This window comes from Physella acuta, unplaced genomic scaffold (assembly GCF_028476545.2).
Source record: "Physella acuta isolate Inbredline_101_S28 unplaced genomic scaffold, ASM2847654v3 ptg001390l, whole genome shotgun sequence".
Classification (NCBI taxonomy): Eukaryota; Metazoa; Mollusca; class Gastropoda; family Physidae; genus Physella; species Physella acuta.
Window position 1 is genome coordinate 23855 of NW_026732905.1, and position 72089 is coordinate 95943.

Here is a 72089-nt window from a genome sequence, read left to right on the forward strand (position 1 = left end):
ATATCACGTGAATGCAACACTGCTATTTTATATGTAAATCAATTATTTCAACAATATTAAGAACAAACTTGTGTTGATGCATTAACATGTTCGTTAAACTATATGTGTAACTTACTACACCGATCACAATCTTACTCTTGGTTGCGCATCTCTTGTATAGAAATTAGAGCGTTTGCCATCACATGATATTTCGATTTTTTTCTTTTAAGTCGATAGTGCAATAACTTATAGGGTGACACCTTGGTTACTGTTGGATCCACGTGGGCTACAATTGGTGACCTGTACACTACAATATGTGACCTGTGAGCTACAATTGGTAAAACATGGGTTAATATTTTATATTTTTCACACATTTTTCACACCTTAAAATGTGGAATATTTTAGTCTCAATTTCAATTATGTGTATTAAGTTTAGTACATATTTTAAAAGCCCATATATCATGAGTTCTGTATATCTTTAATTGGGTATACATTTAGTGGGTGTATCATGTGTTGGGAATATTCTGAGTTTGTTAAATCGTGAGTTTTGTATAATATAAGTTTTGTTATAAATACATTGTGTAGTCGAGTAAACAGCTGAGTCATTTTAATCGTATTGTCGTGTTTAAACACGGGTCAATTTTCGCATCACACAACAGGCAGTCACCAGATGACCATAGATAACTACTCCCCCCCCCTCTATCTACACAAGTAGCTTGACTTAATATATTTTTAAAAAAAAACGATATTTCGGTTAGCAGCAACTTAGATAAATCTTATCTCTGTTCTTTTCAGCTGAGTTAGAAGACACATTGTTTTTCTCATTCACTTAATTATATCAGAATTGAACAGCCTCAGATTAATCTTATCGCTCATATTTTAAAGCAGATAGCTGCACATCAGATACAGATCAGCTGCTTAAAATATAATTAGCCAACAATTGGCAGATCCAGATGAACATATTTTAACATGTTTTATTTACATGTTTTTGAACTCTACATGAAATATGTACAAGTTGTTTGTTTTTTTAAATGTATCAAAAGCATTTATTCACAATTTAATGTCAACAAAGTATGTTCCTTAATGTTATAATAAACTAATTAATGCCAATTGATCATACATCGACTGAATGTAGACCTATATGTTGTTCTTATTTTAACTGGTTTATTTATCTATTAGTTGGTTTTTGTGTCTTTGAGTTGTCTCCCGTCCTTTGTTCAGAAACAAACAAATATGGGAATTAATTGTGGCATGCTCGTTTAAAATACCAAATCAAAATAATATATATATATATATATATATATATATATATATATATATATATATATATATATATATATATATATATATATATATATATATATATATATATATATATATTTAAGAGCACCCAATCTTAAAATAATACATATAACGTTATTGCCTGAATATGAGTTAACGAAGATAGTTGGACGTTTTCTATGCTGTGTGGATTGTGTTTAGTTCTCATAAAATTGATGGGATACTGGCATGCACTGTAATGACCAAGTTATTACTTGTTATTTGCCATAAACATATAATTAAGACGGAATGTTATGTGTAAAATGATACACACACTGTAGACCTATTTGTTTTTAATTGTGTATAGCCTGGCTAAGTGTGTATGATCAAACACAAGTCCATTTCAAAACATGTTATAATGTTTCTTTATTTGCACAAAATAAATCTTATATTCTATCATACCTTACTGTACATTACTTAGACCATCTCACCTAGCTCTTTTCTCTCTTACCCTACTATACACAACTTAGACCATCTCAACGAGATCCTAATAATATCCTGTCTCTATGCTGATTTCACGTGCTTTCTTCACTTAAATATACAACACTGCTACTGTTACTAATTCAATGCTTTTTTCACATAAATATACAACACTGCTACTGTTACTAATCCAATGCTTTCTTCACATAAATATACAACACTGCTATTGTTACTAATCCAATGCTTTCTTCACATAAATATACAACACTGCTACTGTTACTAATCCAAGATTTTCCTTTGTCCTTGGGAATTTAGATATACAGAATACTTCGGGTGTCTGTAAAAGTAACTTAAGATAAACATACCATTTTCGTTTTTAAAAAAAAATGTATTAATGGTTTAAATCGATATGACCAAACAACTAATTAGGTTAGACATTTTGAATATGTATGAGTGTTGTCAATACAACTTGAGTAAAATGAATAATTTGCTTATTATTATATTTTTAACTGATTTATGGAAATAACGATATGAAACATCTATTCGTGTTTGTGTGTGTTGGCTCATGTGCTTTATTTTGAGAAAAAAATAATCGGACCTAATCGGAAAATGATAGTTTAATTAAAGTGCCATCAATTGTAACTCTTCAATTACATTTTTTTTTAATTATTTAAATATATGTGGAATAAATGCATATGAGTAAAACATGTGTAGACCTATTCAAATATCCTATATGTATAAAACACATGTGTGGACAACCCACATCTTAGCAAAGACAATGTGGTAAAAAAAAATAACATCGTTACCTACAAACCACTTATAGTCAAAGCCCATGTGTTCAAATCGCCTGTAGCAGGATAACCCGTATCTATAAGCAACTTATTGTCAAAGCATAAAGACTATATTTTTTGGCATAACCAAAGACCTATTTGTTATTAAAAAAATGCATGTCTTGTTAAAATGTTAAATTTCCTTTTGAAGAAATAAATCAATGCTGGTAACCCACCAGCTGTTTAATTTTGGGATTTTAAATGTGTATTATACTGTTACATACACATTAGTTCAGACATGAGTTTATTTTAAACAATACACATAAGTATTAAACAAGTAATTACAGTTTACTGTACCGTAATATTTCAGGGCAGATAACGCGTACGTTATTTTCTTTCTCAATCTTATAGAATAGCAATCACAACTAGAGCAGTAACAGTGTACCTAACTACGTGACAATGATCAAGGGGGGGGTATAATTAATACATACGTATATACACATTACATTTTTTAATTGCGAACTACATGTTGTTTTCTTAAACCATATCAGTACTTATTTTTTTAAAAAAAAGGAAATATAATTCATATTTTAAACTAAATAAAAAACCGTGTACATAGTATCGTTTAATTTGTGTTTGATGTTGTCGTTACATTGGTAGCAATGTGTTGTTAATTTGATATATTTTATAATAAGTTGTTATATACGTAATTAGTTATGATCTATTTTACTAATATTATTTGGCGTTCAAAATAACTGATGATTGAATTGTTATCTTGTTCTTCAAAAAATGAACGGGGCAATTAGTCCACTCAGGTCAGATGGGTTACCTGACTCCGTACATAACCCATAGCAGATAGTACACTTTGATCTTAGTCAAAATGTCGAGAAGAGAATCGGTGCAATAAGTAACTCGACTAGTCCGGCCACTAATTTAAATGACAGTTTCAATAACTTGATTCATGAGTGTATCAACATAATACCTGCCATATTTAACACACGCACAACTTTAAATTAAGCTACATTTGACCATCTCTTTTAGTAACGCATACATAACTTACATTGTTACATAGTTTATATATTAGCTTATGTTAAATGTATCCATATGATTCGATACAATGTCGCCCATATTTTATTATTATGTATTTGTTCGTTTTATATTTCCGATGCTGATATTTAACCTTAATTTGTTTTTTCTTGTTTGATAATTGTGCAAGGGAAGTAATTACATATTAAATACACCATCTGATAACTGAATTGTAAACAAAAAAATAAATCAAAGTGACTTACTCATTTTTTTTTAAATATTTGAAGTATTTTTTTTATAATTAAGAGTTTCAAACAAAATACAAAAATAATAGATCTGCCTTTGTTTTATGTTTAAAATGTAATTGTAATTGCAACCATAAACACAACAGCATTAATTTTTACTCATTTGAAAGACAACCGAGGATATTGTTCAATCTACGTTACCTAGAGGATGTCCGTCGTTTGATATATCCCTAATCTTTTTTAAAAAAATTAGATATTGAGAACAGAAAACTTTCTAAATATTACCAATAATAATGTACATTGTCATCCTTTTTTTTGGTGATGCTTAATGTTATGATTGGCTATTATAAGTATAACCCATTTAAGTAGAAACAATTTAAAGAAAAAGTAATCTTGAGGGAGGGGTTTGGTAAAATGAGGTGATATATAATTTTAGGGTAGGATGAATCACCTTATCCATTACCTCAGCCAAGGCAGGAATTGTGTAACCCCAATTTTTTAAAAACATATTTAGTTTTGGTTGAATCGCCAATGTTAAAGTCAACTTCAGTGATGATTCCATTAGTTAGAAACGGCAACAGAGTGACTATTACACGATGTAAAGTCTTCTAGTCAACTGTCTCTGTCAGGGTGAGCATGTCTTAATGTGAAGTCTTCTATTCAACTTTCAAAATCATTGTTAGGTAGGTTGTACATATGTAAATATATTACACCGTAACACTGCCATGTACATATGTTAACATATTACACATTAACACACTAATTTAAATGTTATGCGGGCCATACACATATACACATATGTCATCATAACTTAGCCGTCTATATTCCTACATATAATGACACCCTACCACAGCCATACGTAGGTACATATATTATACACCCTAATACATGATGACAGAATAGTTATATGTATAATTAAAATATATACACCCTAATATATCAAAATTGACTCTGCGTATCTTAGTTTGTGTTTAATCTACTAGCTCTATATTGTGAACCAGTTGATTCAAATGAGACCCTTAACTCCTTCACGCCGATAGTCGCGTTTTCGTGACATACCGATTTAACGCATATCATTTGCGCATAGGTACATTATCGTACTGCTGCCGGTCGTTGTGTATTGGGTACATCCAGACGGTTGTATCGGTACCAACGGTCACGTTGTCAAGTCGAAATTTATGACGTCACACTCTCTTGACTCACGCGCATCGTAATTATTTTGACTTCGTGAATTCAGCCTACTTACATTGATTAGTATTACTAAATAGGTGATCCGTTTTTTTGCTACAAAAAATACTAATAGCTTTATTATTCACTCTCTTATGTATATAAACAGTATACATCACATTTGAGAATAATTTTGGAAGTTACTGCTAATTAACGGCAATAAGACATGAAATGGTTCTTGAGTGCCAAGCAGATATAACGAAATACGATTCGTCGCCAAGCTTTCATCCATTCAAGTATTATTATAAATAAGTAGAGGATTTACAATATAGCCTTCGCCTGTATATAAAAGTACACTTGAGAACGTTATGATCCATGTGGTAGGGGAAGTAGAGTTCACCTGTTTAATTGACATTGGCATATGGAGAGAGAACGATGCTGGAATAATGGGGTCATGTTGCTGGGTACAATATAACAAATTTAACTTTGAAATAGCATTGCAAAATATTAGGAGAACATAAAAAAATAGACAACAGGAAGTGAGGTGGTGGACCAGTATCCTGGATACCACAAAAGAAAGGTCTTCACAATGACCTTGACAATAATAACACTGAGCATAGACCTACACTTCGTAATAAATAGGCCTACAGTAAGGTTGAATACTGACAAAAACAAACCCATTGCAGTGCTATTGTACCTGCACTAAGTACCAACATCATTATGTTATTAAAATGTATCCACTTTTTCTTGGAATTATAACTAAAATGATATTTGACATTGATTCATTTAATATGTTTTAGCAATGTGCGTGTATTTACCATTTTCTTTATGTTATGCAAAAAAGTAAAAACGGTGGCAATTACAAAAGAACTCTATGCCGTTATATAAACAAACCCTACTCTATTACTCATAATAAGACACTGCGGTGCACTGAAAAGCACAGCATGGTACGATGTTTACTTTTATAGTTCCAAAATCTATAGCGATGACGGACTGACACATGCTCAGCCCGCTTGTATTATTGATTTTTTATTATTTTTACCTTTTGTTGTCCAATTTTCTTTGAAGTGTTAAATCGTGTATCTTTTAAAGAGAGATAAGTTTTGCGTCTTAATTATGAAACACTAGTTTTAATGCCCCAAAATTCCCCAAAATTAAGTGTTTTTAACGGACACACATTTTGAAAATTCATAGAAAATTATTTTAAAGATAGGCACTTAAAATTTTAAGCTGAGTGCTACAAAATATGGAAGAAGATTATGAATTCATTATTTATTGGGCTTAAAATAAAAGATTTTATGGATTGTGGAAAACCTACCTACCTAATTTTTCAAGATGGCCGCCGTTGTCATAGTTACCAAGATTTTTCAACGAATTTTTTTAGTGGAAATGCATATGCGAATGTTTATTTATAAAGCTGTAAAGAAATAACTGTTTTCTAACACGTTTTTTTTACCGGAGCCTCCACCCCCCCCCCTTAAAACATCAAACATATTATTTCAACCAAAGTCCGTATCAAGTTCTCCATATATCGCTGCAGATTCTGATGTGATATCCTGCGAAAATATGTATATATTCCCTTATGTGTTGGATTTTCATCATTCCCACCATGTATTGATTTATTTTATTTTTTTACACTATATTTTTTTTGGATTGTGTTTTTCAATTATGGTTTGTTTGTTTTTTATCTGGTGTAAGTATTGTTGTTTATTTTTTATTAAATTAAACTGTGGGAATATTTTCCAAATATGTAAGTACTTTTGCAGTTTTATTGTGCATTCGTTTTTAACCATAGGCATAGCCCTGGTCAACTACTTTCTTACAGTTAAAATGGACGGCCACTAAGAACCACACAATGAAGAGGCTAATGTAAACAGAATTGTAGAAATTACGATAATACAATAACGTTAGCTCACTACAATTACCAACGCTGAATTTAAAAAAAAAAAAAAAAAAAAACAGAATTTGCTATCCTTTAAGCAAGAAACACACACATATATGTTTGTATATATATATATATATATATATATATATATATATATATATATATATATATATATATATATATATATATATATATATATATATATATATATATATATATATATATATATATATATATATATATATATATATATATATATATATATATATATATATATATATGTATATATATATATATATATATATATATATATATATATATATATATATATATATATATATATAATTATATATCACAAGTATACTCTAAGGGTGTACCAGAGACATGGCATGCTGTTTTAAAGTTATCTAAACATGAGCGACTGGTGGCAACAGAGTTTGTGTTCCAACCAACACTTGGTACAGAAGGGACACAGAAAATTTTCAAAATAGCAGATACGCATCTCGACAAAAAAGATCATACCAGAGGTGTTTTAAGAGAGGTACCATATTACTAAATAAAGGAAATGGTGGGAAAAAAAAAACTAGAGCCTCTATATACTCTATGTGATGTTAATCACCAACCGAAAGTAAGAAAAAATTGATAAAGATGGCGTTGAGAATATTCCACTTTTCATAGAGCTGGAAAATAAAAGTATCAGCCTGTAACAATTATCATACAAGTTAAAGATAGACGTTGACATCTCAAAACTTTATTCCAATTAGCACGCACTCTGTACATGGCAATTATGTTTTTTCATTTGACAAGTCTATTGTTAGGTTTCAATACTAAAAGTAGAATATATAATGTGTTAAAATAGATATCATTTTTTTCAAATACAAAGTGGTTTTGCGCTTAATATATTTTGATGAATGTCCCATACTAACCAAAATATAATGCATCTATACGTTGTTTGAAAGACACATATTAAAAGTATTATTCCTGTACGTGTCTGATGCACTAAAACATTAGTAATCCTGAGATGTATCAGTCGTTAAGCCTACACGTGTGTACGAACTCCCTTTTTCTTTATCTCTCGCTTACAACAGGGTACCAGATATATAAGGGATGGTCTATAAATGACGACATATCTGGATATGGGAGGGGATGGGAGAGGAGGGGGTTGGGTTAGGTGACGATGGAGACAAAAAGTAAGAACACGTGTTTGCACTAAAACAATAAGAAGATTTATTTTAGCTATAATTTCGCTTGTCAAGAACGTCAAGCTAAACAATGCTTTTTAATGTATAATGTAATTTTAATAGAGGGGTTTGGTAAAGTGAGGCGTTATATCGATTTAGGGGAGGAGGAAGCAAGTATCATCCGTGACCACATCAAAGGCAGAAGTTGCTTATCCTAAGAATTTGAAAAATATCTTTAGTTTGGTTTAATCGCAAAAGTATAAGTCCGTTTTGTCTGATGTCATAACATAAAAATAACAGCAGAGTAAACATTTTACAATGTAAAATCTTCTATTACTGTTCTGTAACTAATATGCATAAATCTAGTTTTTAAAAAACAGATTAATATGAGGATTCTACATTGTGACATATTCAAGTTATGTTTACTGCTGCCCCGTCATATGTGTGTTTTTCAGTGTATAGTTGTCTATAGAAATGTGTTCACTTCTGTACTGTGTGTGTTTTTCTATTTATAGTTGTCTACAGAAATGTGTTTACTTCTGTCTTGCCTATGTCTTGTGTGTGTTGTTCTATTTATAGTTGTCTACAGAAATGTGTTTACTTCTGTCTTGCCTATGTCTTGTGTGTTGTTCTATTTATAGTTGTCTACAGAAATGTGTTTACTTCTGTCTTGCCTATGTCTTGTGTGTTGTTCTATTTATAGTTGTCTACATAAATGTGTTTACTTCTGTCTTGCCTATGTCTTGTGTGTGTTGTTCTATTTATAGTTGTCTACAGAAATGTGTTTACTTCTGTCTTGCCTATGTCTTGTGTGTTGTTCTATTTATAGTTGTCTACAGAAATGTGTTTACTTCTGTCTTGCCTATGTCTCGTGTGTTGTTCTATTTATAGTTGTCTACAGAAATGTGTTTACTTCTGTCTTGCAGGACGCCGTCACCACGAGCCTACACATACGATCTATTTTTACCATCCTAGTCCAGCCTTCCAGTGTGTAGACCGTCCAGTGGTTGGTTACAACAATATCAACAAAGTAGAAATAATAGAGTTTAAAAAATAAAGAAAATAAAAAAAAACGTTATAACAACACGCTTTTAAGTGAACTTAAAAAAAAAAAAAAAAATCAAATATGTAAAATGTTTTATGAGCGATCACATAGTAATGAGATGCGAACATGTGTAATTATTTGTTTTCCCAATCCTACAACCTCTATACGAATAGTTTTATATCCGTCATCTTAATATATTTGGCATCATTGGAAAGCTAGATTTCTCATGTATTTAATAATTTCATTTTACATCATCTTGGAAACACTCTAAGTTTATAATCAGCTTTACACATTTCAAAGATATGGTATTTTTGTGACCTACTTTCGTTACTTTTTGCTGTTTTTCTCAGTTTGCACGTTTTTAAGCACTAAAAGCCTACTACCTTTTTGTTATAAAACAGTGCATAACATATCTTTAGTAAATGTTCTTCATGCAAAATAAAACTTTTGTCACGATATAATTGTGATGGCTTTCATAGAAAGAAAGTTTATGATAAATAATATGATAATTTTGAAACTTGTGCATACTAAAAAGGGTGCGATTTTTCGGACCTTGTAGAAATCTGACCAGTAGTTCTATCAAAAAGTTGTTTACTTTCTTAGTGGGAACATTTTTAAAAAAAATCACATTTTCTGGCTGGGTTCCTTATCCAAGTCACCTGAGTGATTAGCTGACGCGCTATCATCGTGGCTAGAAACTCATATAATTAGTTTCGAACATTTTGGATTTGTTGCCAACATTTAAAATCTTGTTTCAATTAAATGATTCCATACTTTAACCCATTCCAAGGTTAACAAATAAAGTGATAATAGTGTTGGAACCAAATCAAGACAAGAGTTATATGATTAAAGCTATAAACAAAAACTAAAACAGGACATGTAAACATTCTTTATAGACAGTTGCATGAACACTGTATTGTACCATTGCTGATCGCGCTGCGTAATTGCAAAGTATAAGTTCAAAGTTCAACTCTCACAGTCGTAATGTCTTACACGATGTCATTACATAAGTAGAAGTGTTGGATTGTTGGTAATATGTTAGGGGATATTGTAAACTAATCATGCAACAAATCTCACATTTGTTTGACTAAACATACGTATTTACTTATTACTTCCCAGTGTTTATACTAAACAGTACACGGGAGACAAATTTCTTATAGTTTATATCACTAGCCGTGAAAATGATGTGATAAAATATACAGGAACCCGACTAGTAAGTCTGAATTGAAAATTAAATATATTAAAATATAAGGACAACTTTATTTTTTCCTTTAGGGTATATGTATCTTTGTCTTAACAATTTGTGGATTTTTAAAGACCGAAAAGCTATAAGGAGTTTGTTTGCACTTTTTAAAAACAGGCAAATCCGTCGGTTTAAACTACGGTCGCTTGCTCTTTTTCCACCACGGTATGTTTGTACTACTTGCTATTTGCAAAAAAATAAAGAAGATGGCGTTTAATTGTCAGAACAAATCACCTGTTGTAATGACGTTAACACTGATGCAGACACAAAATATTATTCCTTATATTTCCTGACATGATACACACACTGTAGACCGATTTGAGACATGATAAATAATTGTAGACCAATGTGTCGGATGTTACTGAACTGTGGGCGCATGTGTATGATGCTGTTAAAATGTAGGCTTATTTGTCGGTCTTAATGTAGGTCTTATCTGTTTGACAACATCTGACCCTCGAATAAGTTCACATTTGATATACAACTGTGTGTGTGTAGGGATATTTAAACATGTTTTTGGTCGTTGACTGACTTCATCACGTTCTACAATGTAAAATAATTTGTATTGATTGTGTGAACCTGAAGTAAAAAAAAATAGTTTCAATGTATCGGCTAAGTCCGCAGTTGGTGCAGCTGAACCTTACCAATTACATAACCCGTAAAGAATGAATTGCAGTTTTATAAGTGACAGGGGCTTTGAACACATAAGGGAACACAATAGGGGAATTATACAGTTAATCATTAGCACACACATACGTCAAAACATACGTTTGACCAAATATCTGGACAACGTCCTAAGAGGCCTTGCGACTTATTAATGTCATAAATGCTAATATTAATAATTAAAATAAGTTCAACAATTGAAAAAAATAATATAGTGTAACGAGTATAGATAATTATAATGTGTTAGCCCCCACCCTCAAATAAAAAAATAAAATAAAAAAATAAATAAAAGGAAATGGGACAATCCTTAATATTAAACAAAAAAAAAACATAATTCGACGTTTAAAAATAAAACCTACTAATTATTTCTTTCCATGTCTACCTTCTGCTTTTAACATTTAGGCTTAATACTAAACATGGTTAAAATAGTAATTTTTGAGCGGTTTATTACATTTTTGTGGACGTCCGCAATAAGTTTTATGTGTGGTAGGTGGTGGTGGGGGAGGGGGGGGTCTGTCGAAAGTGGACAAGTGTAGACGGAGGGTGGGGAGGGATCTGAAATTTTTTTGACGTCATTAATGGATCACCCCTTAAGTAAAACCTTTCCATAAAGGAATAGAGTACACTTGGTCAAAGTATCACTATGATCAAACTTCAGCGTACCATATTATCATGTTTAGTTAAAAAGTATGTGTTTTAGGTCTCAATAAGTGAGGAAAATTGAATGTCCAAAGTTTGTTTTTGCTGAAAGTCTACGTTAAAATCAACATAATAAAACATTTAACCTAAAATCTAATACGTGTCCATATCATTTTAATATAAGCAACCAACTATATAACAGATTAGCTAAAGTGTTCAAATTTTGTAAGAAACCACTTGTCCACACCTCCGTCGTTCGTAGTTCAGTATTTTATATTGACTAATTAGTTGTCTGATTATGTAACTTCTTAAGCCTGGGTCCCATTTTTCTTTGATAAAAAACGTGTTGAAGACGGAGCTGGGTACATGTCTGGACATTCCCCACAGTTGACTGTGGTTGAGGTCGGGACATCTGAGTAGTATAATACATTTTGCTTCTATAGAAGCTGCTCACACCATCTTTTAGAAGCATTAGTTGCAATATAACAACCATGAGCAACACTGCTAAACAATTTGAACCCAGTTTAACCTTTTACAATACTCACGAAAAATATATAATAAGCAGAACAATCAGATAGCCCCCCCCCCCCCCCCGCATTCAGTTACAAAGTTGTATTGCAATTCTTTAAATAATCAGCCCATCTTCAGGCAATGATATGTCATATTTATTAGTGGAAATGCACAGGTATTATAAGATTGGGTGATCTTAAGTAAATGAATTAAGAATAGTAATTTGATTTGGCATTTTAAATAAGCATTTTACAATTACTTCCCATTTTTTTTTAAAATGACTAACGGAAAACAACTCACAAACAAAAAAAAAAAACGACTCATAACTAAATAAATCAATTTACAAAGAACAAAAAAAAAATAATTAAAATAATGCTCACACTTTATTTAAGATCGCATAACCCAATTTAAGCTATTATTAAATGCCTAATATAGAAAGCTTAACTTCAAAGATTACTAATGCTCTTGATACATTTAGAAAATGAACAACGTGTGCTTATTTAATGTTACATTTCGAGACAAGCTAATTATTAAAATTAAACATCGTTTTCTACATCTACGGCTTTAAGCATAGGCACCACGGATAGATTTTTTTTATTATTTGATTAACACATTTCTGGATGTTTAATACGTTCATATGTTTATAGTTGTTAAACTATAGAAATTAATATAATAATAAAATATAGCCGTCAATAGCAAACTGGTTGCCATGGAAACCACGAAAAGGTGTGAAAACTAACACATTTTCAAAGCGCTATAACTTTGTTCCCATATAAGAAAGCGGATGAAAGATTTAGATTTATCAAACCAAACTATACATCTCTACGTTTACTCATTGCGATAGCTCGTACTCAATTTTTAATACAAATTTTACGTAAATGTATGTGCACAACAAATGCAGAAGTTGCTTATCCCTAGATTTTTAAAAAATATATTTAGTATTGACTAAACCTTCAATTTTAAAATCAACTTCACGATGGTGCCGATGTACAAGAGCCAACAACAAAAGCTGCTTAATATTATAACACATCTTGTAGACTTAAATGCTAAGTAGACGTGTTTATTCCATTACTTAAATAGTAAGGTGTATTAGCAAATACATTATTCATGGGTTAGGTTTTATGCCTAAGAATAAAATAAGGCAATACTACTAAAAAAAATAGAACAACAATATTAACGTAGGATAGAACACATTTTGAAACGAATGACAATTTAGTTACTACTTGTGGGAGTAAACAATGTAAACAATTGTAACGAACTAATGATGTTACCTCACAACTCGAGGTTAACATAACTAAAACTTAAATGAACAGATTATATTAATAGATTGTTATATTTTATTATAAGGTTATATACGTTTGAGCTAGAAATGTTTTTTTTTAATGTATTGTTTTGTTTTTAAACAATAAAGATACCGTTTACTAATTACTTCCCATTATATTATTATCACGGAATACTTTCCTAATATTAAAACTTTCGCATCAAAATACCTTTAAAATTTTGGAACAATAAACCTGTGTTAACAAACATTTTCAAGAATGTAATACGTGAAGAACAATTTGAGAGCAAACTTGGACCTTAAGTGTATATTGTCTGCCCCCGATTGTGTTTCTTTTAGATTTTTTTTTTCCTCGGGGTAGGGGTGGAGGGAGTCACTTGAAATATGTATATAATTCTATATAAATTATATTTCGTTTGGAAGGGCGGGTCACTTGAAATGTGTATATAATTCTATATAAATTATATTTCGTTTGGAGGGAGGGGGGGGGGGTGGTGGAGATACCTGAAGGAAACTGGCCACCGAACTGATAGTTGTAAGTTTAAGTTAAAATTGTAATACTCAAGATCAAACTTTAAAATAAAAATATTCTATGTTTAATTTATTATCTTTGTGATGAATAGGGAAAATAACTCATCGAACTGTAAAATGTGAAAGAATTGATTAAACGATGTCTTCGCTTGTCTTTTAAATGAATTAAAAACAAACAAAGCTATTGTGTTTCTGTTTGAAATTACAGTAAAATTTAAAATATAAAACAAACGCAAATGTGCCGTTTTTTGCATATTGTTTGAAACACGTTAGTGTTGATTGTGTTATATTCCATAAATCAATTAGTATGTCTGTTTTATTTTGTTTCCAATTCCTTTACCAACATGGTCTATATAATATGTATATACTTCCCTTGTACGATTTCCAAACGATGAAAAAAAATATTGGTAAATACTTATTTGCACCAGATTATTTTTTTTTAGATTGGCGACATTATATTGAATACTATGGGGTAGGGATACATTTCAAATGAACTAAAATAGAAAATATGCAACTTTGTACATTTATATGTACATCGATATGAGTCTACTCCACCCAAGACACCAGTCTACCCCACCCATGACAGAAGTCTACCCCACCCATAACACCAGTCTACTCCACCAATGACAGCAGTCTACTCCACCCATGACACCAGTCTACTCCACCAATGACACCAGTCTACTTCAACCATGACATCAGTCTACTCCACACATGACACCAATCTACTCCACACATGACACCAGTCTACTTCACCCATGACACCAGTCTACTCCACCCATGATACTAGTCTACCCCATCTAGGTCAACTAAGAAGAATCTAAAATTAGATTAAAACAAAACGTTAGATTTCAACAAATATGACCTCACACAATAGAGAACATTAACAGTCAATAGTGCAATTTTTAGAACAAGATTATGTCGCGAAAATAAAAATATAATTAGAAAAGTGCAAAGCCACGTTGACACTTGTAGATGTTAGAAAACAAAGCGTCACATGTCATTTAATGAAGTAGATTGTTCATTTAATGACGAAGATTGTTAGTAACTATAGATTAAAGGACATACATGTTTAAATAATTATTTGAATTGTCTCCCCGCCCACCGAGTATTATTTATTTATTTTTTAATTTATATTAATCCAATCGGGTTCTAACGTAACCAGATTAGTCGTCGTTCACTCCTGCATTAACTATTGGCTAATCTCCTCTAACTGTGTCTGTGTTGCTGGTGTTTTAATCTGCTAATGACCAGTGTGAAGGTGTGACCACATGATGACCACGTGATGACACTGATCATGTTGACCGTACATGATAACCCTGACTTAAACTACACTATAATGTCTCTATAATGAGGTGTGTTGGGTCATTAACACTATTATCTACCCCGAGGAAGAAAAAAAAGACCCAAATTATTATCAAATTGTAGACATTTTATAAAACTTAGGGGACGGCGTGGTCGAGTCGGTAAAGCTCATGTTTGCTAAACCGAAAAGTCTCGAGTTCGAACCCTCGGGCAGATGTGGCTCGTTAGATGGGGACAGCCACTCTTCTAGGAGAGACAACTCCAAAATTAAACAACTGCTGCCTTGTAGTTTGTTCTTGGTTGGACAAAGGCTATGGAAGCAAATCCAAAAAGAAAAGCAGGCTGAAATCGGAGTCAATGGCCTCAATGGCGCATAACCAGTTGACACGTAATCCTTAATTGTGATATTAGCATAATCGACAAAGCTCATGGTTGATAAATTCGAAAAAAAAAGTCTCAGATAAAAAGGCAGATAAGGCTCGATCCTTTGCAACACTAAAAATTAAGAACGAAGAATAAGAAGAAAATAAAACATAATACATCGGATTGAGTTCTCAGTTATTTATTTTTATTTGAAATGAAACTCGTTATAATCATCTTATGTGGGAAATGTCTACGTTGTATTTTCACTAAACAGTGATTTAGGAAGCGTTTCCCAGAACGGGAAGTTTGAAATATTAGCATGGATTTACAAAATAATATTTATATAATAACGAAATAATATAAAATAGTAAGGGCTGACAGATTGTGGCATTTTTTAAATTAAGTTTTGACATCTTAAATTGTCCAGCTTTTCTGGTAAATACTAAACCAACTAAATATTGTTTATCGAGACTGAATACATACACTTTTTTTAAACACCAGACAATGCATTTGTCTTAGCTAAAATGATAGTCTTGGTTGGTATTTAAAGTGCATGAGGTGGAAAAAATATTACAATAATGTGTTCTTATACAATCATGATTTTTTTTTTCAAATTACCTTACTTTATTTAAATAAGTTATTCGAATGTTTCTGTCAATATCACTTGACAGCAACGCTGGTATTTTATATGAAAATCAACAAAGACAACGTTTTTATGTATACGTTGTATTTATGTAGCAATAAGTTTGTTACACTGTGTAACAACAAACTTATTACCCCCCTCCACCCATCCATACAAGTAGCTTAACTTATGTAAAAATAAACGATCTCTCGGTTACCATCAACTTAATTAAATCTTATCTCTGTTCTTTTCAACTGAGTTAGAAGAGATATTCTATTTCTCATTCACTTATGTCAGAATTTTACAGCCTCAGATTAATCTTTTCGCTCATAATATTTTGAGGCAGATTTATGCACATCAGATACAGATCAGCTAATTAAAAACAATTATTTAGCCAAAGGTCCATTAAAGGAAAGTAGCAATGTTTGAATTGTTAAATTGCATATCTTTGAAATCTACATGAAATAAGTATCAGTTGTTAGCTTTTTAAATGTATCATGTGCGTTTATTCACCGTTCAATGTAAGAAAATTATGTTTAGATAGCTTATAATAAACAAATTATGGTCAATGAATCAATCATCAAATGAATTTATTATTCTTTATTTAAATTGGTTTATTTATCTATTAGTTGGATTTTGTGTCTTTGAGTTGTCTCCCGTAGTTTGTTTGGAAAAATTAATATGGGAAGTAATTGTGAACTGCTCGTTTAAAACACCAAATCAAAATAATATATATTTATTTTAGAGCACCCAATATTAAAATAATATATATATATATAACATTATTGCCTGAAGATAAGTTAATAAAGATAGTTGGACGTTTTCTATGATGTGTGGATTGTTGTTTAGTTCTCTTAAAAATAGATGGGATCCTGGCATGCCTTGTAATGACCATGTTATTAGTTGATACTTGCGATAAACATATAATTAATATGTTGCTTTATTTGCATATAATACATTTTCTATTCTCTCTTACTCTACACAACTCATAATAATATTCGGTCTCTAGTCTGATTTCAAATGCTTTTTCGCACAGATATCAATCTCCGCTACTACTCGCTTATCCGCGATTGATCCCTAAACGCTCCAATAATCCCCTAACTCGTTTCAGTGGTCAGCTGATCATCTCACATAAATGGTCACATAGTTTTTCCTCTGAAAACTCTAACAATCTTCTAACGATATCTACATCCAACTCGCAACTGATATTTCAGTGGTCAGCTGATCATCTCACGTAAATGGCCAGTTCGTCACTGCATTATATTGGTTCAGCTTGACCAATGTCTAGTTGACCTACGCTATCTATCGCTTATCTATGACCAACATTACACTATTTCGTCATCACAGTGCCACATACAGTATCTTTCTTGTACATGGATAGCTCAAGTGTGTTGGGTCCATGTTGTGTTTTAGTGTTGTTTAGATCTGCTACAATGAAGCTGTGGGTCGCAGGATCTGGTGCGGGCTGATTAGACTGTGGATTATGTGGCCATAAATAATGTGGTGGCCGTTGGTCTTGGTGATGGTCCATCTTCATCTGATATTTTGGTTGAGATTGTTGGTGACTTGGCTGTATCTGAAAAGACAAGGACCCATGAATTCATTGAGCAAATTTAACCGTAATCATAGAGGCTTCTCCCAACAGCTTTCACCGTAGATGGATCATGAGTGGGTGCAACTCCATTGTTGCTTGTGTTGATTTTACTTACATATTACATTACTGTGTTGGCGAAATGTTAAAATCTAGTGCTAACTCAGGTCGTCTGCGACTCGAATGGTCTTATCGTAGATAGACTTGAATTAATAGATTTATTGGGACAGGCCACTTTAATCATAGTCAAAAGGGCGAGAAGCGATGTTAAAAGCAGTACAATCTTAACAATAAAGAAAAATTAAAACAAACAAAGAAGAAAAACAGATCTATAAAAAACACGTATTTAATTAAACAGTTAAGACAGCAATGTCTGCAACTTAAAAACGTGTATATAAACGGACTTAAAATCATAATTAAGATGGTCGCATCTAATTCTAATGCCATGATTAAGTGAACACAGGGCTCATTTGTAATTTGTCTTTTACAATCCATGGCAGATACACATGTAAACATATTAACATACAAACACAGCACACAGCATATCTCACATATTTACATGTTATTCAAATATTCATGCAGTAATTACTTCATATGTATGTGGGAAAGTTCATTGGCACGAGTGTGTGAAACTACAAGTGTGTGTGTTTTTGTTGTGAGGCAGTCAACTGTAGAAATCATATTCTATGCATTATTTTTTACTTTGTCATCACATCTAAAGTTTATAACCAAATGTAACCATGTAACGAAATCAATCATCGTTAGCTGTTGATTTATTTCATACGAGCTGACCAGCGACGTAGCATACGCCTTTATTTAGTTTTTTTTATTTCCTATTTTTCATATTTTGTGAATTCGACATTACCAATGCTGCGACTGAAAATATTTTTCTTTAAAACAATATCAGTAGCTATTAAAGGACGATTATCCGCTAAATCATTTCGCCCCCCCCCCCACCCCCATGTACTTAAAGCACGTTATTATTAATTGCTGAACAGGAGACGACATAAACACAACCGACACAACACAGCAAACTTCTGACTATAAGCATCAACCAAGCTTAAAACAATTGAACGTTCAATAGATGAGGGTAATGGTGTAATTTATTATGAAGTTGAGTACAATACATTGCACCTTTTTAAATAGAGTTGTATACATTGTAGTGAACAAAGTGTTGTGTTTGTCACCACATCTAAAGAGATAATCTTGCTACACCCCTTAGTTAGTTTTGACAATTTTTTAAATGTGTCATTAGAGATGAGGCTGGTATACATTCCGGGTCTAAATAAAACTTAATTGTTTCATAGAAAGTCAGCTTAGTATCGATACATTGCCGTAGGTATAGTTTACACGTTCTGAGCATGTATAACCTGCTCACAACTCGAGGTTAAAATATCTAAAATGAACAAAATCATATTTTACTTTTTGCTACAAATTTTATAGGGCTATATACATTTTAGCTAAAAATGTATTTTTGTTTTCATGTATTTTTTAACAATAAAAAACAGTTTAAAATTACTTCTCATTTATTCGTTATATATAAGGGAAATAATTCAATTACAATTTATATAACTAAACTTTAATGATTAAAAAAAAAATAACAATTAGTTAAACAGTTGAGACGGACATGCACAGTACATTATTATTTTAAAAAATCATTTTATAAGAATATAAGATTAATAAGAATTGTTTAGGTGAGTGTGTCTTTGTTTAAAGAAATTTTTGTTTTTGCCAATTTTTTAAAAACGTTTTTGAGTTTGCTTATGCTTTTCAAAGACATACGAATAAGTCGATTAATTAATGTTGAACCTCACATAATTATAGATATCATAAATATATTAAGTTAAAACATAAAAATAAATAAATAGAAGAATAGTAATATTAAAAAAAAACAAGTGTATGTCTAGAATAGAATCCAAAGCTTTTAATTCCCTTAGTCAACACCTGCGGTTACGTCTGATGGATTCGTAAGCAACAGTAATATCGTATGTTATTGAATCAAATAATTAATAAATTAGAGATGAAACAAGATTCGACAAATATGTAGTATATACAAAATAATTAGAGTAAAAAAAACCAGAAAACAAATGGCAACTTTGGTGTATCACAGGCGAATTGGCATTTTAAATGAACATATCAAAATTACTTTACATTTATTTTCTGCATATATCAATGGGAAATAACTCAAATACACAAAACCGATTCCTAACTACACATATACACATACATACATATACATATATATATATATATATATATATATATATATATATATATATATATATATATATATATATATATATATATATATATATATATACATATATATATATATATATATATATATATATATATATATATATATATATATGTATATATATATGTATATATATATACACATATATATATATATATATATATATATATATATATATATATATATATATATATATGTATATATATATATATATATATATATATATATATGTATATATATATATATATATATATATATATATATATATATATATATATATATATACATATATATATATACATATATATATATATATATATATATATATATATATATATATATATATATACATATATTCATATATACTTTGTTTCTTGGGGGGGGGGGGTTGACCCCACGAAGTGCCGCACCGGGCGACACCCGACCTAGCGACGCCAATGCTTGAACATAACTTATATAACATTTATTCGGAATCCCAGACTGATTCTGGAAATACCCACAATGGGACTTGTAAGTTCTCGTTTTCTCTCACTTAAATTTAAGTCTCCTTAACCACGGAGACATAAAAATTTCAGAACTAAATCAATTGTTGTGAACAGGATCCCCATTGATAACAAAAAAAAAAAAAAAAAAAAATAAAAAAAAAAAAAAACATGGCGGCTGTTTGTCACTTGGTCCCGCTTAATGAATTGTATTTGCAGTTGCTATAATTCGTTATGTAGCCTAATGACCACGTGATAACCCCATGTGATGACGAACTCAGTAACACTGAATATATGGTTCCATAATTGTTGCCGTTGGTTAACGTCAAATATGTTGTATTTTTTTAAATTTGTATAAGGGGTCGGCGTGGTCGTGTCGGTAAAGCTCATGATTGCTAATCCGAAAAGGCTCGAGTTCGAACCCTCGGTCAGATTTGGCTCGTTAGCTGGGGACAGCCACTCTTCTAGTTTTGATTTGTAGTTTGTTCTTGGTTGAAAAAAAGCATAGGAAAACAAATCCAAAAAAGAAAAGCGGGCTGAAATCGGAGTCAATGGCGCATAAATTGACACCTATTCTTAATTGTGATGGAGGCGTGGACGAGTCGGCAAAAGCTCATGGTTGATAAATTCGAAAAGGACTCGACTCCAAACCCTCTGGCAGAGAAGGCTCGATCCCTTCCAACACTAACAATTAAGAACGAAGAAGAAGAAGAAGTTTGACACCGATACAATAAATTAGAGCAACGTTGCATTAATTTGCATGCTGTTACTCTTTTTACTTTTGGAAACAAATAATAAAACATATTTAGCATTACAATCAAATGTGTTATGAAAACGTCCATCTCTTAATTTTATAACGTTTGACTGTAATAACACGTTTGCCATGTAATTACTCACAAGACATACTCAAGATAATCACCTTTCATCAAATCGTTTTTTTTTTTAAATATTTAGCAATAAAACAAATCAACTGTTTTCTTTTATAACTTAGTAAGCGCACATTTGTGTCGGCTTAGAAAACATTTACTATAGGAATTAAAATTGACCATTCTAATGCTTCCCCTCGTGTTCTTTCTTGTATGATTGAGACAATTTAAATCAGTTATCACATTGAGATATTCACACGCAGTAGATGACATGTTACACACAGATTAGCACATATAACTCACAGTGGATCACAAGAAACACACGGTAAACCGCAAATCATCAACAATAGATCACACGACACCCACAGGAACACAGCAGGCCAAAAAGTCAATCACTGGTGACCAGCAGTAGACCACAAGTCACCAGCAGTAGCCCACATGTCAACCGCAGTAGCCCACGGGTCACCAGCAGTAGCCCACAGGTAACCAGCAGTAGCCCACGGCTCATCAGCAGTAGTCCATTGGTTACCAGAAGTCGCCCACAAGTCAACAGTAGTGACCCAAGGGTCATTAGTAGTGGCCCAAGGGTCATTAGTAGTAGCCCACTTGTCACCAACATACAGCAGCTCATTTGTCATCAGCAGTAGCCCACGGATCATCACAATTATATTACGTGTCACTCATTGTGGAATGAAAAAAATAAATAAAAAAGAAACACGTTATTTTCAGGTCACGGTGAATTTTGATAATCATAATATTTCGTGCGTCTATACAAGTAACATAAAATGACCATACTGTAGGCCTATTTGTTTATTTTTTTTTATTTATTTTTTTATTGTACCAGTGGTTTAAATCGATGTGAACACAACAACTAATTAGGTTAAACATTTTGAATATTTACGAATGTTGTTAATATAACTTGAGTAAAATACATGTTTTTATTAGTATGCTTTAAATGATTTATGGAGATAACCATGTGAAGTATTTCTATATTTGTGTGTTGTTGTCTCCCGTGCATTAATTTGAAAACAAAATGGGACGTAATCGGTAAACGATAGTTTTAAAATGCCATAAATTGTAACAATTAAGTTACACGTATATATATATATATATATATCTATATATCTATATATATATATATATATATATATATATATATATATATATATATATATATATATATATATATATATATTAATTATTTAAATGAATGCACATACGTAAAACAGGTGTAGGACTATTCAAATATCATCTATGTATAAAACACTTGCGTGGACAAACCATTAATGAATTACACACTACTATTTAAATAACTTTTAAAGAAAAGTGTGGGTCTCTTCTTAAATATTAGTAAAGGCAGGGGTCGGCAACCTGCGGCTCGCGAGCCGCATGCGGCTCTTTAGCTGCTAAGATGCGGCTCTCCAGCTCCTTACACAAATACTGATAATAATATATTTCATTTTCAAAACTCATATAAAATATCATAATGTAAAGAAAAAAAAACTTTAAACAGAATTAAATAAACCGGTAGTGATCTCCCCTAAACTTTCTCGAATATTCTTATATAAAACAACAGGGGATGGTAACTGGGGATATAGTTATGATTTTTAATCCATTTTAAATACTTAAACTTTTAAAAATAGAATAGAATCTCATAAAAAAAACATTGCGCACCAAGCAAACGCCGAATAAAATCGCGTATAATAGTGCGCAATATTATTAGTACTTTAAAAATTTACATTAGTTTTTTGAGAAATCGGAAGTAGCGTAAATTACTACTTCCAGTCAACGGAAATTACTCAAAATTTAACAGAAGGTAGAGAATTAGATCTTTTACTTACATGTGAAATTTCATTTATCTATCTGAAATAGTACTCAAGTTATAGGCTTTTAAAAAATTCAAAGTAGGAAAAGTACCACTTCCGGTTATCGGAAATCGCTCAAAAGTTGATACGGATCTACGATTTTGATAAAATACTTATATATGAAATTTCATCAACCTAGCTGTAACGGTACTCAAGTTATCGTGTTTACACACGGACAGACACACAGACACACACACACACAGACATACGGACAAGATTGCAAAATTATGTTTTTCCGTATCAGTGAGGTGTAAAACGTCGAGATTTGTAAAAATCTCGATTTTTTTTTTTGCACGATTACAATACTTTCTCTATACTACGTATATACGAGAAAGTAAAAACGTATCAGAGAACATTGAGAAATATGTGCAGTAGAAAGTAAACGGACAGCCGCTTGGGCACCAGGCCCAGCCCTAGAACAATCCCATGCTCGCCACTGCCCAAGTGCCGACTTTTCCAATGTTTTTAAATGGGGAATGTTATTTTATTCAGAATGCATTTCCCTATGTGTAAGTAATCATTAATTTGACCTGAGTGACGTAGTTGTTTTTTTTTTAGCTATAAGCTTCCTACAGTTGAGCCGGGTACTGGACGGTGGGGTACGAGTTTACCCAGCGTTCAGTGGGTTGGAAGATAAGCCTGGTGAGAACCAAAGGACAGAAGCGGCCGATACACTGTTATGAAACCGATATTCAAACCAGTTAGTCGAAGTTATCCGTGTTGAGGCCTGGCTGGCTAATGGGAGACACCTCCTAAGTTGGTGATATCAATAAAAAAAAAAGTTAACATCTTCTAAAGTGGATTGGGATAGTCTTATAGTTATATAATTTGATTACTAAGTCTTTCATTCTGGCGAAACATGTATATGTTTTTATATGAACAAATATTATTTCATATTTAAAGCTATTTATTTTAAATAACAAATCACATTTATTTACCTATTCCTAATACAAAAATAAAATATTAAAATGCTAGTGGCTCTTTAAAATCTGGGAAATTTTGAAAATTGCAACTTTTGGCTCTTCAGTCTCAAAAGGTTGCCGACCCCTGGTAAAGGTATTCAATAGATACTAAAGTGACCCACGCTTTTATTTATAGTTATTTAAAAATAGTGTATTATTTATTTTCTCCTTTTTAGTGCATTATTACAAACAAGCTTGTTATTAAAAAGTTCTTTAAGAATTAAAAAAAAAATTCTTAAAAGATTACACTATTTTTTTAAGGAAATATACATAATATTTTAACTTAAGTGATGATTACATTAATTGGAAACGCCAACAGAGTGACTATCTTACAATGTAAAGTCTTATATTTATTGTGTCTGTCAGGGTGAGCTTGTCTCAATATACAGTCTTCTATTCGACTTTCAAAATCATTGTTAGGTAGGTTGTACATATGTAAACATGTTACACTAAAACACAATAATACATATGCTAACATATTACACCTTAACATACACAATTAAATGTTATGCAGGGAATACATATATGCACATATCGCACTGTAACATAGTCGTACATTCGTATACACATTATGACAACCTAACTATTTTTTTCTTTATAATTTGAAATAACAAAACATTATATATGGTTGACGCTCCAAAGTCAGTGTAATAATTGCTAAGAATTGTATATGATCTACTTTTACAATAAAATAATTGTATTTATACTTTCTTATATTTATTAGAGTTTGAATCTATTAATCGGTATAATAATTGATTGTGCATGTCTTATTATTTGTTTAATCTTCCAGCTCTATACTGTGAGACAATTGATTTCAATGAGACAAGTAACCTAATTGAAGGGCTCAGTGGAAAAAGTACTTAAGTTACATTTTTTCAAAAATGAGTTAAGACCGGTATATTATTTGATTACCTCCCCTAAACCATCCCTGTAAATTTGGGCCATGGAAAAAGTACCGAAATAGCTTAATTCGAATACTATACATCAGCTGTTTTGGTAAAATTTTGAAGAAAAAGTTCTTAAGTGCTGATCTTTAGGGAAAAAAGTTCTTAACTGTTACCAACCAATCACAAAATTACTGCCAGCCAATAAGAATGCACCAAAGAGTCACACCCTTCCTGTTACTTTCAACAAGAATGGCTGACACTGTAGTTGAGAAAAGTGAAAACAAAACCGGGAAAAAAAGAAAATCTACACCAAATAAATGGTCAAAGACTGCAATAAAGCGTGCCAAAGCTTCAGGTATGTTGTTTATTGAGTAATCAAAATAATAAAATTAAAGATAGCTATGTATACTAACTTATATTTAAAAAAAAAATCACTTTTAAATCATGCCATGAGCCATGATGCTATAAGTATATAATTAGGCTTTTTGATGAGAATTACAGAATGATTTTTTTTATTAAAAATGTATTAATAATAGCTAGAATACTAGTAAACTAAGCTAATTTAGCATATTTTAACTTTCTGTGCAAAGTCATTATTACTGAAAAAAATTCCAAAGTCAGGTCAGCCTGTGGCACCCTCCACTGAACTTGAAAGAAGGAAAAAAAACTTGACCCGTGACCTTCATTAAAACAGAATTTACTTATGTTTCTTTTTAACTATTAGTAAACATGTGCTTAATATTACCCAATAAGTCATAAAAATTTGACAATTAATTTTAATTACTGTTGTAAAGTGAGATAAACAGCTTAATAAACACGTGTTTTCTTGAGGGGGTGTGACCCGGGTGTGGCACATCGCATGTAACTTTTTATTTCTGTGTCTTATGACTATTTGTTCACAATCAGCATGCTATGCTTTTAAAATTGATAAAGGGTAAGTATACCAAGCTACAAAACCTAAAATCTAACTAATAATTCATACTTTCAGTTTAAAAAATAATAAAAACGATCATCAATGAAGAAAGCGTAAACATTCTATTTTTAGGTGTGACATAAAAAAACAGTCATAAACCTAGCCAAATGATTGGATTCTTGCGCGGCACACATTTTCCCGCGCCTCGTGTTCACCAAAAAAGATTATAATAAAATGGCATTATTACTTGCACGGACCACATCTCATTCCGACCATAAGTTATTACCAGTTAATTGTAATGTGTGTAAAATTGATACTTTCAAGTTTCATATACACATAGTTTGGTTTATTATACACGGGGTATTTTAGAGTTATTTGATTCGAAAGATGAGAATTATATAGAGCAACTTTCACTAAGGCGCCGCTTGCGAGACAAACAAAGAAATTAGGCCAAAAGTAGATCCGACAATTCTTAATTAATAGACTTAAATAGAAACGGATAGTTCCGATTTCTAAAATTAACGATGGCTTCGTAATCATTAGTTTTATCCCTCTACCCATTAGTGAAAGCGAAACTGGTCGCCATTTTTGGTAAGCGCATGAGCCGTGAGATGGCTTCATAACAACAAACCCGGAAGCTGTGAATCGAACGGCCTAGTATATAATATATACTATATATAATTTCGGCTTCCATGCTGTACGTACACTGTACAGACTGTACTGTTATCACTGCAGAATTTCGGCGATTTGAGGACTTTATTATTAATATTATGTAAAATCTAGATCTTGTCTGTTTTAAATTATACGTATATTACTACTTAGTTTTCTATTTCTATTGAATTAAACAGTTCTCAGTTCTATTTTTAAATAGTAGGCTCTATCATAATTTGATTTTTTTAAAATTTAGGGCCTATAGTTTATAGATCTAGTTACTAGATCTTTCTAGTATTAGCCTATCTATTAGCTAATCTATCTATTCTATTAGTATTACACCCTCTTCACCTCACTCATTTTATGAAGTAGCCTAATGAAAAAATGTAAACTTTATATTTGCAGGCGATGCGCACAAAAACCATGTGGGAAAGGATGTTGATGAAAGGAGCCAGCACTATGTGGACTGCAGGTGCAAATGCCTAGAGAAGTTTAATGATGGAGAAAAGAGTAATATTTTAAAAGAATTTAATGAGCTTGCCGAACATGAGAAACAAAACATTTATTTGAGGGGTTGCATTTCAGTAAAAGAAGAAAACACTATTAGGCGCAAACAGAGTAAGGCAGTCCCCAAAACATTCCGTAGCAGCTACAGCTACACAATAAAAGAAACTGGCTCTCCTATACCTGTGTGCAAAAATGCTTTTTGTGCTCTGCACGGTATTAAGGAATCACGACTGAAGAAAAAAGTCCTTGACTTTGAAGAACCCCTACAAGACTTAAGAGGAAAGCATGGCCATCACAAAAAACTTAATGATGAGATTCGCCAAACAATCCGTCAACATATTTCATCATTTCCTGCAAGAGAAAGCCACTTTTCTCGAGCAGACAATAGAAAAAGGATCTACCTAACCTCTGACCTTAACATTTCTGAGATGTTTAGGTTGTTTTTGGAACAACACCCAGACATGAAAACTATCGCCAAAGAATGGATCTACAGAGATATTTTCAATTATGAATTTAATATTAGTTTTGGGTTTCCACGCACAGATGTGTGTGACACATGTGAAAAATTTAATGCTGACATTAAATCTGCCACTGTCAACAGAAATACTGATTTGGTGTTAAAGCTGAGAACTGAACATGAAGTTCACAAAAGAAAAGGGGATGCCTTCTACGAGCAGATAAGAGAGGACAAGCATCTTGCTCTTTCTACTGATGACACTCATGTCATAGCTATGGATTTTCAAAAGAACCTGCTTCTACCTGTTACTGGGATTGGTCAGGAATACTACAAGAGACAGCTGGCTGTGCATAACCTTGGCATTCATGATGTTTGCTCTGGAAATGCTTCGATGTACGTTTATTCAGAAAATTTTGCTAACAAAGGACTCAATGAGGTTCTTTCATGTCTGGAACACTATATAGATGAATTGCCAGAGTCGATAAGGAAACTGGTCATTTTCACAGATAATTGTTTTTCACAAAACAAGAACCGATACATTGTTGCTTTTTTGCAAAATTTATGTAATACTAAACTCAGTGAAGTTGTTATTAAGTACCCTATTCCTGGTCACAGCAGAATGCCATGTGACAGAGACTTTGGCAGGATTGAAAAGAAAAAATTAAAAACAGATAAGTTTCATAAGCCTTCTGACCTGGTAAATCTTATTGCCAAATCAAGCATTAATAGTTCATGGAAAATTGTGTATGTCGAACATCCATTTACTGACAATTTGGAAATGGACAGTAGACCTGTTGTAAGGGTTAAAGATTTTAAATCTAGCCTGGATAAAGTAATTAAAGCGCCAGAGGGTATTGCCAGCCTCAGAGGGATTTTATTTGAAAGGCTGAAGAACCCTGTTGGCAGAAGCTCAATGACTGGCCCCCTCACTTCCACTTTAAATTTATTAATAAGGGGAAAATCACTGAGCACCTTAAAATCGGCAATTAAAGATTGCCCTTTGGCATTCGACGGTTTTCTTCCAATAAAAAAAGCAAAATTTAATGACATTATGTCACTTTTGTCGTATGTCCATCTTCCAGAGAGTGTAACTTTTTACACTTCCCTCAAACCTATAGATATGTCCCCAGAAGAGGATGGGCAAGCTGATGATTTTGAATAGGGTGTTAATTTAATTTAAATTTGTATAGATAATTATTATGGTAAATAGTGTTACTATCAAGATTGTAAATAATTATCACATCACATTTGTTTTATTATTTTTGTTGACCAATAGTGTATTCACTTTGTGTTTATACTTTTTTGTTTAAAATTTGAATGGAAATAAACATTTTGACTTAATCATAAACAGAATCTTGTCAAAAAAGTGTGTTTATTATTAAAGAATATTACTATTTGCCATTAGATGTTTACATTAAAGGCAGTCTTTTAATAAAATGATTTTCCAGTAGGTATTATTCAAATAGCAACTATAACAAGTATCAGATTGTCCCATCTTATGTAACCTACACTAATAGGCAGATGATCACCGATGAACTTAACACTGGCAACAGAAATGTTATCTACCTATTAATTAAACATTATACTAACAGCTGCTTGAATTATAAATAAACAGGGTGTGAGAAGGGGACTATTATAGATTGACAAAAACATTTATTGGTGCAAAACATTGCTGTTAAATTTAAAAATTAAGTTGAAAATAAAAATTCAGGGCAAAAAGTACCTAAGTGCAAAACATCTTATTTATCACAAAATATTTATTTTTAAAAAAAACAAGTATAAAACTGGGTTTAGATATGTAGCAGTGTGTGCTGGATATAAAAAAAATGTTTCAGTTGAGTAAAATGAATAAAAGGTATTTCAGCTTCAGTTTAAAAACTTTGACCTGCTTTTTCTCAAAACTCTCAAAATACACTTAAGTACTTTTTCCACTGAGCCCTTCAATTACTAAATCAACAGAATCTAGATACAAGAAACCGTAATTAACAAAGTTAAAGTTCACTAGAAGACCCTTGTTGTTATCCACATGGCTGTATCATAGGGAGAACTGTGACAACATATGGGGGAAGTGATCAACCAACTCTTTGTAACGTTTGATGTAGCTGATGATTGCCAAATATATGAAATTATAATATCATCGATATAATATATTTTAAATGTTGAAAGCGAGTTGACCGACTTGATGTACAAGAGCCAACAACAAAAGCTGCTAAACATCATGGCAAATATTGTAGACTAGTATGATAAGACATACGTGTTTATTTCATTACTTAAATAGCAAGGTGTATTAGTAGATGCAATAGTCATGTGTTAGGTCTTATGCCTAAGAATAAAATAAGGCAACGCAACTAAAAAAAAACGGAACAAAAATAAAAACGTTAGTTATTACTTGTGGGAGTGAAAAATGTCAAACAATGGTAACGAACTAATGATGTCACCTCATGGCACGTGTAATCACAATTCGAGATTAACATAACTTAAATGAACAGATTATATTTAATTGACTGTTACATGTTATTATAGGGTTATATAAATTTGAGGTAAACGTGTATTTTTTTTAAATGTATTGTTTTTTTAACAATAACGACACAGTTTACTAATTACTTCCCATTGTGACATATTATTTTAACAAATAAAACAATTATCTTATACTTTATATCACTAGTCAGGTAATTAATTTGAAATAAATAAACAGTAATTATTTTTTTGGCGCACATGCACAGTAAATACATATTTTTTAAAAAAAATGAAATGTTTAGGTGAATGCATCTTTGTTTTTTTTTTGTTTTTTTCCAATTATTAAAAACACTATTACACCTTTCAAAAATCATTCGAATAAGTCTGTTAAATATTTTTTCATCTTCAATTGTTTGTGTATTGTATGTGTATCTGATTATTTTTTTTTTGTTTTTTTTAAGTATAATAATATTAAACAAACAAAAGAGTTTTTCTGGAATAAAATCTAACTCGTAGGGTTCAACTCACCTAGTCAACACCTACGTTAAGAATGAATTTGAGAGCATACGACTGCTAACCCAACTATCTCTATCTTTAATTCGAGTCCACCCATCTTTTATGGGCACCTTATTAGTGATATAGACTCTATCCTTTTGTATGCCGTTGTCACATAAACAAGTGAACTATACTTCAACGTCAACTGAACATCTACGTGAACACAATCTGTCAAATGAACATCTACGTGAAAACAATCTGTCAACTGTACAGTTACGTGAACACAATCCGTCAACTGAACATCTATGTAGACACAATCTGTCAACTGGACATCTACGTAAACACAATGTGTCAACTGAACATCTAAGTGAACACAATCTGTCAACTGAACATCTTCGTGAACACAATGTGTCAACTGAACATCTAAGTGAACACAATCTGTCAACTGAACATCTTCGTGAACACAATCTGTCAACTGAACATCTATGTGAACACAATCTGTCAACTGAACATCTACGTGAACACAATCTGTCAACTGAACATCTTTGTGAACACAGCCCGTCAACTGACCATATATTTTAATTAAAAAAAACACACATACTGACTCATATATTACTAAAGTACGAATGAATTGTTCAGTTTTCATGTTATGATATTTAGTTCAATTTATTTTATGTATGAAAAAATATATGGGAGTTGTATGTTAAGTAATAATAATAATAGCACATAACCGGTAATTGTAGCTATTTTTAGACTCCTACAGGTTGAGATAAAAGCGACAAAAGATGCCCATTAAATCAATTAATTAATTAACTAGAGATGAAACAAGATTCGACAAATATAAAGTAATAACAACAAAAACAAAATTAAAGTAAAAACAGAAAAGATTTCAACTTCGGTGTATCACAGGTCGTGTCACACAAAAAATAATGATATATTATACATTGAGTGTGTATGTATCCCTTTTAATAAATGGACCAATTATAGGCAAAACATGAATACGCTACTGTAAATAGTAAATTAGAAAATACGCAGGAGCAAAGCAATACAAATTAGCGTGTTCCGTAAATGATTACTTTACACATATTTTCAAATGCTAAATAAATAATGTATGAGTTTAATTATATAAACCATGTAAATAGTCCATACATTTTTTTAAAAACAAACGAAAAAAGAACGATAAAATAAGTGTTCAAAAACTCTTGTGTTTTCATTTCTAAGATAAATGTGTGTGGAGGGGGGAGGGAGGGGATTGTTAATTATTTGACGTTAGAGACATGTTCGTAAAGTGTAAAGACACGTTTTACAGTAAATTAGAGAAACTGATTTTTAACCGCTACCAAGTGGCTGTAGATTGTTGTTAAAGATAAAGGTGTCAACTTTTGGATTTCAATTACAAACATCTAAATACATTTATTGTTGTTTCTAAAATGTGTGTATATTGCTCTTATCGCACTCTAACTTACACCAAAAAAAATATGTTTAGATATCGGTCTCATTAACCAGCATTCCTTGTTAAATTATTACATCATGAGGGATTGAAGTTAATGATAAAAATAACCTGTATTTTAGCTCGTCAAAGTTAAAAAAAAAATCTAGAATTAACAAATTATTGGTAGCTGACAGAAATAAATTTATTCTTCACTAGTCTGCATAAAAGCGTACGACATTTATAATCACCCAAGCTTCATGCAAATTTTGTCCTGTGTGTGTGTGGGGGGGGGGGGGTGGGGGGGGGTGGTGGAGGGGGATTTAGAATATACATTTATCATTGGATTGTATATCATTTGGCAAAGAAATTATAGTGCTTCACAATTACTCCGATTCTAGTTTTAAAAATTAGAAAGGGGAACAACTGCAAACTAATTAGTACAATTAGTTATTATATAACTCGGTTGATATATGTTTAAAACCAAAAACAAATTATTAATTCTAATAAAACTGTATTAGTAAATGCTTTATTTAAACGCAATAATAGTATGTTTTTTTTTTATTATCTAATATATTATTTATGTAATTGCAAGAAATTTAAGCAGTAATGTTTTAATTTGTAAATTCCAATAATGTTGAAATACTATCCTAGTCGTATTATATCATTAAAAAAAATTCTTTGTTTGTTTAAATCCTAATATATAACAACCCACGTACGCACCTCTCTCTCTACCTCTAACGATCATTCTCTCCCTCTCTGTCCGCAATATATTTGGCAACGTCGTCAGCACGATCTGCGATAAAAGGAGAACTTAAAGATACGGACTTTTGTTGAAAATAATAAGGTGAATGTTATAAATGTATAAACACAATACAATGTTCTAGGTCTAAACTGATAATATGTACTTTATCTATTTGGATTGTAGATCTAGATCTGAAAATTCTAGATCTAAATCTAGATCTACTCAAAAACTAGACTTATATTCTAGATCTAAATCTAGATCTACTCAAAAACTAGACTTAAATTCTAGATCTAAATCTAGTTTCTATCTAAATCTAGAATCTATTCCAATAATACATTTATATACTTAACTGTTTCATGTTTTTATTGTTTATAGAAACGTTTATTTGTTTAGCTATGGAATTGGCTAATTTGGGATATAATTTAATTTGAGATAAAATGGCCTATTTGGGTAAGTTAAGTTTAACTACCCCACACATTCAGCATGAATTTTAAAGTGCCTAAATAGCAGAGATGAAAGTGAAATTAATACAATGATGATGTTACGGGCTCGAGACACATCAATTCAATTTTTTTAGATGTGAATGATAAAGTTGCCTATTGGGACTTTGTGGGACACGGGGCAGGTGAAGTAGAGTTCATTTGTTTTTGCCTTCTCGGCATATGAATGGATAGTGTGGTCAGACCAATGCTAATCCGAAATAGGTGTTTTTAAAAGACAAAAAACAACATAACTACCATTGAACAGCCGGCGTTTTAACGAAATCATTTACGTCTCTTAATTTTATGTCTCTTAATCTGCGTGTGCATTTAATATAGTATTGTGTTGACTAATACTGTATATAAGTTAGTTTTAATTTTTCTATTATGTATTGGTAGTCTATGTTATTTTAAACAAGTATAAACATGTACAGTACATTAAACAAAACCCCCTCTTTTTCATAATCTTAAAAAAATGTTTCATTCCAATGCTCTTGATCAATACAATATTTCTGTTCCTAAGTTTCGATAATGTAATAACTTTTTTTTTAAAAGCTAAATTACAATTTCTTTCTTTTTTCCACTTTCCGTAGATACATATAGTTTCTTCAGGCATGTCTAAAGTTTCTTCCTCTTTCACCTTCGAACGAAATTGAACAAAGTAATTCATAAAAAATGTATAGAAAAAACAGTATCCGCTACCCCCAACTCCACCACACCCACACGCACACACATCCCCCACACCCTACTCCAGACAGTTTTAAATACCGCTCCCCGTAGATAAATATCTAAAAGAAAAACCGGGTAGTCTTTTTGTAAAGAGAAGAGAGCTAAAAGTCACCAGAATTGCCCGTGTAACGGGTACCGATGGCTAGTTAGCTTATAACAGACTTTTGACATAGCGCAAAATGGGTCAAATTATTTCAAAAAGAAAAAAAAATGTTAAACAAAAAACGGATGCAATGAGAGTTTTACCTTAATTTGAATATATCTCAAATTATATTCGTAGGTATACAAAATGAATCATTCATATTATAGTAGAAAAGCTGCGAAAGTCTACGATAATTTCGTATTGTTTCTATGTCAAAATGGTCATTGAATAGTTATCATTGGATTGTATATTACTTGGCAAATAAATTACTGAACTTAAAAAAAAAAATCTAGTGCTTCATAATTTCTCCGATTCCAGTTTTAAAATTTATCAGGGGAAGGAACTCACACTAATGTGCATAATTAGCTAGAAATATAAATCTGTTAAAAATAATTTAACAAACAAAAAAAACAATTAAAAGTTGTTTAATAAAAATATTATAGTTTATATTTAAAAGTAAATTAATGGGACATTTCTTAAAAATGTATTATAATGTATATGTGTTTACAAGCAATGAAAGCAGTACTGTTTTTATTTCTAAATCTATGTACAATAGAAATACTTCATTTGAACATTGTTGCGCCATTCTTGAGACTTCGCATCTAGAAAAAAAAAGAATTATTTTTTTTAGTATGTTTAACCCACATTATCCCAAGGTCTCAAATTTTTATAATTTTTTGATATGGTTTAGCTTTTGGGCACTGAATGAAGGAATGGCTATGGATTTTTTTTTTTAAATCAATACTTTTTTAAATATCGATTTTTTAAAAAACGTCCCATAAATGGGACGCTAGCAACGAACGGCCCCATGTATATTTATTGAAAAATAAAATCATTTATCACGAAATATGGCTAATCACGCGAAAATTAAGCTGTATACTGATTTCGTATTGTTAGACCAATGATTACATTGTTTAGGACAGCTAAAAATACTGATAATGATCAATTGGGTTAGCCATACCATGGTCTAAAATGCAGAAATTATGTTCAAAAGTCTAGTTTTCTTTCAATCTAGCATCCATCAAAGTGAACAACACTTGGAAATAAGTAAAGCTGTGACTAGCACATCTAATTATACACACTTGATCACACATATTGTTATTATTCATCGAAACTGTAATATAATTAAATATAAATAATTTATTTGGGGGGGGGGGGGCGTACTTGAAATTTTCAGTGGTGGGGACTTAAATTTCAGGGGAAGGGTGGACATTGGTGAAAGTATGGTTTGTATATAAATTCCATTTTGTTCTGGGGGCAGAGCCCCCCCCCCTCCTCCGAAATGATGCCTGAAAGAAACTCTGCCCTCAGTGAATTTGCAAAAGATGATCCGGTCCAGTCCCAGATGTCATCCAGCCATCTTCTCTTTTGTTATCCAGCCATCTTCTCTTTTGTTACCTTCGCTATTTCCCCCCCCCCCCCCCTCCCCATCACAGGCGTACATTAGGACATCAGACATCTTATTTCTAGGGCACGGATCAGTCTCTGGGGGCTTGTATTGAGTGTTCATGGCTCTCATCCATGTATGCACCTCACTTTGCGAACAGCTCCCAATCTAACACAAGGAATCTCCTTAAAAAGTTAGCACAGTAAAACTGGTATTGGGAACCTTTGGAGGGGAATATTATTGGGGCATGACAACTGTACACAGCTAATTCACATTTCTGCTATATGTAGCTTAAGCTCTCTTATATGAAGAGAGTTAACCAACCCCCATGACTGAATCATTTCACCTAAATCGTGGCCATTGTTATTATTCTGTTTTGTTATGATTTTAATATCACGCGCTAGTAAATTTACAGCAATACTAAATTAGTTTGTATTCAATGGTATTAAATATTTCAGTAAGTGTAATTCTGAAAACTTAAAAATAAAATGTAAGTTTTTCAATATTTGCAATTTTTTAATACAATAATATATAAGAAAATATAGCTCAAGGTCATAATTAAATATATATAAATACTACTTAACACCCCAAAGTCAACAGTTAACAAAGTCAACAATTGTTTCACCATAAATAACCATTTAACATAAATATTTGCATCTGTGTTTCTCGCTAGTTTCCAATAAATAGGACGTTTGTGTAACAATCTGCATAAATATAGGTCAAGGTCATAATTAAATATCTATAAATACTACTTAACACCCCAAAGTCAGCAGTTAACAAAGTCAGCAATTGTTTCACCATAAATAACCATTTAACATAAACATTTGCATCTGTGTTTCTCGCTAGCGTCCAATAAATGTGACGTTTGTGTAACATCTGCATGGGGCCATTCGTTGCTAGCGTCCCACTTATGGGACGCTTGTTCTACACTTGATATAACGAAGTAGTGAAAAAAAAATTTTATTCTTAAATTTTTATCAGATAGAAATATGGTACTGCTACAAGTTTCAAATGTATTTTGCACTTAAAATGTTAATATTTTAGAAGATATGCATTTTCCTGTGCGCATGTTTTCTTTTTTCCGCCATTTTGACAAGTCCTGCAAATCCGGCACTATAACATTTTTCTAAATAATTATTTTTCACAAAACACACACAAATTCAATAGTCTAGCCATTTTCAAATACAATGAAACATAATTTGTGTTTTAACTAGTTTTAAATAAATTTTAGCAATTTTTTTTTTACAAGCGTCCCATAAGTGGGACGCTAGCAGAATATGGGTTAATGGGCCGTATTTCTCAGAAAGTGCCGGTAGGTGGCGCGAAAGGGAATTAGGTTAGCAACCAAGCAGCGCGTTGAGCGTCTCTTTATATTTTCTTAAAGCGATAACACGAAAGATGGAGAAAGTCAGCTTCGGGAAAATGAATTTAGTTCAACTTAAAAAAGAACGTCGAAGAAGAGAAGCAACAATAAGTGGAAGAAAAAGAGATTTTGTTGAAAGGTAACGTTTTAATATGTGTTGATTGATTTTGCTTGCTAGATTTCATTAAAAAAACAAAGTTGCTTTGCCTAGTGCTAGTGACAAGACTTAACTAGACTAGATCTAGCTAGAGAATCTATGGCCTGCATTAATTTTAATGTATTTATTATTTAGTAAAGAAAATGCGCCAGGGTCGTCTCAGGTAATCTAAATTCTAAATGAATAATCAGCCTAATTAAATAGTAGTGTAACTGACAGTATTATTAACTTAAAGGCTAATTTTATTTTTTCTTTGTATAAGCCAATATTAAGAATTACCACCGTACATCTTTGCACCTTCATATATTCTGACTTTTAGGTTGAAATCTTATGTAAAAAAACAACAGCTTTGGCAGAGAGGAAACGTTGCAGCCCGAGTTCCAAATGAACATCCCAGATATTTTGTACTGTGATTTAAACACGGACTCAGATAACTGCGGTTGGATTATCTTTATTCTATAGACACCATCGCACACTCTAGTTTATATTTTTCCCCTCTGTTCTTAAGCCATTGTGAAGGTCGAGTCCTCTTTCTCCTACACTCAAACACACGCTGTTGTCGGCAAAATTCTTTTGAAAAAAAATAAAAAAATCAAAGTCCATTGCGTGAGAGGCCGCTAGATATTAAGACGATTTTTGCTTCAATATAGCGTTGGAAAGGGGCCAAATATCCGTTGTAATTTTAAAATGTAAAATGTAAGTTTTTTGTATTGGTAGAACTATTATTCTTTATTCTGTAATATTCTCTATTCTACAAATAATCATCAATAATATAATAACAATAATTTCTGTTTTATGTACGTTTGTTAATTTTTGTTTTACAAAATACGTAATCGTAAACGTGTATAATTTGAATTATCTCCCTCGAATGTAAAGCTTTAGGACAAGTAGTTAAAGACCATCCCAACTTCGTTACGGATGGATCGGCGCTTTGTTGTCCCTTTTAGATTCCTTTCTCTGACCCCCTCCCATCCCCGCTCTTAGCCTTCCAAGTAGCGAACTTCATAGCTGTACATTCACCACTTCTCACATTTTATCATACACTAGTCAGCGGATATTAATTTGATATAAGGTAAGACTATTTTTATATTATTAGTACATGAATCAATTGGAGATGTATAATCAATTAATCACTTAATAAATGACGTGTCTCGTCATTCGTGAGTCATAAAAAAAAAGCATAATGTCTTTTATGGATGTCCCTTAAATCAGATGGTTATTTCTCTGCATGAGCTGGGCACAAACAGCTGTAAAAATGAACACCGTGTATCTGTCTTGGGCAGGGGTCGGCAACCTGCGGCTCGCGAGCCGCATGCGGCTCTTTTGGTATCAAGATGCGGCTCTCCAGCTCCTTGAACAAATACTATAATCTTAATAAAAAATAAAATATTTGAAATGAAAAAAATGTTAGTGGCTCTTTAAAACCAGGGAAATTTTGAAAATGAAGACCTTAGTGCTAAAAGTACTTAAGTCACAAAAACCACATTTTGAGAAAAATGAGTTCAAAGATTAAAATTTACTATGAAACATTACGTTTTTATATTATTTGTTTGTTTGGAAGAGCAAATTTAATAAATTCTTCAGTATTTTTATTTGTTTATAAGATAAAGTTAAACTAGAGGAATAACGATCAATGCTTGGTTTGATTTTCACAAAAATGTGACTTAAGTCCTTTTAGCACTGGGCTCTTCAAATTGTAACTTTTGGCTCTTCCGCTTCAAAAGGTTGCCGACCCCTGATATATACGAGTAATACTGTAGCTGTAGGTGTATCTTTCACATTCCCTCATACTTATCAAGAAGATGCAACATCAAAACTAACTGAAAGAGATCTTGTTGTTATTTACTTAGGAAGAGCTGTTTGTGCAGAGAGGGGATGATCTATACTAATATGTGGTCTGTTGTGTGACAGTACGCTGACCAACACTATCACAAATGATGTATTATGCCAACAAACAAACCAGCTACCAGCAGAAGACGAGTTCAAACAGAGAGAAGGGAAATGGGTTGGCCACACACTCGTGAAGCTTTTATCCAGCATAAGAAGGCAAGCCTTCAACTGGAATCTACAGGGGAAAAAGAGGCCGGCCAATGAAAACTTGAGCAACGTGACTGGGAGAAGACATCAAGAATATTGGATACACATGGAGACAGTTGGAGAGACTAGCGGGAATACACATGTGGACAGTTAGAGAGATTAGCATGGATACACCTGTGGACCGTTGGAGACACTAGCCTGGATACACCTGTGGACAGTTGTAGAGACTAGCCTGGATACACCTGTGGACAGTTGTAGAGACTAGCCTGGATACACGTGGGGACGGTTGGAGAGACTAGCCTAAATACACATGTGGACAGTTAGAGAGATTAGCATGGATACACCTGTGGACAGTTGGAGACACTAGCCTGGATACACCTGTGGACAGTTGTAGAGACTAGCCTGGATACACATGGGGACAGTTGGAGAGACTAGCCTGGATACACCTGGGGACAGTTGGAGAGACTAGCCCAGGACAGAGATGCTGAAAAAGCTCTTATCGGCAGGCTATGACCCACGAGATGCGACACTTGCCTATCCTAACAAAACGTGTGTCTACTAAACCCTTCATATGTAGAGTTGTCCTTAAAGCAGAGGCGTAGCGGGGGGTGCGGGGGGTGAAACCAATGCAAAAAATAGCAAAAAATATAGAGACAAACTTGAGTGGGGGGGGGGGTCCAAATCGAAAGATTGAGGGGGAGGATGGGGTGCAAATCGAAAACTTGAGGGGGGAGAGGGGGGGTTGCAAATCGAAAATGTGAAATTTTATCCTTGGGATGGGTCGCTACGCCCCTGGGGGTGACACCATTAAGTGCCGCATCGGGTGACATCCGACCTCGCTACGCCACTGCCTTAAAGCACTGACATATGGTCAGTTGTCGCTAGTTTATTTTATTTAAGTTAATTACACATGACTCTACATCTCTGTCATCGATTTGAAACCCATACATGCAGGTGATTCCAGTCTGATTCTTCTACATTCGTGTAGGATTTATTTTTTTTTAATCGACTAATGCTTTTCGTTCAGGATTTAAATAAAACTAAATCAATTAATAACATGTCAGCTTGGTATCGATACATTTTCGTAGGTACAGTTTACACGTTCTGATCGGACTGAGTCTCAGGTTGTCTGTTGAGGTGTGTTTACGTGTCGTTGGTTGCATTGGTTTGACCAGTGGTCTGTGGTGGTGCAGTTCTGATATGTTTATTGTCGACATGAAATTGCAACATGAATGTTTATGTATCTTTCTAGAAACGTTTTACAAATACTATGTGAAATGGATTGTAGCATGTTTAGTGATAGTGTAAGCAGATCCCATACAACAATATCACACTTTGATGTTTGACTAAAGAAATCAACCTCTCGACTACTTCGTTGCATTTTGTCTGTTTAAAACGTGGGACTGGGCGGACTGTTTACAGTAACAAAAACAGCAGCTACTTTATTATGGAAACATGACAGTCGTTTGAGTGGTTGTGTTAGACACCACATCTAAAGAGATCATCCTGCTAAACCCGGGTAAAATTACAACTGGGATTTGAATACATTCGAGATTTAAATAAAACTTTCACGATTAATAGTATGCCAGCTTGGTGTCTATGTAGAAATGTTGTGAAAATAATCTGTGCAATGTCTTGTAGCATGTTTGGGTATAGTGTAAACTGAAGCCATACAGCCATACCACACTTTGATTATTCGACTCTAAACAGTATTCCTCTCTGCTACTTTGTCACATTGTTTCTGTTTAACTTCGAACATATTTTAAATTAAGCACATGCATAACCTACTCACAACTCAAATTTAATACAAATGAAAATATTACAGTTGTGTTAATACTACATTATAATTTAGGGTTATCTACATTGTAGCTAGGAATGTTATTTTTTAAAATGTATTTATTGTTTTCGTGACTATAAATTTACTGTTTACTTGTTACTTCCCATTTTTAAATCCCACTATTATAAGGGAAACAATTCTAATAGCGTTTATATCACTAGTTATTTAAATGAATATACATTTAGAAAGAAAAAAAAAACAATATTAAATGGACAATAATGTCGGACAAAAAAACTTTACTACAAAATAAAATATATGAAAATATGAAAAGATTGGCTGAATGTGTGCTTTATGTGTTTCTACTTTTTTTTTTTTTTTTAATTATGAAAAACTGTATCGAGTTTGCTTACTCTTTTAAAATACATTTGAATAAGTAGGTAATCAATGTTGCTAATATCCGTAAAGTTCTCGATCAATATTCACAGAAACAAGTGAACTCTACTTCACTTGCCCCATAGATCGTCAGGCTTAAAAGCGAAACTTTACATCAAATTTTTTACATGATTTCGAACATCAAAAATGGAAAAAAAACGAAAGGTTTGAAAAAAAAAATGTTAAAATAAAAAATTAATTATAATTAAAAATAAAATGCCATTATGTTGTGTCGCTCCAATTAAAAAAAAAAAGGCTAGAATTTTTTTTTTTATAAACTCAACACAAAAAAAAAAAAAAAAAAAAAAAAAAAAAAAAAAAATAACAAATGAATTTTGTTTATTGAATTTTTGTTGGTCCTTATGCAAAATATATAACAATTAACACGCAGCAAAACTGACGTTCTAATCAATCTTTTACGATTCATCATTAGTACAATAATTAGCAAAATAGTAGTAAAATAGATCACCAAAATCTTCCAGTCATCAGCAACAAAAAATACATCTCTTGAACTACGGCATTTTAGGGGGGAGGGGGGGGGGCTGGCTTTTTTGACGATGTGTGACGGAGGGGAGGGGGGAGTTAAAATCATCAAAGAAAGTGTGACGTCATTTATGGATGACCCCTTTATAAAAAAAACGTCCGACAATTATATTCAACCAAACGTCATGCAATCTGTGTTACGTATATTCCGATTCATGTTTTAAGATTAGCAAGGAAGGGAACTTTAAATAAATTGCTTAAATAGTTAGAAATACAAGTCGGTTTAAAACACTTTAATAGAAAAATAAAATTATATAAATGACTGCAAAAACTGAGTGGGTGGGGGGGGGGGGGCGTATTGAGTTTTTATTATCTGCATTGAATACATTTCAAATTATATGCATAGTTATACAAAATGACTCATACATAAAATAGTAGAAAAGCTGCGAGTGTTAGGTACTTTCGTTTTGTTTCTTTGTGAAACTGGTCATAGCACCTAATGGAAATCGGTTTTTATGATAAGTAGAAGCAGATGGCAGCTAACTCTATATAATCATACTATGCTTAGATGGTATATTTTCCAATATAGTACATACTATTACATAAATCATGTGAGATCATATTATGCCGGGCTAGTCTTGTCTACATTTGGATGACAAAAACATGAAATGGACTACATTGTTAAAAGGTTATTTCAATTGTATAAACACAAATAGTTCCTTATTGCATAGCGTTACTAAATAAGTTTATGACTTCCAGACAATTTTGGATTTTTAGTATCCCCCCACCCCCGTCCATACACACAGTTTCTTCCAGGCATCACTTCGGGGGGGGGGGGGGGCGAAATTATATAGAAAATACATATTTTTACCAGCCTCCATCCCCCCCCCCCCGAAAAACAAAAATCAAGTGCCCCCCCCCCCCCCTGTAGAAAAAGTCTGGAAGAAACACTGTCCATACATCTCCACTTTTGCCTTACATCATATAAATGGGAGGCCGCTGTTAACTACTAATTTACTAAAACAAATCGTTGCGCCTTTCAGTGGTAGAAACGATAATTTTACCGAATAAAGTAACATTAAAACTTCCATAGCAAGTAGCAGCAACTGTTATGACCACACGTCATAATGAGATCTGACGGGGGCTTATGGCCTTGAATACGTTTATACGTTAAACATAGTATATTTAAAAAAAAATATACATTATTAACTTTAATAGTAGACAAGGTTTTACAACTCCGTCTAGTTTCTTTTTTTTTGTGCTTTACATAGCTAACTATAAATTACTATAAAGAAAAGCGTGGGCCACTTTAGTATCTACTAGAATACCCGTCATCCGTTGGATAACTGTGGGTTTCGGGGGTCATCCATCAAAAAACATCACGTCTGTCACTCAGAGGCATAGCGACCCTTCCCGGCGCCCGGGGACAAACTTTTCGATTTGAACCCCCCCCCCCCCCAAGATTTCGATTTTCACCCCCCCCCACCCCCTTCAAACTTTTGATGTGCACCCCCCCCCCACTCAAACTTTCCATTTGAACCCCCCTCAACCTTTCAATTTATTTTTCCAAACCATTTTGGCGCCCCAACATATGTCCCCCCCCACCCCCCCCCCCTCCACCTCCCCTTCCCTCCCGCCCCCCCCCCCCTCCTCGCTACGCTACTGCAGTGTCACTTATCGTCACAAAAAACAGACCCCACATTCAAAAATATGTTTTTTATCTTTTAAAAACACCGAAAACAACGATTTCGGACTATCCCTTCATATATTGACGTCACAGGTGACCTACTCAACTCTACTTCACCTGCCCAGTGTCCCGCCAAGTCTCAGACAACAAAAACGATTCCAGCCAAGCATGTCTCTGACCACACTATCCCTTCATTTGCTTAGGACAAAGAAACAGATGAACCCTACTTCACGTGCCCTGTGCCCCGCGAGGTCCTGATAGCCAATCTTATCATTCACATATAGGGCTTAAAAAAAATAATTGAAAACGTAAAAAAAAAAAAAAGTTCTATTAATGTTTATGACACTGGCTTTAAAATTTAGCCTTCATTCTCCAAAGCAAATTTTAAAATGCTTTTCTGGCATATCTAGCCCTGGCCACCTATACCATGTTTAAATAATGTGAACACCCGCCATTTTGCTCGTGGTAAACATGGCCTAAAAATGGTCGAAGTCATTCGTCCGGTCCGTACGCCATATTGTTGTTAGCAGCCGACCACGCCTCCAAGTTAGTGAGTAATCCTACTATATCTAGATATAAAACCTAGATAACAAAAAAATCCCATGTATTCTCGAATTAGATGATCATTGAAGCTAAACAAAGATTTATATAAAATAATTAAGGCCCGAAATAGATTCTAGATCTAGAATTTACATCGAGTCTAGTGACCTAGACCTAGATCTAGATCTAGATCTAGATCTAGAATCTAGGCCCTAGGCTAGATTCTCGACAGCTGATCTTTAGATCTAGAGAAATTTATCGTAAAACTAAATGAAAAAGACAGTTGAAAATTGATATAAGTGTTGGAACGTAATAAATACAGCAAACGGACGTATTGTTTAAGTTATAGCCGGCAGAAAATTAGCTTTGTAACGCGTTAAACTTTTGAATGGGCCACAAAGTCAATGATGGAGTCCGCCATTTTTATTGTACCAAAAATGTAAACACATCAAGGGACGTCACTATCCCCACAAAGTTTATTCAAAGTATTAACATTTTTAAAAAAATACGGTTAATTTAACTATGAATAAATCAATAAATTAATTAACGTCTTTAAATAAATTTGTGATTAACAGTCTGTCTTAAAACAAAAAATTTTCTCTACCTACATACTATTTTACAGCTTTCCACGATGAGTGCAACCATGCGAGATAGTCGATCAGGCAAACAAATAAATATTCAAACATGTAAACAAAGTTGAGTCTTAGTAGTATATAGATTGGATACCTTTACTAATATTTAAGAAGAGACCCACGCTTTTCTTTTTAGAAATTTAAATAGTAGTGTATAATTTTTTTTCTACTTTTTAGTGCATTTTAACATACAAGCTTGTTATTAAACGTTTTTTTTTTATGAATTTTTTAGTAATTTACATGTTTTTATTTACAATAGAGTTGCATGACTAAAAACTCATCTTATAAAGCATTAGGTACAATAAATAAATCAGAGTGATAGACATACCAATATTAAGCTTTGTGTGCTATGGTCAGTGTTGTGTGCTATTGTCAATGTGACATTGAGGATACAGTCTTTGATATAAATAGTGATATAAATAATTAAATAAACCTTAACATCATTTATGTAAAGGGATACAAAGCAAATGATAGTTAGACTTCTAGTCTTAAATATTGCAGTACTACGATTTCGTTCATACTGTGTAGGCTGAAATAAAACACATTTGTTCGGATTTGTCGAGCGTCGTATTCTACACATTCTAACAAGTACAATATTGTTTGGCGTGATGCTGCAAGACCCAGTGGCCTAGCTAGACTCAAGCGGCTACTTAAGTAGAGCATAAAATAAAGATCTCTATCTCTCTCTCTCTCTCTCTCTCTCTCTCTCTCTCTCTCTCTCTCTCTCTCTCTCTCTACGCTGATTTACTACTTCTTCTTCCTCATTCTTGGAAGGGATCCCCTCCATTATAATTATGTATATGTCAATTGTTATGCACCATTCAGGCAATTGACTCAGATTTCAGCCTACTATTCTTTTGGATTTGTTTCCATAGCCTTTGTCCAACCAAGAACAAACTACAAGGCAGCAGTTGTTTGATTGTGGAGTTGTCTCTCCTAGAAGAGTGGAGTCCCCAGCTAACAAGCCTCATCTGCCGAGGGTTTGAACTCGAGACTTTTGGGTTTAGCAACCATGAGCTTGACCGACTCGACCTCGCCAACCTATGATGATTTACTTAATTACACTCAATTCCCTTACTAAATTTCTTCTAAGCCGACACACATGTAAACTCACCAAGTAATAAATGAAACAGATGAGTTGTCGTTTTATTGCTACATATGTTTAAAATACGATGTAGTGTAAGGTGATTATCTTGAGTATGTTGTGTGATTGCTTACATGTGAAAAAAATGTAAGTAAAGTCAAACGTTATAAAATTAGGAGATCTTTGTGTATGTAATAATAACTCATGTTTCATTATACATTTTATTAAAATGCTAAATACGTTTTTATTGTTTCCAAAAGTAAAAAAGTGTAACAGCATGCACTTAGTTCTTTGTTGCTCTAACTATTGTGTCGGTTTCAAATTAGTTAGTGTGTATGTAATGTCCTATATACAAAAAAGACCTACCTACCCATTGTCTGCTATTTTTTTATCAATTGGAATCCCGTTCACAGCAATTAATTTTGTTGTAAAAATGTTATATCTCCCTGGCTAACGAGACCTGCAGTTAAGTGAGAGAAAACGAGAATTTACAAGTCCTTTTGTGGGTATTTTTAGGCTCAGTCTAGGATTTCCGAATAAATCTTCATGAAACTGATCTGACAGTAACATTATTTCGAAGATGCCGAAATGAAACTTGAGTGGGGGGAGGGGGTAGATATTGTGTCGATAGTAAGGATTTTTTTTCTAATTCACAACAGCAAGAAATAAGCCCAAATTCACCATTTTACAATAGATCGCTTAAAACGACGTCATAACGTGTTTAAAATATGTAACACACATCGTGAAAGTATTTATATTTCAATGACATAGAAATTTTAAATAGAAAAAAAACAGTATATAATTATTTTTTATTTAAAAATTTTAATATAAGGTGTTTATGTTTGTACACGTAAAATCATACAAGTGTTTTATTTAATTGTTTTTAAAATGTATGCACTTGCTTTGTTAATTAAATATGTATTAATTACTTCCCCTGATTAAACTTTCTTTCAGAACAAGATTGAAAAAAAAATACAATGCAACAGTGGCGTAGCCAGGATTGTCTCAAGGGGGGGGGGGGGTCCAATTTTTACCCGTGGACAAACTTTCGATTTGCACCCCCCCCCCCCCTTAAACTTTCGATTTGCACCCCCCTCATACTTTTTATATATACCGAGGGGTCTATGGAGGGGTTATGACCCCCCTAACCCCCCCCCCTGCCTACGCCACTGCAATGCAACACTTACATTGCTGAACAAGACTAAGGGGTCCGTAATTTTTGTGACGGTGTGTGATGAGGGGTGGGGGGGAGGAAATAAGATGGTGTGACGTCACACTTTTGCAATATAAAAAAGCAATGTTAGAAAACGAATTTTAAACGTTATTTTGCGTTTTAGAAAACTATTTTAATAAATTGTAACAGGAATTGATTAAAATACTTATTTTGACAGAGTTCAGACACGATTTTGGAAAATATCAATGTTAAAAAAAAAATCAACTGCAATTTTGAGGGAGGTTGTGGGCTGATATGTGACGTCATTTTAGGGGGGGGTCTGGCTTTTTGTGACGATGTGTGACGGAGGGGAGGGGGGGGGAGGTAAAAATCGTCAAAACAAAGCGTGACGGATGACCCCTAATAGTAAAGTAGACTTAAACTACTATAATCACTGTTTTGTTTTGTAATTCGATGCTAGAAATGTTACCTACATTTTGACACATTTAAAATGAACTAAATATAAAATATGTAATGATGTATGATGTTTACTAGCAATGTTGGGAGCAGGTCACATGTGACTCAATATAAAGTTGTGTGCGAGTTCAAAATGGCAGAGATTATGTTAATATAATCCTTAATTAATTATTCAAACATTTAAAGCAGACACCACAAGGGTCGGTGTAGTCTAGTGATTGATTGCACCATTTCACTTCTAGTAATGTGTACACGGATTAAAGTGTTCTATCTGTAATGGGTTCTCCACGGAAGTTTTACCTGTGGCCGCAGTTTTTCCTCACCTTAATCAGGTACCGTCTGAGCTGGTTGGACTTAAGGACGTCCTACAGATTCATTTCCGGGATCAGAACGTAACTGTGATAGGTAATAACAAGCGGACGTGATGTAAACTTTACGAAATGTGATATTTTTTATTTTTTTTTATTTTAATTTTAATTATAAGTTTGAAGAAAGTATATTACTAATATGTAAAAAAATAGTTGGTGAAAGATTCTTAAAATAAGTAAAATGTTATTATCTAAATAGTTTAAAGTTTTAAAGTCTTGATTTTTTAAATGAACATGATATCGTGATGAAACAATGCGGTTACGTATAAAGATGCCCTAAAGTATAAGGTCAAGTATTATTACATTATTTTTGTATCATTCCCTGTCATTGTCTTCATATAATACAATGTAACATAGGAATGCCATAATCCACAATTATATTAATACTATTTATTAATTTTTAAATAATTTTTTTTTCTAATAACAATCATTGTGTAAAGTCAAAAAAATGTCCACACAAAATAAATTTGAACAAACAACATAATACTTTCTATATGTGTTTTCAGTATCACATTCATAACATCACATCGTCAGTGTGTGCAAACACGTGATTTATCTCATTACGAGTCAATCAAGTCGTTGCAGAAATGCGGTTTTCATAAGCATATATTCTTAATTTTTAAAACACTTTTAAAATGTTTCAGTTGACCGTTAATAATATCTTTCTTTTTGCAAGCTTTTATTTAACTTGCTTTCTCTGTCGTGAGTCGTACGTCGTCAGTCTGTCTAGAATAGTCTAGATCATAACGCCCGAGCGAAATTGCAGGCACTTCTAAGTGACAGATAAGGTTCGTAGTTGGTACGTGGGTCAAGACATATGTGTATTATATGAAGATAAAATACAACACCCCAATTATAGTGACAAACACAAACTATACGACTTCACTTGGACGAAACTCGCGGACACAATTACACAGAAGCTTGACAAGTATACAACTTGTAGTGCAACCATTAGGACAGCGCTAATTAACATATAGGCCTACACATTACCAAAACATAGCTTTACTAACACTCTTTATAAAACAAGCAAATGATTTATTAGAGATTTAAATTAAACAAAAAAAAACATCATTAGAAACATTAACAATCAAACCCTATTACAAAGTAAAATAAATAGAGGTAAAAGACTACATGTTATTATTACATTTACATTTGTAGTAATTCTAAAGCAAAGCGGGACGATATTAAAAAATAATTTAACAGTACAATATATTTTATTTCCAAAGTCCTGTTTCTGCATGAACACAAATTGTCTATTTCGGTTAATTTTACATGTTACATGTAATAAACTGTAATACAATATACTCATTATAACGTATAAAGTATACATTAATATTTAACAGTGTTTTAATGCTTTGCTTAAATGATTTAAAACCAGTAAAAACATCGGAATGTTGGCCACATATAAAATTGTACAAACCTGTTTACAAACGCGGTTTTAGTTTTTTTGACAGTTTGAACACACAATTTGAAGAAAATTTAATAAAAGTAATTACATTGGAACCTAGAAACGTTAATTTTATGTTGTGCATGCTTAGCAACATACTGCTGTTTTGAATTTTTGTTCTCTTGAATGGTTTATTTGTAGTACCATAAAAACACACGGGTAGCATACTAATATTGCGCCAATTAAATAACAATATTCTCAAACATAATTGTTCTTTGGTAACTGTCCCATCCCGACACCTTGAAGTGAACAATACAACTAACTTGTCGTTCGACTTGATTCTAAAAACCAGAAATCAGAATTATCAACGTTTACGCTAACCGAAAGACATGGTGTTGTTATTTACCTTCCTGCATCATAAAGTGAGCCGTGTGTCAACAGAAGGGGGAAGTGATGAACGAACTCAATAGCGACTCACACATTTCACGTGCTACCTCATGTAACATTTGATGAAGATAAGTTAGCCGATGTTTGTTGTTTATATGAAACAAAATAATAGCATCAATGTATATTTTCAAAACAACTAGCGAGTTGACCACCTGGATGTTTCAATAAAGCAGAACTGGCAACTAAGTTAACCAAACATTACGCCATGTATGTAGGACGTCCTTATGCCCACCCAGCTCAGATGGGTACCTGACTAACGTTAGGAAAAACTGCGGCCACAGCTAAGACATCCGTACAGAACCCGTGACATATAGAACACTTTGATCTTAGCCAAAAGGCATACATTTTAAATGTGGCAATCAATCACAACGGTTTCTTATGTCAAATGGCACAAAAATAGTGCAATAAACATTTTAGTGTATCTGTTTTGTTAGTCCTATTGTACACACTCTCGTATAAACAAGACATGCGTATATCCAATTCCTGCATGAACAAAATGGTCTATTTAGGTTAATGTTACATTCACAGTAACGGCCATATTATGTACAAAGTATAATCGAAATAACAAGTCTAAAATATTAATAGTCAGTATTTAAAGTTTGCCTTTTATCCCTTTTCATTAATGATGTTAAGGGAAATAACAGGTAGCTAAATTGCTATGCTGAATTGATAATATTAAGAACATTCTTTACAAAAGCCAGTTTTAGTTTTTAAAAAGTTAATGATCACATGATGTATGTAATATTATGTACTATATTGGAAAATATACCATCTAAGCATAGTATGATTATATAGAGTTAGCTGCCAGCTGCGTCTACTTATCGTATAAACCGATTTCCATAGGGTGCAATGACCAGTTTCACAAAGAAACAAAACGAAAGTACCTGAGACTCGCAGCTTTTCTACTATTTTATGTATGAGTCATTTTTTGTATAAATATGCATATAATTTGAAATGTATTCAATGCAGATAAAATTAAAAACCTCAATACGACCCACCCCCTCCGTTTTTGCAGTCATTTGACTCTACTTTCTCTCTGTTAATAAGTTGATTAAAAACTTAAATGAATTTGTCATTTTGTGTTATATTGTTTTTTTTTTAAATATGCGATAGCACAATAAGTATGAAGGAGGGAGGTCAGTAGTAGTTAAACCGAAGTATTTCGAGACTAGTTGAATTTAGAAATAAAAACACCACTGCTTTATATGGTTACGATTACATACATAATATAATAGGTTCATAAGAAATGACCCATTATTTTTTCTGTTCAATAAATGAAAGAAATAATTCAATCAAATATTTATATAATTTTATTTTTCTATTAAAGTATTTTAAACCGACTTGTATTTCTAACTATTTAAGCAATTTATTTAAAGTTCCCTCCCTTGCTAATCTTAAAACATGAATCGGAATATACATAACACAAATTGCATGAAGCTTGGTTGAATATAATTGTCGGACGTTTTTTTTATAAAGGGGTCATCCATAAATGACGTCACCCTTTTTTTACGATTTTTAACTTCCCCATTCCCTTCGTCACACATCGTCACAAAAAGTTCAACGTAGTTCAAGAGATGTATTTTTTTTGCTGATGACTGGAAGATTTTGGTGATCTATTTTACTAATATTTTGCTAATTATTGTACTAACGATGTATCGTAAAAGATTGATTAGAACGTCAGTTTTGCTGTGTGTTGATTGTTATATATTTTGCATAAGGACCAACAAAATTTCAATAAACAAAATTCACTTGTTAATTTTCTTTTATTTATTTATTTATTTTTTTTTTTTGTTGAGTTTATAAAAAAAAATGCTAGACTTTTTTTTTTAATGGAGCGACACAACATAAGGGCATTTTATTTTTAATGTTTTAATTTTAATTTATTTTTTATTTTTAAATTTTTTTTTAAAACCTTTCGTTTTTTTTTCCATTTTTGATGTTCGAAATCATGTAAATTGATGTAAAGTTTCGCTTTTAAGCCTGACGATCTATGGGGCAAGTGAAATAGAGTTATCTTGTTTCTGTGAATATTGATCGAGAACTTCACGGATATCAGCAACATTGTTTACCTTCTTATTCAAATGTCATTTAAAAGAGTAAGCAAACTCGATACAGTTTTTCGAAATTAAAAAAAAAAAACAACCAAAAAGTAGAAACACATAAAGCACACATTCAGCTAATCGTTTCATATTTTCATATATGTTATGTTGTAGTAAAGTTTTTTTGTCCGACATTATTGTCCATTTAATTTTTTTTTTTAATTTATATCTATCTAATAACTAGTAATATAATCTCTATTAGAATTGTTTCCCTTATAATAGTGGGATTAAAAAATGGGAAGTAACAAGTAAACTGTAAATTTATAGTAACGAAAACAATAAATACATTAAAAAAAAAATAACATTCCTAGCTACAATGTTGATAACCCTATATTATAATGTAGTATTAACAAAACTGTAATATTTTAATTTGTATTAACTTTGAGTTGTGAGTAGGTTATGCATGTGCTTAATATAAAATATGTGACGAAGTAGCAGAGAGGGATACTGTTTAGAGTCGAAATATCAAAGTGTGGTATGGCTGTATGGCTTCTGTTTATACTATACCCAAACATGCTGCAAGCCATTGCACAGATTATTTTCACAACATTTCTACATAGACACCAAGCTGGCATGCTATTAATCGCGAACGTTTTATTTAAACCTCGAATGTATTCAAATCTCAGTTGTAATTTTACCCGGGTGTAGCAAGATGATCTCTTTAGATGTGCTGTCAAACACAGCCACTCAAACGACTGTCAGGTTTCCATAAAGAAGTAGCTGCTGTTATTGTTACTGTAAACAGTCCGCCCTGTTCCACGTTTAACACAGACACAATGCGATGAAGTAGTCGAGAGGTTGATTTGTTTAGTCAAACATCAAAGTGTGATATTGTTGTACGGGATCTGCTTACACTATAACAAAAAACGTTTCTAGAAAAAAAACATAAACATTCTTGTTTCAATTTCATGTCGACAATAAATATATCAGAACTGCACTGGTCAAACCAATGCAAACAACGACACGTAAACAAACCTCAACACAACCTAAGACTCAGTCCGATCAGGTACGTGTAAAATGTACCTACGGCAATGTCGATACCAAGCTGGCTTGCTGTTGAGTGATTTAGTTTTATTTAAATCCTGAATCGAAAAGCATTAGTCGATTCAAAATAAATCTTAAACGAATGTAGAAGAATCAGACTGGAATCACCTGCATGTATGGGTTTACAAATCGATGACAGAGATGTACAGCCATGTGCATTTAACTTAAATAATGAAACTAGCAACAACTGGCCATATGCCAGTGCTTTAAGGACAACTCTACATATGAAGGGTTTAGTAGACACACACGTTTTGTTAGGATAGGCAAGTGTCGCATCTTCTGGGTCATAGCCTGCCGATAAGAGCTTTTTCATGATCTCTCTCCTGGGCTAGTCTCTCCAACTGTCCCGAGGTGTATCCAGGCTAGTATCTCCAACTGTCCCGAGGTGTATCCAGGCTAGTCAATCCAACTGTCCCGAGGTGTATCCAGGTTAGTCTCTCCAACTGTCCCGAGGTGTATCCAGGCTAGTCTCTCCACTTGTCACCAGGTGTATCCAGACTAGTCTCTTCAAATGTCTCGTGTCTCGAGGTGTATCCAGACTAGTCTCTCCAACTGTCCCTATGTGTATCCAATCTTCTTGATGTTTTCTCCCAAGTCACGTTGCTCCAGATCTTCTTTGGTCGGCCTCTTATCTTGTTTATCCTGTAGATTCCAGTTGACGGCCGCCTGTCTTCTTATGATGGATAAAAGCTTCATGAGTGTGTGGCCAAACCATTTCTATTCTCTATGTATGAACTCTTCAGCTGGCAGCTGGTTTGTTTGTTGCCATGGTACATCATTTGTGATAGCGTACTGTCACACAACGGACCACAGATTAGTATAGATCCTCCCCTCTCTGTACACAGATCTTATCCTAAGTAAATAACAACAAGATGTCTTTCAGTTAGTTTTGTCATTGTTGCATCTTCTTGATAAGTAGGAATGGGATTGTCAAAGATTAAAACAACTGCTACAGCTACATTATTACACGTATTTATCCATGTATGTTGGAGACAAATCAATCAATCAAAATGAAAAAACCTAACTAATTAGCTTCTAAGAAAGCAGCTGCACAATTTAAATGTCACAACAAGCATAGATTGTCCCAAGTAATGATTTATCTAGGAGACTTTACTACAATGCTTGTTGTCTAGAGATAATTCCTACATTCTGATTATTTGGGCACCAGTCATGTTTATGATAAGTCCCTGTAAAAAGCCTGAGAAAATGTCCACATAATTTTGTTTCTATTATCAACTTATAGGCAGAATACATTCTCGAACTAATATCAAAGTGCACATATTAATTTCCTGTTACAGTAACAAAATCCTCTCGGCCAGCTTGCTTTCATGATTGTATAAAATAGATGTTGCTGCTATTTAAAGCGTCTTGGGAATCTCAGCTAAGTTACGTGCAACAAAAACTACGAGAATAGGACGTGAAAGGTGGGGGTCGTAAAATACTTTGTTGATCATTTCCCCCATCTGTTGGCTCTGATCTGTATACGATGTAGGAAGGTGAAGATGAACATGATAGCATCAACTGCAATATTCTCTTAGTTATTTAAAAACTCTAAGTTTTGTGTTTGTGGCTATGTTTTTTTTTTAAAGGTTCATTTTTAACAAAAAATTGTAGCCAACACAGCGACAGTACATAAAAGCAAGGTATAAAAAAATTGACTGCATTGCCTTTATTTTAAAATATAATAATATATTTACATGACTTTCATAATTTGCAAACACAACCCGATTTAACATTACATAGCTCAAAAAAAAGTTTCCTTTAGCAAGGTCTTTGCATATATTTCTTGTAGAAAGTATTTGAATTTTGAAATATTGTGTGTTGTTTTAACTAGTTATTTACGTATTTTGTTTGGCTAGCTAATTGATACCGATTTGTATTGTCTCCCCTATAAACCTTGAAATTAGTTGGTAAACAAAGGGAAGCAACTATTATTATTATATACATCTTTGGGTAAAATGAAGACAAAACTACAGTGTATCAACTATATAAACACATCAAAGATTAAATTAAATATAAGTAAAGTCAGTGAAATGAATGGGTACAGAAGATGATAAAACGTGTATCGTGATCATTCAATTAGAGCAGTACAAGTCTTAGATGTGTGGGGATTGGCTATAATTGGTGAGTTTATGTGTGGGGATGAGGGTAAAGGAGGGTGTGGGTATAGACTTACATGGTTCTTGTTGAAGTTGTAAATGGATGACCAGAACTTTACTGGCTATTTAAAATATAGCGTCAGGGAGAGAAGGTATAGTAATAGGTGTTATAATAACTTGAAGAAGAGTAAATAAGTCTAACCATTGTTTACACTGACTTCGTCGCATGTCTTTTAAATGTATGAAACAGAAAGCAAATGTATAATTGAAATGGAATATTTATTTTTTTAATATAATCCAAGGACAAGTATACAGTGGTTATCATATTTGATATAAGAAAAAAATTATAGCGTGTTTTTTTACCTGTAAAACATATTGTTTCATTTCAATTGTCTCAAATGCATTAAATGCACCTGTGTCAACTATGTAGGTCATTACTTCCCTTGCAAACTTTCGGAACTAGAATTATAGTTTTTGTTAAATAGTTAAATACGTTAAATACATGTTTTTTTTTTGTAATACTATCAAGACACATTTAAAATGAACTAAAAAAGAAAATATGTAACTATGTAAGATATGCAACAACTTTGTTGGGAGCGGGTCAGAAGTGGCTCAATATAAAGTTTTGTGATAGTTAAGTATGGCAGACATTATGTTCATACAATCCTTAATTAAGTTATTGAAACTGTCATTTAAAGCAGACACTACAATGGTCGCAGAAGTCGAGTGATTGATTGCACCATTTCAATTCTCGGCATTTTGGCTAAGATCAAAGTGTACTATTTGTTACGGGTTCTGTACGGAGGTTTTACATTTTTTAATATTGCCCTTTGTTGTTTTCATGGTTGATACATATCACACCTCATTTTATAACCCCCCCCCCCTGAAAATTACATTCAACAGCCATTTATTTTATGTTTTTTTTGTTAATGTTTTTCTTAATAAATCTTAATTAAGCTACATTTCCTTGACAATGAAAATGAAAACTCATTTTCTAGTTTTCACTGCAAAACCATGTGTTTTCTTTATTAAAAAGAAAGTTAAATATTAATTATGCCGGGCTAGTCTTGTCTACATTTGGATGACACAAACATGAAATGGACTACATTGTTAAAAGGTCATTTCAATTGTATACACACAAATAGTTCTTTATGGCATAACGTTACTAAATAAGTGTTCATCAATTTATGACTTCCAGATAATTTTGGATTGTTAATGTCCCACCACCCCCCCCCCCATCCATACACAAAGTTTCTTCCAGGTATCACTTCATATAGAAAACACATGTTTTTACCAGCCCCCATACATCTCCACTTTTGCCTTACATCGTGTAAATGGGAGGTCGCTGTTAAATACCAATTTACTATAAAAAACGTTGCGCCTTTCAGTGATAGAAACGATATTTTTACCGAATAAAGTAACATTAAAACTTCCATAGAAAGTAGCAGCAACTGTAATGACCACATGCCATAATGAGATCTGACGATTATTTGACAATTGCATGCACGGGGGCTTATGGCTTTGAATACATTTATACGTTAAACATAGTCTATCTATATATATAAAAAGCAATGTATGTCTGTGTGTTTGTGTGTCCTTTATGCATTACTACACCTCTCATCACATCGCCGTGAAACTTTGGGAAGTTGTTGTGAATATTCCTGGGGAGGTTTCTGCGAAAACAAAAAAATTCAAATTCGCAAGGGCGGCGCCACGGGAGGGTGCGACATTTCTCTATATACGGTATATGAAAATAATAAAAAGGAACTGCAGTGACACCATTCTCACGATCGCCATGAAACTTTGGTAAGATGTTGAGAATACTCCTGTGGAGGTTTTTGCGCAAAAAAACATTTTCAAATTCGTAGGGGTGGCGCCCCGGTAGGGCGCGATTTTTTTTCTCTATATACCGTATATAAAAATAAAAGTCGATTTTGTTTTGGCATCGTTCATCCGATAGCCATGAGACTTTGGGGAGTTCATTATACCACTCTAGGAAAGAGTTCTGTAAAATAAATGTTAATTTCGCAAGGGCGGCGCAACGGGAGGGTCCGATTTTTCTCTATTTACGGTATATAAAAATAATAAAAGTTAAGTGCAGTGACACCGTTTATCCGATAGGCATGAAACTTTGGGGAGTTCATTATAAAACTCTAGGGAAGGGTTCTGTAAAAAAACATTTTTAATTTCGCAAGGGCGGCGCCACGGGCGGCTGCGATTGTTCTTTATATACGGTTTATAAAATTTCGGTTTCACACCGTTCATCCGTGTACCATGAAACTTTGGGGAGATGATTAGATCACTCAATGGTAGGGTTCTGCAAAAAATATTGTTTAATATTGCAAGGGCGGCGCCCCCCGGGGGGAGCGATTTCTTTTCTCTATACACGGTATATAAAAAATAAAACTCGGATGCGGTTCATCCGAGTGCCATGAAACTTTAGGGAGTAGAGGAGAATACCCCCGAGAATATTTCTGCGAAAAAGAAAACTAAGTTTCTTACGGGCGGCACCATATAGGGTACAACTTTCGTCAATACATGGTTTGGCGCCCAGAGTTTTAGAGCAACTAAGTTGGCACTTGGCATCCGTTAATCGAGCGTCCTGCATAGCGAGTAAGGGGTATTACTATATTCAGCGGTAAAACTACAACAGGCTTCTAAAAATAACTTTGTAACGCGAGGAAATCCTTCTGTACAGTTTCGTCACCTTGCGAAAGATGAAAAAATTTACTTTTTGAATATGAGGAGCTTACTGTAGAGTTTCGTCACATTGCGAATGATGCAATAAGCATCTATTATTAGACAATTCTGTCAGAAATTGAGATCGAGCATCTAATAATAGACCATTAGTAACGCCAGCATATTGCATCAGTCACACTGATATTTAAAACACGTCAAATAATTTTTTAAGTGTTAAAGAAAAAAATCCTGTTCATTTGTGTCACTTTAGCGAATGACGAAATCTGCATCATTATTAACAGGATGCTATTTGGCCGATGGCGCCGGTTAGTTTTACGGAACCAGAGGTCGTACGCCGCGCCTATGCGGTAGTGTAATCGGGGGGTGGGGGCCGTGAGAGCGCCCCTCTACGTCTCTGACACAGACGCGGTCACCGAAGTGTGTTCTACCATATTATTTCGGTGAGTGATTAATGTACACTCAATGTTTTCATGCGGTAGTGTAGGTAAACCCGTGTCCTGATATTTATGATCCAAGAACAGGCATTGTTTACATTTAAATAACTCATTTTTAGAAAAGAATGTCACGCGTCTAAGAACATTAATTATAATTGATAACGCGTTGGTGAAATCCTAATATATTTTGTCAGACTTTCTTCTATCCCCGCGGCAACGCACGGGGGTCGGGTACGCTAGTATATTATAAAAAAATATACAACTTCTGGATACATTTACTAATATTTAAGAAGAGAGCCACGCTTTTCTTTTTATTAATTTAAATAGTAGTGTATAATTTATTTTCTACTTGTTACTGCATTTTTACACAAAAGCTAGTTATTGAACGTTTTTTATAAATTTTTTTAAGCAATTTACATGTTTTTATTTCTATAGAGTTGCATGACTAAAAACTCATCTTATAAAGCATTAGGTACAATACATAAATCAGAGTAATAGACATACCAAACTTATCGAACAAAACAATCTTAGCCTACTCAGATGATACAGCTTTTACTCCCCTATCTAAAACAATCAATGTTCTTAATATGCTCCTGTTATTACAATGTAAGTGGCTTCACACGTTGTGTCTGTGTTTTGTAGATTCAGTTAGATTATGTACATTTGGTTTTAGCGTCTCAAAATACCAATTAATGTTATCATTTTTTTAAACATTTGAATCATTGGGGGTGGGCGCCGGTAAAAAAAAAAAAAAAAAAAAAAAAAAAAAAAAAAAAAAAAAAAACCTTTTTTTTAATTCTCGTTAGAAAACAATTATTTCTTTTCAGCTTTTTAAAGATACACCTGCATTTGCATTTTCACTAAAACAAAATTGGTGAAAAAATCCTGATAACTATGACAACGGCGGTCATCTTGAAAAATTAACCCCTTCGTAGGTTTTCCACCATTCATCAAATATTATGTTTTAAGCCGAATAAACAATAAATTCACAATCATCTTTCATGTTTTGGGGTTCTCAGCTTAATTTTTTTTTCTGTTATATATTGCTCTTAACTCCTGCGTTTTTTTTCTTTGATTTATCAACTTCTCGTGGGGTTGAAGTGAAATTCTTGCCTCTACGACCAGGTCTTGAGGTGATATTTCTTTGATGTAATCCCTAAACGTGAGCTCTCGCTACCATTTGCCTATATTCAAGTTTGGTTTTGCATTGTGCCACTATTGAATTCTTGTCACATGTATATATAAATGACCTTTGGACTTCAAATCTTTATCTTGGCATCACATTATCAATGTATGAAACATGGAGATCAGGTTCAGTGGACCATGTAGTCTTCACAGTTTAGAAGTACATGGTATCTGTGAGTTTAAAAAAATAATCCCTACTGTGGCATGTACAGTTTACTATGATCGATAATTAGAGTTACCAAGCACTCAAAATACAAGATTTAATTGCCTAAAATAGTGTGATCTTCCTTTCAATCAACATCTATTGTCCATTTTTCATAAACACAGTCAATGACTTTTATTTGAAACTGTGTTTTTAGAAGCTACTAGTTGAAAATAATATCTTGATCCAGTCTGTTTTTTTAATTATCTCAAGGACGTTTGGTTGCTCATGTTTTGGGTAAGTCTAGTTCTATTGATGATAATGAAAAAAACTTAACATGTTTTGATACGAGATTATATTTCGGTTATATATGTAACAAGTACAGTTATACATTAACATTTGTCCAAAGAAAGTTAGATACAAACACGGCCACAAACACAATACTTAGAGTTTTTAAACAGCTAGGAGAACGTTGCAGTTGATGCTCTCTAAAATGTATCATGTTCATCTTCATCTTCCTTCATCATATACAGATCCGAGCCAAAAGATGGGGGAAGTGATCAACAAAGTATTTTACGACGCCCCCACCTTTCACGTGTTATTCTCGTAGTTTTTGATGCAAGCAATATGGCTGGGTTTCCAAGTATTTTTAAACTTTTATTTTATAAAATCATGAAAGCGAGTTGACCGAGAAGATGTTGTCAATGTAACAGGACTTTAATATGTGCATTTTGAAATTAGTTAGAGAATGTAATACACATGGGAATGTAAAGGGTCATCCATTTATGCCGTCCATACGGGGGGGGGGGGGGGGGGGTCTGAAAAAAATAGACTTAGGGAGAGGGGTCCAATATAATTTTTAAAAAAATGTTTGTTCGTCATATATGGATAACCTCTAAAGAGATTAACGTAACTTAAGGCGTTTTTTTATTCAATCATTTCATACCTCAACAATGTACATTATTTTATAACGTACGTTTCCTTGTTTTACGTCATGTTTTGTGTCATTTTCTACGGATAAAAGTTATTTTACAACAGTACTTGTTACATACATTTCGGAACCAAAAAATTAAGCAGGAGAACAAGTCAAATATAGCTTAAACAGTATTTTTAAAAAAAATTCTAACTTGTATGGCTTTATATCACACACTATTAATTATTTAGATTTTATTGCATGTATTTAAAAATGTTAAATACAAATATAAGGCTTTCAATTTTTGCAATTACAACAATGTTTTAATAAATAATCGAATTAAAACTAAACGTTTTAAAAGTTTTTGTATATAATTATTATAGTTTATAAAATAGTACTCTGTTTATAAATTAAAAGGTGCTTAATTACACAATTTCGTATATTTTACTCGGCTCGCTATTTGTGGCAGATTTGCATTGTCTCCCTTGAATCCGTTAAATATAGCATTAACAGAGGGAGGTAATTACTATTGGTAAATAAACATGTATATTGGTAAAATCAAAACTATAATAAAATGTAAGCTCAATTAAAATTATGAGAAAAGCAAGTGCTAACATAAGAAAAGTAAATGACAGACAGACATTAATTATTTTTTTCTCACTATTACTTTCAAAAAATGTTCACAAATTGTGGCTGTTACGATGGATTTAAAATAAAAAAAATTGGATAGAGGTACAACATCGATAGTTCGACCCGGGCGTCGAAATATGTAGCTACGGCTCTGATTCGAACTCTAGACTTTCAGGGTTTGCAGTCTTATACTCTATCATCCGACTACACCGTCACCTTGCCATTTATGCTACATAAAATACCATTTTATTTCCTCGTATTTTTGTTCTATCTATGTATATACAATGTCTTATCTGAGTCATGTTTTCCTAACATCATATTACGCTATATGTCTATCTGACGTTATGTTCAACTACCACTGTGTTTGATAAAACATGCATCGTCTATTAAACAAATCATTACACCCAATGTTTGACATTTTTTTAATACAATGAGGTTATTTAAAAATGCTCTAATATCAGAGCTGGATTGACTTAGTGACTTAGTGACTTTATACGGACACAAACCATTATGCATGTAAATGTTCAAATCATTTTAAAAAGTATAGACCCATATCCCTACAGCTATAAAGTATTAACGAAAACACTAGCTAGGAAAGTACATCAAGGATATAATTCAACGAGACCAATACTACAGCATCCTAGGGAGGAACATCCAGAATCGCACCCATCTTTTGAGAGACAATATAATATAAACATATAACTGGCAACCCATAGTATAGATCAATAGAAAACATTCAATATGTGCATACAACCTTACCTAAAATCATGGATTAAAATCATCTACGCAAATGCACAAATCCTTCTAATAAATAATCCACCTAACAAAGTGTGATGACGCAAGGTTGCTTCGGAGAGGTCAGGTAGATAGCAGAAACAGGCTATAGCGAGTTGGTAAGAGAGAGACCAACAAAAAGACGTGAACTGACCGGTCACGTGGGACGGTCAGCTGACCACTGAGGCGTGGGTCATTAAAGAGATTAGCGGCAGTTGATAGGTAGCTAGCGAAGAGTAGAGAAGGTGTTAGGAAGCGGTCAGAGACGGTCGAGATGTGTAGGGCTAGGTAACAGTTGATAATTAGTGAAGAGAGCGGTCAGATAGGTAGATCTAGGAAACGGCAGACAGTAGTAGTAGTAGAGAGTATAGAGTTAGGCTAGTTAGTTAGGTAGAACTTGATTTTAGAGTTTCAATAAAGAACATTTTATATTTGAAATTGAACTTGTGTCATTGTATTCGTTCCGCCTCTTAAAACTCTCCACCCTCACACAAAGCCATACGAATAAAAATTCAGTTAGTCAAGGCTGTCCGCTATCCCTGCTACTATATAACCTTAGTATGGATCATATGCTAGAAAGTATTAGACAGGATGTTTGTTTAAAAGGATTTCCATGCTAAACAAGAGGGCCAAAAAAAAAAATATTCAGTTATTTCAAATAGTTCCCCCTGTGATATTTGTACAAATCAACTTAGTTTCACCACATATTTGCCCTTATTATTACCGTTTCAGGTGTATGTAAATGTTGTTAAAGTAACCCTCATTTCTAGTATGTGAGTAGAAATGTAAAATTAATCTTTGGTTGGTTGAGTGCTGTACGTCTCAGAAATATTGCTCGACAAATCCGAACAACGTTCTCCTATGTCAAAAATATTGCAATAAACATTTAAGTGTATCTATTTTATGTTAGTCCCAGTATCCACACTGACATATAGAGTGATTATATGCGTTTATCCAATTATTGCATGAACATAATGGTCTATTTAAATTAATGTTACATTTTACGTAACGGTAACATTATATACACACTATAAACGAAATAATAGTACTTATATATTGACAATTAGCATTTAAAGTTTGCTTTTTATTCCTTTTCATTAATGATATTACGGGAAATAACCGATAGCTAAAATGGCTAAATAGCTATTTCCAACCAGCTCAGATGGGAACCTGATTAACATTAGGAAAAACTGAAGCTACAGCTAAGACCTCTGTACATAATCCTTAACAGATAGTACACTTTGATCTTATTCAAAATACAGAGAATAGGTCACTCGACTACTCCGACCACTACTTTAAATGACGGTTTTAATAGCTTAAGTAATGATTGTATCAACATAATACCTGACATACTGAACACACACACACACACACACACACACACACAACTTGAAATTGAGCTACATTTGACCAGCTCCAAAAGTGACACCTACGTATCTTATATGGTTACATATTTTCTATTTCAGTTAATTTTAAATAAATCCATCAGATTTGTTACAATGTTGCCCATACTTTTTAAAAGGTTTTATTTTCCGAAGCAGATAAGTATTTACCAAGCAATTTTTTTCTCTTCTTTGGAGAGTGTGCAAGGGAATTAATTACTTTTTATTACAAGCTTTTATTTAACTCACTTCCTCTGTCTGTCTGTCTAGACGGAAACGCAGGAGTGAAAATTCGGACAGTTCTACTTGACCGAATACGATTCACAGTTGGCACGTGGGTCAAGACATGAAGACAATGCAATCTGAAACTAAATTTGACTTAATTGGATGCCTAATTAATTTTTTATGAATTAATTAAAATTTGGACCGAATTAGTAGGCATGTCTAGCCAACCACACCACACGCGTCATCACCTTCAATAGCTGCGCCATCACGTAATGGCTGCGTTCAAAAACCATTGCGCGCCTACTGAACGTGATGTTCAGTAGGCGCGCAATGGTTTTTAGTCATGTAACTCTATTGTAAATAAAACATGTAAAGTACTGAAAAAAAAATTCATAAAAAACGTTTTAATAACAAGCTTTTATGTAACGATGCACTAAAAAGTAGAAAATAAATTATAGACTACTATTTAAATAACTATAAAGAAAAGCGTGGGTGTCTTCCTTAACATTAGTAAAGGTATCCAATAGATACTAAAGTGATCCACGCTTTTCTTTATAGTTATTTAAATAGTAGTCTATAATTTATTTTCTACTTTTTAGTGCATCGTTACATAAAAGCTTGTTATTAAAACGTTTTTTATGAATTTTTTTTACAAGCTTTTATTTAACTCACTTCCTCGTCAGTCTGTCGTCAGTCTAGACGGAAACGCAGGAGTGAAAATTCGGACAGTTCTACTTGACCGACACGATTCACAGTTGGCACGTGGGTCAAGACATGAAGACAATGCAATCTGAAACTAAATTTGACTTAATTGGATGCCTAATTGATTTTTTTATGAATTAATTAAAATTTGGACCGAATTAGTAGGCATGTCTAGCCAACCACACCACACGCGTCATCAATAGCTGCGCCATCACGACCACGTAATGGCTGCGTTCAAAAATCATTGCGCGCCTACTGAACGTGATATTCAGTAGGCGCGCAATGGTTTTTAGTCATGTAACTCTATTGTAGATAAAACATGTTAAGTACTGAAAAAAAAATTCATAAAAAACGTTTTAATAACAAGCTTTTATGTAATGATGCACTAAAAAGTAGAAAATAAATTATAGACTACTATTTAAATAACTATAAAGAAAAGCGTGGGTGTCTTCCTTAACATTAGTAAAGGTATCCAATAGATACTAAAGTGACCCACGCTTTTCTTTATAGTATTTTAAATAGTAGTCTATAATTTATTTTCTACTTTTTAGTGCATCATTACATAAAAGCTTGTTATTAAAACGTTTTTTATGAATTTTTTTTTAATATACCATTTTATTAAAGAAATACAGTATTTAAAAAAAATTAGTCAAATTAAATGTTTGAAATATTATATACCAACAATATTTATTTAATTTAAACAAGATCTAAAACTGCAGATGATTCATTGTTTTATGTTGAAATATTACTGTCATTGCAAACAAAAACACATTAGTTATATTTTTTACTATTTTGAAAGACACGCGAAGATCTCGTTTGATCAACATGTCTGTTATTTTTCGCGTTTGTCAGTATAATTTCCCTATTCATTTCCAAATCCCCTCCTCCCCCGTCCCCTCAGCCCACCACGCACGCCGAGAAAAAAAAATCCCTAGAATCATCATTTAATTACACATTTGCATTTTCAGTTTCAGTGCAATATGTTGTTTTTTTATACATGTCATACTGTTGGAGACATGAGGGCTAATGATGGTGGCATATTGGCTACCATTGGTAATCTTTGGACTACAATTGGGGACCTGTGAACTGCAATTGGTGACATGTGGGCTAATATCGTCTTTTTTGTTCGTAGATTATAGATTCAAATGTAAAAATAAAATAAAACAACAGCACAACTTTAACGAATGGAATATTTTAGTCTTAATTTTGATTGTGTGTATCAAGTTTACAATATATTTTTAAAATCCTGTATCTCGTGAGTTGCTTGTATCGTTAATTAGGTATACTTTAGTAGGTATATCATAATTTGGGAATATTCCGAGTTTGTTAAATCGTGAGTTTTGTAAAATAAAAGTTTGGTATATCCGGATTTGGACATGTCGTGAGTTGGGTATATCGTGTGTTGGATGTGCTATATGCTTCATATATCCTGAATTGTGATTATCGTGCATTTTTTTAAATACGTTGATTCAATTTGACATGACATGGATACATTGTGTAGTCGAGTAAACAGCTGAGTCTTTTAACTTGTATTGTCGTGTTTAAGCACGGGTCAAATTTCGCCTCACACAACAGGCAATAACCTGATGACCATATATAACTAACCCCCCTGCCCCCCCCCCCCCCCCATCCCCCCACCATCCATACACGTAGCTTGAATTATGTAAAAATAAACGATTTTCGGTTACTATTAACTTAATTAAACTAACTCGGTTCCTTTCAAATGAGTTAGAAGACACATTATATTTCATATTTACTTATGTCAGGAATTAACAGCCTCAGATTAATCTTTTTTGCTGATAATATTTTAAAGCAGGGGCGTGCACATTATATACAGATCAGCAGACAAAAACAATTATTTAGCAAAAAGTTTGTATTTTGGACACATCGACGTTTAAATTGTTTAATTTACTAATCTTTGAAATCTACATGAAATAAGTATAAGCTGTAAGTTTTTTAAATTTTTCAAAAGCATTTATTTACCATTCAATCTCAGCAAAGTATGTTTAGATACGTTATAATAAACTAATTAATGTCAATAAATCGTGCGTCAAATGAATGTATTATTTTTTATTTAAATATGTTTATTTATCTATTAGTCGGATTTTGTGTCTTTGAGTTGTCTCCCGTACTTTGTTAGGAAAAATAAATAAGGGAAGTAACTGTGAAATGCCGTTTAAAATATCAAATCAAAATCTATCTATCTATATATATATAAAGCAATGTATGTTTGTGTGTGTGTGTTTGTTTGTCCTTTATGCATTACTACACCTCTCATCACATCGCCGTGAAACTTTGGGAAGTTGTTGAGAATATTCCTGGGGAGGTTTCTGCGGAAAAAAAATTCAAATTCGCAGGGGTGGCGCCCTGGCAGGGCGCGATTTGTTTTTTCTCTATATGCGGTATATAAAAGTCGATTTTGGTTTGACAGCGTTCACCCGATAGCCATGAGACTTTAGGGAGTTGAATAGAACTCTCTCGGAAAGGGTTCTGTAGAAAAATCATCTTTAATTTTGCAAGGGCGGCGCCACAGGAGGGTGCGATTTTTCTCTACATACAGTATATAAAAATAATAAAAGTGAATTGCCGTGACACCGTTCACACGATCGCCATGAAACTTTAGGAAGTTGTTGAGAATATTACTATGGAGTTTTCTGCGAAAAAAAAAGTTTCTAATTCGCCGGGGTGGCGCCCCGGCAGGGAGCAATTTGTTTTTTCTCTATATACGGTATATAAAAATAAAAGTCGACATTTGGTTTGACATCGTTCATCTTACAGTCATGAGACATTGGGAAAGTTCATTATAACACTGCAGGGAAGGGTTATGTAAAAAAATATTTTTAATTTCGCAAGGGCGGCGCCAAGGGAGGGTGCGATTTTCCTCTATATATCTATCTATATATATATAAAAAGCAAAGTATGTTTGTTGGTGTGTATGTTTGTCTTTTATGCATACCTACACCTCTCATTATATCGCCGTGAAACTTTGGGAAGTTGTTGAGAATACACCTGGGTAGGTTTCTGCGAAAAAACTTATTTCAAGTTCGCAGGGGTGGCGCCCTGACAGGGCGCGATTTGTTTTTTTTTTCTATGTACGGTATATAAAAATAAAAGTCGAATTTGGTTTGGCATCGTTCACCCGATAGCCATGAGACTTTGGGGAGTTCATTATAACACTCTAGGGAAGGTTTCTGTAAAAAATCATTTTTAATTTCGCAAGGGCGGCGCCACGGGAGGCTGCGATTTTTCTCTATATACGGTTTATAAAAATAAAAGTCTATTTCGGTTTCACACCGTTCATATGTTTTAAGAAACCACTTGTCCAAACGTCTGTCGTTCGTAGTTCAGTATTTTAAGTTGACTAATTAGTTGTTTGATTATGTGACTTCTTAAGCCTGGGGCCCATTTTTCTTTGATAAAAAACGTGTTGAAGACGGAGCTGAGTACATGTCTGGACATTCCCCACAGTTGACTGTGGTTGAGGTCGGGCCATCTGAGTAGGATCGTACATTTTGCTGCTATAGAAGCTGCTCTCACCATCTGTTAGAAGGATTAGTTGCAATGTAACAACCATGATCAACACTGCTAAAGGATATGAACCACTTTAACCTATACTGCAATACTCACAAAAAGTTTATAATAAACAGAACAATCAGATAGGTCCCGCCCTCACTCAGTTACAAAATATACTATTTGAATCTCTTCAAATAATCAGCCCTTCTTTATGCAATGATATGTCATACTTATTAGAGGAAATACACAGTTATTATAAGATTAGTGGATCTTAATGAATATTAATTTGATTTAGCATTTTAAACGAGTATATCACAATTACTTCCCATTAAAATACAAATAAATAAAAAAAAAACAATTCACAACTAAAGAAATTAATTTACAAAGAATAAAAAAAAAATATAAATAGAAAATAATGCCCACACATTAAATAAGATCTAATAACACAAATTAAAACTATTATCAAATGCCTAAAAAGAGGTTATCTTCAATGTTTTATTAATGTTATTGATGTATTTAGAAAACGAACAAATTGTGATAGTTTTATGTTACTTTCAGAGACAAGTAAATTATTTAGTTTAAACACTAGTAGGACATGCATAGTGCTTTGATGCCTGAATATAATAATTTTATTTTAAATAACTAGTTGTTATTAAATTATGTTTATATGTCTACTTTCAAATATTATGAGGATGTTGCATTTAGCCATATACAAGTGAATGAGAAATATAATGTGTCTTCTTAATTCAGTTGAAAAGAAAAGATATAGGATTCTAGACCTAAGTAGGGTCTAGATCTGTCTATATCTAGTTTTTCCGTAGATCTAGATCTAGAATTTCTAGATTCTAGAAGATCCAGATTGAGATCTACATCTAGAATTGCAGGCCACAAAATGAATGCCTTGATTTGACAAGTAATGGATCTCATTTTTACATGTGTCCATTACTTTTTTTTTAAACAGAATTTAAGCTGAATAAACAGATGGGTGTGGTGGGGGTGTGTGGCAATTATCTATGTTCATAAGAAAACGGCTTGTTGTGTGATGCAAACATTTGACCCGTGCTGACAACAATGCTGTTGTAGGGTCGCTAACAACATTACCCACACGGTAAAAAAATAACAAAAACACAAACGTATTCTTTTCTTAGCCTTTCAATAATTATATTTTAATAAAAAAGTCATGAATATAATACAACAGCTGGCTTCTCTACACAACATGTTTGGCACTCTTACTGGATATGATAAATTCAATGAGTTAACAAAATAATTGCTGATTATAAATTAGACTAGACTAGCTTGTTAACTGACTGTCAATAGAGGAAAATACATGATTAGCATAAAGAAATGGTTGGTTGAACAAGCGAATGAGAAAAACATTCTACAATCAATGTTCCTGCACTGTATTACTCTTCAGAAATCTTTGTGTGCTAAATATATGGACATTGCGGAGTACTGAATCGTGTGGTAAAGATGGTGGATTTAACCAAGGTTACATGGGCTCAACCATCGATAGTTCAGAGACATGTCTAAAGAAACAAACACACAATCTCAAGATTTACCATATTACACAGCAGTTAGATGGCAAAGTTGTGAGAAAATTATGAGCAGAGTATTTAAGTTAAGAAATGAAATATTTAACTGCCTGGTAAGTAAAGGCAAACAACAGCCATTAATGTCTGATAAAGAGTGGGTATAGAAATTGTGGTCTGCAAAAGACTTCAAGAGAAGGAAACCTAGTTTCTGATCTACATACCCAACGTAAGGCCTTCAAATCCAAACTTGTCATGTTTTGGTACAAGTACAGGCCAACAACTTGACACACTTTCAGCAGTGCAAGGTCTTCATGGCTCAAGCAACAGCTAAGTTCCCCACGGCAAAGACCCCCAGGCCAGGTGAAATTTCAAAACCCATCTGAAGAAAATGTGGCCAGTTGCCAAGATGAGATGCAGCTGGAGGTCATTGAATTTCAAAACCCATCTGAAGAAAATGTGGCCAGTTGCCAAGATGAACTGCAGCTGGAGGTCATTGAATTGTATGAAAATGACACTCTTAGTCAAGTTCAAAGAAGGGCGGGTGGGTTTTCATAATTTTTTTACCCATGGAATACTTTCCTAATATTAAAACTTACGCATCAAAATACATTTCCCATTTTGGAACAATATACCTGTGTTAACAAACATTTTCAAGAATGAAATACGTGAAGAACAATTTGAGAGCAAACTTGGACCTCGAGTGTATATTGTCTGCCCTCGACTGTGTTTTTTTTCAGATTTCTTTTTCCTCGCGGTAGGAATGGGGTAGGGGTCTCTTGAAATATGTATATAATTCTATATAATACTAGCCGTCCCGGCCAGGCCCTGCTCTGGCTTCTGTGAAAAACCTTTCTGTTAAAGACCATTACCTGTGTGTTTAGTAATCATCATAAACCCGACATTGCCCACCCAAACCACAACCAACCAAAACAACGTAAACGCAAACATAACGCTAACACAATTACAAATACAAACGAAAACAAAAAACTAACAACAAACCCAACCACAATCACCAACACCAATACAAACGCAACGAAAAAAACAAACAAAAAAGCAAACGAAAACAAAAACCTAACAACAAACCCAACCACAACCACAAACACCAATACGAACACAAAGAAAAAAAAACACAAACAAAAAGCAAACGAAAACAATACAAATCCAAACGCAAAACCAACCACAAACACAAATACAAACACAAACCCAAAGAAAAAAACACAAACGAAAACGAAAAAAGAAAGAGCAAAAACGAACCAAATCAAAACGCAAACCCAACCTAAACACAAAGAAAACACTAACGCGAACATAAACGCAAAGTGCTCACAGTCTAACCCGGGGCAGAATCGCCTGTTTCAGCTTAATAATCGACTATAGTACCCCAACTTATTCATAGTCTTTTGCACTCACTTAAACGAACGTAGGTGCCAAACCAAACCAAATGAACAATTATAATACTCCAAGCTTAACCGTAAAATACCTACAACATTTGCACTTGAACAATCCCCGCTAATTATGTAATTATTTTTTTCCCAACACCAAAACAAAGTAATAAAAAGTAAATTCTTTTCCACTAATGCAATGTTTTATAAAGGGAAGTAATTGTGTTTTCCTAATTTATCAAAGGGAAGTAAGTGCCAAAGGACTAAATATAAATAATTTTCAGACATAATTAGAATTTTTGTTATTTTTTTAAAATTGTGTTTAATGAACATGCCGACAATTATTACCTGGATACCTGGAAGAAAGTGGCCACCGAACTGATAGTTGTAAGTTTAAGTTAAAGTTGTAATACTCAAGATCAAACTTTTAAAAAAATATATTTTATGTTTAATTATTGTCTTTGAAATGAATAGGGAAAATAACCCATCGAACTTTCTTCTCTGTATCCCAATATTGATTTAAGCGAAATCTTCGCGTGTCTTTCAAATGAATTAAAAACAAAGCTGTTGTATTTCTGTTTGAAATTACAGTAAAATTTAAAATATAAAACAAACACAAATCTGCCGTTTTTTTTTGCATATTGTTTCAATCAAGTTCATGTTGATTGTGTTATATTCCATAAATCAATTAGTATGTCTGCTTTATTTTGTTTCCAATTCCTTTACCAACATGGTCTATATAATACGTATTTACTTCCCTTGTACGATTTCCAAATAAAAAAAAAATATTGGTAAATACTTATTTGCACCAGATTAATTTTTTTTTTAAATTGGCGACATTATATTGAATATTATGGGGTAGTGATACATTTCAAATGAACTAAAATAGAAAATATGCAACTGTGTACATTTATATGTACATATATATGAGTCTTTTCCACCCATGACACCAGTCTACTCCACCCATGACACCAGTCTACTCCACCCATGTCACCAGTCTACTCCACCCATGACACCAGTCTAATCCACCCATGACACCAGTCTACTCCACCCATGACACCAGTCTACTCCACACATTACACCAGTCTACTCCACCCATGACACCAGTCAACTCCACCCATGACACCAGTCTACTTCACCCATGACACCAGTCTACTCCATCCATGACACCAGTCTACTCCATACGTGACACCAGTCTACTCCACCCATGACACCAGTCTACTTCACACATGACACTAGTCTACTCCACCCATGACACCAGTCTACTCCACCCATAACACCAGTCTACTCCACCCATATACTAGTCTACCCCATCTAGGTCAACTAAGAAGAATCTAAAATTAGATTAAAACAAAACGTTAGATTTTAACAAATATGACCTCACACAATAGAGAACATTAACAGTCAATAGTGCAATTTTTAGAACAAGATTCTGTCGCGAAAATGAAAATATAATTAGAAAAGTGCAAAGCCACTTTGACACTTGTAGATGTTAGAAAACAAAGCATCACATGTCATTTAATGAAGTCGATTGTTCATTTACTGACGAAGATTGTTAGTAACTATAGATTAAAGGACATACCTGTTTTAAAAATTATTTGAATTGTCTCCCCACCCACCGAGTATTATTCATTTATTTATTAATTTATATTAATCCAATCGGGTTCTAACGTAACCAGATTAGTCGTCGTTAACTCCTGCATTAACTATTTGCTAATCTCCTCTACCCGTGTCTGTGTTGCTGGTGTTTTAATCTGCTAATGACCAGTGTGAAGGTGTGACCACATGATGACCACGTGATGACACTGATACTGTTGACCGTAC

At 33.1% G+C, this 72089-nt stretch overlaps 1 protein-coding gene across 1 annotated transcript; it reads left to right on the plus strand.

Annotated features, from left to right (window-relative positions):
* The first annotated feature begins 25304 nt into the window (after nt 1-25304).
* On the plus strand, nt 25305-28887 carry LOC131927252 (uncharacterized). The gene is made up of 2 exons (XM_059283018.1): nt 25305-25452; nt 27067-28887. Exons 1-2 carry the CDS (start codon nt 25305-25307, stop codon nt 28785-28787), a joined length of 1869 nt encoding a protein of 622 aa, XP_059139001.1. The 3' UTR covers nt 28788-28887.
* The last annotated feature ends 43202 nt before the right edge of the window (nt 28888-72089 follow it).

Bases quoted from the DNA above. Each gene is read 5' to 3' on its own strand.
- LOC131927252 (XM_059283018.1), top strand. From the start codon at position 25,305: ATGCACCAAAGAGTCACACCCTTCCTGTTACTTTCAACAAGAATGGCT. The intron at 25,453-27,066 runs GTATGTTGTTTA...TTATATTTGCAG, and splicing joins AAAGCGTGCCAAAGCTTCAG to GCGATGCGCACAAAAACCAT.